Source organism: Aquila chrysaetos, chromosome Z, assembly GCF_900496995.4.
Source record: "Aquila chrysaetos chrysaetos chromosome Z, bAquChr1.4, whole genome shotgun sequence".
Taxonomy (NCBI): domain Eukaryota; kingdom Metazoa; phylum Chordata; class Aves; order Accipitriformes; family Accipitridae; genus Aquila; species Aquila chrysaetos.
Genome location: NC_044030.1, coordinates 76,206,167 through 76,274,346, shown reverse-complemented (window position 1 = coordinate 76,274,346; position 68,180 = coordinate 76,206,167). Strand labels below are relative to the sequence as shown.

General features: G+C 61.8%; 3 protein-coding genes across 6 annotated transcripts in view; 2 read left to right on the top strand and 1 right to left on the bottom strand.

Moving 5' to 3' along the window:
- Positions 1-19,491: 19,491 nt before the first annotated feature.
- CREB3 (cAMP responsive element binding protein 3) lies at positions 19,492-26,343 on the bottom strand. The gene is made up of 10 exons (XM_030004281.2): positions 25,376-26,343; positions 24,498-24,635; positions 24,142-24,415; positions 23,835-23,932; positions 23,531-23,617; positions 22,864-22,970; positions 21,880-21,948; positions 21,640-21,721; positions 21,421-21,502; positions 19,492-21,015 (listed from the first exon to the last, which is right to left on the bottom strand). Exons 1-10 carry the CDS (start codon positions 25,448-25,450, stop codon positions 20,651-20,653), a joined length of 1,377 nt encoding a protein of 458 aa, XP_029860141.1. The 5' UTR covers positions 25,451-26,343; the 3' UTR covers positions 19,492-20,650.
- A 779-nt stretch (positions 26,344-27,122) lies between these two features.
- TLN1 (talin 1) lies at positions 27,123-64,450 on the top strand. 4 transcript variants are annotated; one of them, XM_041120771.1, is made up of 58 exons: positions 27,123-27,241; positions 28,511-28,516; positions 33,219-33,376; positions 35,616-35,713; positions 35,949-36,078; positions 36,304-36,456; positions 36,767-36,909; positions 37,320-37,447; positions 37,937-37,997; positions 38,293-38,397; positions 38,737-38,892; positions 39,131-39,232; positions 39,457-39,533; positions 39,715-39,895; positions 40,593-40,706; positions 42,116-42,224; positions 42,727-42,935; positions 43,049-43,147; positions 45,149-45,316; positions 45,600-45,894; positions 45,996-46,162; positions 46,508-46,636; positions 46,965-47,078; positions 47,295-47,408; positions 47,568-47,702; positions 47,854-47,982; positions 48,092-48,194; positions 48,272-48,480; positions 48,575-48,694; positions 48,860-49,057; positions 49,397-49,536; positions 49,636-49,729; positions 49,884-49,973; positions 50,151-50,273; positions 50,456-50,599; positions 50,932-51,093; positions 51,180-51,320; positions 51,550-51,731; positions 52,082-52,214; positions 52,337-52,438; positions 52,563-52,733; positions 52,875-53,024; positions 53,148-53,249; positions 53,374-53,493; positions 53,791-53,937; positions 54,874-55,040; positions 55,277-55,460; positions 55,714-55,839; positions 56,123-56,239; positions 56,318-56,503; positions 56,612-56,719; positions 59,738-59,843; positions 59,985-60,109; positions 60,408-60,533; positions 60,677-60,739; positions 61,002-61,184; positions 62,463-62,588; positions 63,217-64,450. In XM_041120771.1, exons 3-58 carry the CDS (start codon positions 33,247-33,249, stop codon positions 63,346-63,348), a joined length of 7,626 nt encoding a protein of 2,541 aa, XP_040976705.1. In that variant the 5' UTR covers positions 27,123-27,241; positions 28,511-28,516; positions 33,219-33,246; the 3' UTR covers positions 63,349-64,450. The 4 variants fall into 4 exon arrangements, with proteins under 4 accessions (XP_040976705.1, XP_040976707.1, XP_029860140.1 ...); XM_041120773.1 differs by lacking the exons at positions 27,123-27,241; positions 28,511-28,516 and adding an exon at positions 32,928-33,049 and having other exon boundaries at positions 33,216-33,376; XM_030004280.2 differs by lacking the exons at positions 27,123-27,241; positions 28,511-28,516 and adding an exon at positions 32,928-33,058.
- A 3,500-nt stretch (positions 64,451-67,950) lies between these two features.
- TPM2 (tropomyosin 2) overlaps positions 67,951-68,180 on the top strand; it is a 9,478-nt gene continuing 9,248 nt past the window's right edge. The window contains 1 exon segment of the mRNA XM_030005024.2: positions 67,951-68,163. Within this exon segment, the coding sequence (XP_029860884.1) occupies positions 68,050-68,163 (114 nt within the window). The 5' untranslated portion in view covers positions 67,951-68,049.

Sequence of the window (68,180 nt, the reverse complement as noted above, 5' to 3'; positions counted from 1 at the left end):
CGCTGGGCTCCCGCACTCCTAAACCCCACGCTGGGCTCCTGCACCCCAAAACTCACGCTGGGCTCTCGAACCCCCAAACCCCACGCTGGGCTCCTGCACCCCAAAACTCACGCTGGGCTCTCGAACCCCCAAACCCCACGCTGGGCTGCAACACCCCCAAACCCCACACTGGGCTTCCGCTCCCCCAAACGCCACGCTGGGCTCCCCACACTCCTAAACCCCACGCTGGGGTCCTGCACCCCAAAACCCCACGCTGGGCTCCCGCACTCCTAAACCCCACGCTGGGCTCCTGCACCCCAAAACTCACGCTGGGCTCTCGAACCCCCAAACCCCACGCTGGGCTGCAACACCCCCAAACCCCACACTGGGCTTCCGCTCCCCCAAACGCCACGCTGGGCTCCCACACTCCTAAACCCCACGCTGGGGTCCTGCACCCCAAAACCCCACGCTGGGCTCCCACACCCCTAAACCCCACGCTGGGCTCCCGCACCCCCAAACCCCACGCTGGGCTCCACACCCAAAAACCCACGTACGGGACTCCCGCACCCCCAAACCTCACGTTGCGCTCCCACACTCCTAAACCCCACGCTGGGCTACCGCACCCCAAACCCCACGCTGGGCTCCCACACCCCCCAACCCCCCCAAAGCCCACGCTGGGCCCCCGCACCCCCAAACCGCACGCTGGTCTCCATAGCCCAAAACCCACGTATGGGGCTCCCACACCCCAAAACCCCACGCTGGGCTCCCACACTCCTAAACCCCACGCTGGGCTCCTGCACCCCAAAACCCCACGCTGGGCTACCGCACCCCCAAACCCCACGTTGGGCTGCAACACCCCCAAACCCCACGCTGGGCTTCCGCTCCCCCAAACCCCACGTTGGGCTGCAACACCCCCAAACCCCACGCTGGGCTCCGGCACCCCCAAACCCCACGCTGGGCTCCACACCCCAAACCCCACGCTGCACTCCCGCACCCCCAAACCCCACGCTAGGCTCCACACCCAAAAACCCACGTACGGGACTCCCGCACCCCCAAACCTCACGCTGGGCTCCCACACTCCTAAACCCCCACGCTGGGCTCCTGCACCCCAAAACCCCACGCTGGGCTCCTGCACCCCGAAAACTCACGCTGGGCTCCCACACCCCCAAACCCCACGCTGGGCTCCACACCCCAAACCCCACGCTGGGCTCCCGCACCCCCCATACCCCGTGCTGGGCTCCCACACTCCTAAACCCCACGCTAAGCTACAGCACCCCCAAACCCGACACTGGGCTCCCACACTCGCAAACACCACGCTGGGCTCCACAACTCAAACCCCACGCTGGGCTCCGCACCCCCATACCCCGTACGGGGCTCCCGCACCCCCAAACCCCACGCTGGGCTCCAGACCCCAAACCCCACGCTGGGCTCCCGCACCCCCAAACCCCACGCTAGGCTCCACACCCCAAAACCCACGTATGGGGCTCCCGCACCCCCAAACCCCACGCTGGGCTCCCGCACTCCTAAACCCCACGCTGGGCTCCTACACCCCCAAACCCCACGCTGGGCTCCACATCCCAAAACCCCACGCTGGGCTCCCGCACCCCCAAACCCCACGCTGGGCTCCCACACCCCTAAAACCCCACGCTGGGCTCCCGCACCCCCAAACCCCACGCTGGGCTCCCACACCCCAAACCCCACGCTGGGCTCCCGCACCCCCAAACCCCACGCTGGGCTCCCACACTCCTAAAACCCACACTGGGCTGCAACACCCCCAAATCCCACGCTGGGCTCCCGCTCCCCCAAACCCCACACTGGGCGCCGGCACCCCCAAACCCCACGCTGGGCTCCCACACTCCTAAACCCCACGCTGGACTCCTGCACCCCAAAACCTCACGCTGGGCTCCCACACCCCCAAACCCCACGCTGGGCTCCCGCACCCCCAAACCCACGCTGGGTTCCACACTCGAAACCCCACACTGGGCTCCCGCACCCCCAAACCCCACGCTGGGCTCCCACACCCCCAAACCCCACGATGGGCTGCAACACCCCCAACCCCCCAAACCCCACGCTGGGCTCCCACACCCCTAAAACCCCACGCTGGGCTCCCACACCCCCAAACCCCACGCTGGGCTCCACACCCCAAAACCCCACGCTGGGCTCCCGCACCCCCAAACCCCACGCTGGGCTCCCACACCCCTAAAAACCCCACACTGGGCTCCCGCACCCCCAAACCCCACGCTGGGCTCCCACACTCCTAAACCCCACGCTGGGCTCCTGCACCCCCAAAGCCCACGCTGGGCTTTCACACTCCAAACCCCACGCTGGAATCCCGCACCCCACAAACCCCACGCTGGGCTCCACACCCCAAACCCCACGCTGGGCTCCCGCACCCCCCAAACCCCACGCTGGGCTCCCACACCCCAAACCCCACGCTGGGCTCCCGCACCCCCAAACCCCACGCTGGGCTCCCGCACCCCCAAACCCCACGCTGGGCTCCCGCACTCCTAAACCCCACGCTGGGCTCCCACACCCCTAAAACCCCACGCTGGGCTCCCGCACCCCCAAACCCCACGCTGGGCTCCCGCACCCCCCAAACCCCACGCTGGGCTCCCGCACCCCCAAACCCCACGCTGGTCTCCCGCACCCCCAAACCCCACGCTGGGCTCCCGCACTCCTAAACCCCACGCTGGGCTCCCACACTCCAAACCCCACGCTGGGCTCCTGCACCCCAAACCCGACGTTGGACTCCTGCACCCCGAAACCTCACGCTGGGCTCCCGCACTCCTAAACCCCACGCTGGGCTCCCACACCCCCAAAACCCCACGCTGGGCTCCCGCACCCCCAAACCCCACGCTGGGCTCCCGCACTCCTAAACCCCACGCTGGGCTCCCACACCCCTAAAACCCCACGCTGGGCTCCCGCACCCCCAAACCCGATGCTGGGCTCCCGCACCCCCAAACCCGACGCTGGGCTCCCGCACCCCCAAACCCCACGCTGGGCTCCCGCACCCCCCAAACCCCACGCTGGGCTCCCGACCCCCCCAAACCCCACGCTGGGCTCCCGCACCCCCAAAACCCACGCTGGGCTCCCGCACCCCCAAAACCCACGCTGGGCTCCCGCACCCGTAAACCCCACGCTGGGCTCCCGCGCCCACAAACCCCACGGTGGGCTCCCACACCCCAAAACCCCACGCTGGGCTCCCGCACCCCCAAACCCCACGCTGGGCTCCCGCACCCCAAAACCCCACGCTGGGCTCCCGCACCCCCAAACCCCACGCTGGGCTCCCGCACTCCTAAACCTCACGCTGGGCTCCCACACCCCAAAACCCCACGCTGGGCTCCCGCACCCCCAAATCCCACGCTGGGCTCCCGCACTCCTAAACCCCACGCTGGGCTCCCGCACTCCTAAACCCCACGCTGGGCTCCCACACCCCTAAAACCCCACGCTGGGCTCCCGCACCCCCAAACCCCACGCTGGGCTCCCGCACCCCCAAACCCCACGCTGGGCTCCCGCACCCCCAAACCCCACGCTGGGCTCCCGCACCCCCAAACCCCACGCTGGGCTCCCGACCCCCCAAACCCCACGCTGGGCTCCCGCACCCCCAAACCCACGCTGGGCTCCCGCACTCCCAAATCCCACGCTGGGCTCCCGCACCCGTAAACCCCACGCTGGGCTCCCGCACCCCTTAACCCCACGCTGGGCTCCGGCACCCCCAAACCCCACGCTGGGCTCTCGAACCCCCTAATCCCACGCTGGGCTCCCGCACTCCTAAACCCCACGCTGGGCTCCCACACCCCCAAACCCCACGCTGGGCTCCCGCACCCCCCAAATCCCACGCTGGGCTCCCGCACTCCTAAACCTCACGCTGGGCTCCCGCACTCCTAAACCCCACGCTGGGCTCCCCACACCCCTAAAACCCCACGCTGGGCTCCCGCACCCCCAAACCCCACGCTGGGCTCCCGCACCCCCAAACCCCACGCTGGGCTCCCGCACCCCCAAACCCCACGCTGGGCTCCCGCACCCCCAAACCCCACGCTGGGCTCCCGACCCCCCCAAACCCCACGCTGGGCTCCCGCACCCCCAAACCCCACAGTGGGCTTCCGCTCCCCCAAACGCCACGCTGGGCTCCCACACTCCTAAACCCCACGCTGGGGTCCTGCACCCCAAAACCCCACGCTGGGCTCCCACACTCCTAAACCCACGCTGGGCTCCCGCACCCCCAAACCCCACGCTGGGCTCCCGCACTCCTAAACCCCACGCTGGGCTCCCGCACTCCTAAACCGCACGCTGGGCTCCTGCACCCCAAACCCGACGTTGGACTCCTGCACCCCGAAACCTCACGCTGGGCTCCCGCACCCACAAACCCCACAGTGGGCTCCACACCCCCAAACCCCACGCTGGGCTCCCGCACCCCCAAACCCCACGCTGGGCTCCCGCACTCCTAAACCTCACGCTGGGCTCTCACACCCCAAAACCCCACGCTGGGCTCCACACCCCCAAACCCCACGCTGGGCTCCTGCACTCCTAAACCTCACGCTGGGCTCCCACACCCCCAAAACCCCCACGCTGGGCTCCCGCACCCCCAAACCCCACGCTGGGCTCCCGACCCCCCAAACCCCACGCTGGGCTCCCGCACCCCCAAACCCCACAGTGGGCTTCGGCTCCCCCAAACGCCACGCTGGGCTCCCACACTCCTAAACCCCACGCTGGGGTCCTGCACCCCAAAACCCCACGCTGGGCTCCCACACTCCTAAACCCACGCTGGGCTCCCGCACCCCCAAACCCCACGCTGGGCTCCCGCACTCCTAAACCCCACGCTGGGCTCCCGCACTCCTAAACCGCACGCTGGGCTCCTGCACCCCAAACCCGACGTTGGACTCCTGCACCCCGAAACCTCACGCTGGGCTCCCGCACCCACAAACCCCACAGTGGGCTCCACACCCCCCAAACCCCACGCTGGGATCCCGCACCCCCCAACCCCACGCTGGGCTCCCGCACTCCTAAACCTCACGCTGGGCTCTCACACCCCCAAAACCCCACGCTGGGCTCCACACCCCCAAACCCCACGCTGGGCTCCCACACCCCCAAAACCCCACGCTGGGCTCCTGCACTCCTAAACCTCACGCTGGGCTCCCACACCCCTAAAACCCCACGCTGGGCTCCCGCACCCCCAAACCCCACGCTGGGCTCCCACACCCCAAACCCCACGCTGGGCTCCCGCACCCCCCAAACCCCACGCTGGGCTCCCCACACTCCTAAACCCCACGCTGGGCTCCACACCCCCAAATCCCACGCTGGGCTCCCGCTCCCCCAAACCCCACACTGGGCGCCGGCACCCCCAAACCCCACGCTGGGCTCCCACACTCCTAAACCCCACGCTGGACTCCTGCACCCCAAAACCTCACGCTGGGCTCCCGCACCCCCAAACCCCACGCTGGGCTGCAACACCCCCAACCCCCCAAACCCCACGCTGGGCTCCAGCACCCCTAAAACCCCACGCTGGGCTCCCGCACCCCCAAACCCCACGCTGGGCTCCACACCCCAAAACCCCACGCTGGGCTCCCGCACCCCCAAACCCCACGCTGGGCTCCCACACCCCTAAAAACCCACGCTGGGCTCCCGCACCCCCAAACCCCACGCTGGGCTCCCACACTCCTAAACCCCACGCTGGGCTCCTGCACCCCCAAAGCCCACGCTGGGCTTTCACACTCCAAACCCCACGCTGGAATCCCGCACCCACAAACCCCACGCTGGGCTCCCACACCCCAAACCCCACGCTGGGCTCCCGCACCCCCAAACCCCACGCTGGGCTCCCGCACCCCCAAACCCCACGCTGGGCTCCCGCACTCCTAAACCCCACGCTGGGCTCCCACACCCCCAAAACCCCACGCTGGGCTCCCGCACTCCTAAACCTCACGCTGGGCTCCCACACCCCAAAACCCCACGCTGGGCTCCCGCACCCCAAAACCCCACGCTGGGCTCCCGCACCCCCAAACCCCACGCTGGGCTCCCGCACTCCTAAACCTCACGCTGGGCTCCCGCACTCCTAAACCCCACGCTGGGCTCCCACACCCCTAAAACCCCACGCTGGGCTCCCGCACCCCCAAACCCCACGCTGGGCTCCCGCACCCCCCAAACCCCACGCTGGGCTCCCGCACCCCCAAACCCCACGCTGGGCTCCCGCACCCCCAAACCCCACGCTGGGCTCCCGACCCCCCAAACCCCACGCTGGGCTCCCGCACCCCCAAACCCCACGCTGGGCTCCCGCACCCCCAAACCCCACGCTGGGCTCCCGCACCCGTAAACCCCACGCTGGGCTCCCGCACCCACAAACCCCACGGTGGGCTCCCACACCCCAAAACCCCACGCTGGGCTCCCGCACCCCCAAATCCCACGCTGGGCTCCCGCACCCCCAAATCCCACGCTGGGCTCCCGCACTCCTAAACCTCACACTGGGCTCCCACACCCCAAAACCCCACGCTGGGCTCCCGCACCCCCAAATCCCACGCTGGGCTCCCGCACTCCTAAACCTCACGCTGGGCTCCCGCACTCCTAAACCCCACGCTGGGCTCCCACACCCCTAAAACCCCACGCTGGGCTCCCGCACCCCCAAACCCCCACGCTGGGCTTCCGCACCCCCAAACCCCACGCTGGGCTCCCGCACCCCCAAACCCCACGCTGGGCTCCCGCACCCCCAAACCCCACGCTGGGCTCCCGACCCCCCCAAACCCCACGCTGGGCTCCCGCACCCCCAACCCCACAGTGGGCTTCCGCTCCCCCAAACGCCACGCTGGGCTCCCACACTCCTAAACCCCACGCTGGGCTCCCGCACCCCCAAACCCCACGCTGGGCTCCCGCACTCCTAAACCCCACGCTGGGCTCCTGCACTCCTAAACCCCACGCTGGGCTCCCGCACCCCAAACCCGACGTTGGACTCCTGCACCCCGAAACCTCACGCTGGGCTCCCGCACCCACAAACCCCACAGTGGGCTCCACACCCCCAAACCCCACGCTGGGCTCCCGCACCCCCAAACCCCACGCTGGGCTCCCGCACTCCTAAACCTCACGCTGGGCTCTCACACCCCAAAACCCCACGCTGGGCTCCACACCCCCCAAACCCCACGCTGGGCTCCTGCACTCCTAAACCTCACGCTGGGCTCCCACACCCCAAAACCCCACGCTGGGCTCCCGCACCCACAAACCCCACGCTGGGCTCCCGCACTCCTAAACCCCACGCTGGGCTCCCCACACCCCAAAACCCCACGCTGGGCTCCACACCCCCAAACCCCACGCTGGGCTCCCGCACCCACAAATCCCACGCTGGGCTTCCACACTCCAAACCCCACGCTGGGCTTCCACACCCCAAACCCCACGCTGGGCTCCCGCACTCCTAAACCCCACGCTGGGCTCCTGCACCCCAAAACTCACGCTGGGCTCTCGAACCCCCAAACCCCACGCTGGGCTGCAACACCCCCAAACCCCACGCTGGGCTTCCGCTCCCCCAAACGCCACGCTGGGCTCCCACACTCCTATACCCCACGCTGGGGTCCTGCACCCCAAAACCCCACGCTGGGCTCCCACACTCCTAAACCCCACGCTGGGCTCCCGCACCCCCAAACCCCACGCTGGGCTCCCACACTCCTAAACCCCACGCTGGGTTCCCGCACCCCCATACCATGTGCTGGGCTCCTGCACCCCAAAACTCATGCTGGGCTCCCGAACCCCCAAGCCCCACGCTGGGCTGCAACACCCCCAACCCCCCAAACCCCACGCTGGGCTCCGGCACCCCCAAACCCCACGCTGGGCTCCACACCCAAAAACCCACGTACGGGACTCCCGCACCCCCAAACCTCACGTTGGGCTCCCACACTCCTAAACCCCACGCTGGGCTCCCGCACCCCCAAACCCCACGCTGGGCTCCCACACCCCCAAACCCCCCCAAACCCCACGCTGGGCTCCCGCACCCCCAAACCCCACGCTGGGCTCCACAACTCAAACCCCACGCTGGGCCCCCGCACCCCCAAACCGCACGCTGGTCTCCATAGCCCAAAACCCACGTATGGGGCTCCCACACACCCAAACCCCACGCTGGGCTCCCACACTCCTAAACCCCACGCTGGGCTCCTGCACCCCAAAACCCCACGCTGGGCTCCCGCACCCCCAAACCCCACGTTGGGCTGCAACACCCCCAAACCCCACGCTGGGCTTCCGCTCCCCTAAACCCCACGTTGGGCTGCAACACCCCCAAACCCCACGCTGGGCTTCCGCTCCCCCAAACCCCACACTGGGCTCCACACTCCTAAACCCCACGCTGGGCTCCGGCACCCCCAAACCCCACGCTGGGCTCCACACCCCAAACCCCACGCTGCACTCCCGCACCCCCCAAACCCCACGCTGGGCTCCCACACTCCTAAACCCCACGCTGGGCTCCTGCACCCCAAAACCCCACGCTGGGCTCCTGCACCCCGAAAACTCACGCTGGGCTCCCACACCCCCAAACCCCACGCTGGGCTCCCGCACCCACGAACCCCACAGTGGGCTCCACACCCCCAAACCCCACGCTGGGCTCCCGCACCCCCAAACCCCACGCTGGGCTCCCCCACTCCTAAACCTCACGCTGGGCTCTCACACCCCAAAACCCCACGCTGGGCTCCACACCCCCAAACCCCACGCTGGGCTCCTGCACTCCTAAAACCTCACGCTGGGCTTCCACACCCCAAACCCCACGCTGGGCTCCCGCACTCCTAAACCCCACGCTGGGCTCCTGCACCCCAAAACTCACGCTGGGCTCTCGAACCCCCAAACCCCACGCTGGGCTGCAACACCCCCAAAACCCCCACACTGGGCTTCCGCTCCCCCAAACGCCACGCTGGGCTCCCACACTCCTAAACCCCACGCTGGGGTCCTGCACCCCAAAACCCCACGCTGGGCTCCCACACTCCAAAACCCCACGCTGGGCTCCCGCACCCCCAAACCCCACGCTGGGCTCCCACACTCCTAAACCCCACGCTGGGCTCCCGCACCCCCAAACCCCACGCTGGGCTCCCACACTCCTAAACCCCACGCTGGGTTCCCGCACCCCCATACCATGTGCTGGGCTCCTGCAACCCAAAACTCATGCTGGGCTCCCGAACCCCCAAGCCCCACGCTGGGCTGCAACACCCCCAACCCCCCAAACCCCACGCTGGGCTCCGGCACCCCCCAAACCCCACGCTGGGCTCCACACCCAAAAACCCACGTACGGGACTCCCGCACCCCCAAACCTCACGTTGGGCTCCCACACTCCTAAACCGCACGCTGGGCTCCGGCACCCCCAAACCCCACGCTGGGCTCCACACCCCAAAACCCCCACGCTGGGCCCCCGCACCCCCAAACCGCACGCTGGTCTCCATAGCCCAAAACCCACGTATGGGGCTCCCACACCCCAAAACCCCACGCTGGGCTCCCACACTCCTAAACCCCACGCTGGGCTCCTGCACCCCAAAACCCCACGCTGGGCTACCGCACCCCCAAACCCCACGTTGGGCTGCAACACCCCCAAACCCCACGCTGGGCTTCCGCTCCCCCAAACCCCACGTTGGGCTGCAACACCCCCAAACCCCACGCTGGGCTTCCGCTCCCCCAAACCCCACACTGGGCTCCACACTCCTAAACCCCACGCTGGGCTCCGGCACCCCCAAACCCCACGCTGGGCTCCACACCCCAAACCCCACGCTGCACTCCCGCACCCCCAAACCCCACGCTAGGCTCCACACCCAAAAACCCACGTACGGGACTCCCCGCACCCCCAAACCTCACGCTGGGCTCCCACACTCCTAAACCCCACGCTGGGCTCCTGCACCCCAAAACCCCACGCTGGGCTCCTGCACCCCGAAAACTCACGCTGGGCTCCCACACCCCCAAACCCCACGCTGGGCTCCACACCCCAAACCCCACGCTGGGCTCCCGCACCCCCATACCCCGTGCTGGGCTCCCACACTCCTAAACCCCACGCTAAGCTACAGCACCCCCAAACCCGACACTGGGCTCCCACACTCGCAAACACCACGCTGGGCTCCACAACTCAAACCCCACGCTGGGCTCCGCACCCCCATACCCCGTACGGGGCTCCCGCACCCCCCAAACCCCACGCTGGGCTCCAGACCCCAAACCCCACGCTGGGCTCCCGCACCCCCAAACCCCACGCTAGGCTCCACACCCCAAAACCCATGTATGGGGCTCCCGCACCCCCAAACCTCACGCTGGGCTCCCACACCCCAAACCCCACGCTGGGCTCCACACCCCAAAACCCATGTATGGGGCTCCCGCACTCCTAAACCCCACGCTGGGCTCCTACACCCCCAAACCCCACGCTGGGCTCCACATCCCAAAACCCCACGCTGGGCTCCCGCACCCCCAAACCCCACGCTGGGCTCCCACACCCCTAAAACCCCACGCTGGGCTCCCGCACCCCCAAAACCCACGCTGGGCTCCCACACCCCAAACCCCACGCTGGGCTCCCGCACCCCCAAACCCCCACGCTGGGCTCCCACACTCCTAAAACCCACACTGGGCTGCAACACCCCCAAATCCCACGCTGGGCTCCCGCTCCCCCAAACCCCACACTGGGCGCCGGCACCCCCAAATCCCACGCTGGGCTCCCACACTCCTAAACCCCACGCTGGACTCCTGCACCCCAAAACCCCACGCTGGGCTCCCACACCCCCAAACCCCACGCTGGGCTCCTGCACCCCCAAAACCCACGCTGGGTTCCACACTCGAAACCCCACGCTGGGCTCCCGCACCCCCAAACCCCACGCTGGGCTCCCACACCCCCAAACCCCACGCTGGGCTGCAACACCCCCCAACCCCCCAAACCCCACGCTGGGCTCCCACACCCCTAAAACCCCACGCTGGGCTCCCACACCCCAAAACACCACGCTGGGCTCCACACCCCAAAACCCCACGCTGGGCTCCCACACCCCCAAACCCCACGCTGGGCTCCACACCCCAAAACCCCACGCTGGGCTCCCGCACCCCCAAACCCCACGCTGGGCTCCCACACCCCTAAAAACCCACGCTGGGCTCCCGCACCCATAAACCCCACGGTGGGCTCCCACACCCCAAAACCCCACGCTGGGCTCCCGCACCCCCAAATCCCACGCTGGGCTCCCGCACTCCCAAATCCCACGCTGGGCTCCCGCACCCGTAAACCCCACGCTGGGCTCCCGCACCCCCAAACCCCACGGTGGGCTCCCACACCCCAAAACCCCACGCTGGGCTCCCACACCCCAAAACCCCACCCTGGGCTCCCGCACTCCTAAACCCCACGCTGGGCTCCCGCACTCCTAAACCCCACGCTGGGCTCCCACACCCCTAAAACCCCACGCTGGGCTCCCGCACCCCCAAACCCCACGCTGGGCTCCCGCACCCCCAAACCCCACGCTGGGCTCCCGCACCCCCAAACCCCACGCTGGGCTGCAACACCCCCAAACCCCACACTGGGCTTCCACTCCCCCAAACGCCACGCTGGGCTCCCACACTCCTAAACCCCACGCTGGGGTCCTGCACCCCAAAACCCCACGCTGGGCTCCCACACTCCTAAACCCCACGCTGGGCTCCCGCACCCCCAAACCCCACGCTGGGCTCCCGCACTCCTAAACCCCACGCTGGGCTCCTGCACCCCAAACCCGACGTTGGGCTCCTGCACCCCGAAACCTCACGCTGGGCTCCCGCACCCACAAACCCCACCCTGGGCTCCACACCCCCCAAACCCCACGCTGGGCTCCCGCACCCCCAAACCCCACGCTGGGCTCCCGCACTCCTAAACCTCACGCTGGGCTCTCACACCCCAAAACCCCACGCTGGGCTCCCGCACCCCCAAACCCCACGCTGGGCTCCTGCACTCCTAAACCTCACGCTGGGCTCCCACACCCCAAAACCCCACGCTGGGCTCCCGCACCCCCAAACCCCACGCTGGGCTCCCGCACTCCTAAACCTCACGCTGGGCTCCCACACCCCAAAACCCCACGCTGGGCTCCACACCCCCAAACCCCACGCTGGGCTCCCGCACCCACAAATCCCACGCTGGGCTCCCACACCCCCAAACCCCACGCTGGGCTCCCGCTACCCCAAACCCCACGCTGGGCTCCCCACACTCCTAAACCCCACGCTGGGTTCCCGCACCCCCATACCACGTGCTGGGCTCCTGCACCCCAAAACTCATGCTGGGCTCCCGAACCCCCAAGCCCCACGCTGGGCTGCAACACCCCCAAACCCCCCCAAACCCCACGCTGGGCTTCCGCACCCCCAAACCCCACACTGGGCTCCCACACCCCCAACCCCCCCAAACCCCATGCTGGGCTCCGGCACCCCCAAACCCCACGCTGGGCTCCACACCCAAAAACCCACGTACGGGACTCCCGCACCCCCAAACCTCACGTTGGGCTCCCGCACCCCCAACCCCCCAAACCCCACGCTGGGCTCCCGCACCCCCCAAACCCCACGCTGGGCTCCCACACCCCCAACCCCCCAAAACCCCACGCTGGGCTCCCGCACCCCCAAACCCCACGCTGGGCTCCACAACTCAAACCCCACGCTGGGCCCCCGCACCCCCAAACCGCACGCTGGTCTCCATAGCCCAAAACCCACGTATGGGGCTCCCACACCCCAAAACCCCACGCTGGGCTCCCACACTCCTAAACCCCACGCTGGGCTCCTGCACCCCAAAACCCCACGCTGGGCTACCGCACCCCCAATCCCCACGTTGGGCAGCAACACCCCCAAACCCCACGCTGGGCTTCCGCTCCCCCAAACCCCACACTGGGCTCCACACTCCTAAACCCCACGCTGGGCTCCGGCACCCCCAAACCCCACGCTGGGCTCCACACCCCAAACCCCACGCTGCACTCCCGCACCCCCAAACCCCACGCTAGGCTCCACACCCCAAAAACCCACGTACGGGACTCCCGCACCCCCAAACCTCACGCTGGGCTCCCACACTCCTAAACCCCACGCTGGGCTCCTGCACCCCCAAACCCCACGCTGGGCTCCTGCACCCCGAAAACTCACGCTGGGCTCCCACACCCCCAAACCCCACGCTGGGCTCCCGCACCCCCAAACCCCACGCTGGGCTCCCGCACCCCCAAACCCCACGCTGGGCTCCCGCACCCCCCAAACCCCACGCTGGGCTCCACACCCCAAACCCCACGCTGCACTCCCGCACCCCCAAACCCCACGCTAGGCTCCACACCCAAAAACCCACGTACGGGACTCCCGCACCCCCAAACCTCACGCTGGGCTCCCACACTCCTAAACCCCACGCTGGGCTCCTGCACCCCAAAACCCCACGCTGGGCTCCTGCACCCCGAAAACTCACGCTGGGCTCCCACACCCCCAAACCCCACGCTGGGCTCCCGCACCCCCCAAACCCCACGTTGGGCTCCCACACCCCCAAACCCCACGCTGGGCTCCCCCACCCCCAAACCCCACGCTGGGCTCCCACAACCCTAAAACCCCACGCTGGCCTCCCGCACCCCCAAATCCCACGCTGGGCTTCCACACTCCAAACCCCACGCTGGGCTCCCACACCCCAAACCCCACGCTGGGCTCCCGCACTCCTAAACCCCACGCTGGGCTCCTGCACCCCAAAACTCACGCTGGGCTCTCGAACCCCCAAACCCCACGCTGGGCTGCAACACCCCCAAACCCCACGCTGGGCTCCCGCTCCCCCAACCCTACGCTGGGCTCCCGCTACCCCAAACCCCACGCTGGGCTCCGGCACCCCCAAACCCCACGCTGGGCTCCCCCACCCCTAAACCCCACGCTGGGCTCTCACACCCCAAAACCCCACGCTGGGCTCCACACCCCCAAACCCCACGCTGGGCTCCTGCACTCCTAAACCTCACGCTGGGCTTCCACACCCCAAACCCCACGCTGGGCTCCCGCACTCCTAAACCCCACGCTGGGCTCCTGCACCCCAAAACTCACGCTGGGCTCTCGAACCCCCAAACCCCACGCTGGGCTGCAACACCCCCAAACCCCACACTGGGCTTCCGCTCCCCCAAACGCCACGCTGGGCTCCCGCACCCCCAAATCACTTGCTGGGCTCCTGCACCCCAAACCCCACGCTGGGCTCCCACACCCCCAAACCCCACGCTGGGCTCCCACACCCCCAAACCCCACGCTGGGCTCCCGCACCCCCAAACCCCACGCTGGGCTCCCGCACCCCCAAACCCCACGCTGGGCTCCCACACCCCATAACCCCACGCTGGGCTCCCGCACCCCCAAACCCCACACTGGGCTTCCGCTCCCCCAAACGCCACGCTGGGCTCCCGCACCCCCAAATCACTTGCTGGGCTCCTGCACCCCAAACCCCACGCTGGGCTCCCGCACCCCCAAACCCCACGCTGGGCTCCCGCACCCCCAAATCACTTGCTGGGCTCCTGCACCCCAAACCCCACGCTGGGCTCCCACACCCCCAAACCCCACGCTGGGCTCCCACACCCCCAAATCCCACGCTGGGCTCCCGCACCCCCAAACCCCACGCTGGGCTCCCGCACCCCCAAATCCCACGCTGGGCTCCCCACACCCCATAACCCCACGCTGGGCTCCCACACTCCTAAAACCCACACTGGGCTGCAACACCCCCAAATCCCACGCTGGGCTCCTGCTCCCCCAAACCCCACGCTGGGCTCCTGCACCCCAAACCCCACGCTGGGCTCCCGCACCCCCAAACCCCACGCTGGGCTCCCACACCCCAAACCCCACGCTGGGCTCCCGCACCCCCAAACCCCACGCTGGGCTCCCACACCCCCAAACCCCACGCTGGGCTCCCGCACCCCCAAACCCCACGCTGGGCTCCCGCACTCCTAAACCCCACGCTGGGATGCAACACCCCCAAACCCCACGCTGGGCTGCAACACCCCCAAACCCCACGCTGGGCTCCTGCACTCCTAAACCCCACGCTGGGCTCCACACCCCAAACCTCACGCTGGACTCCTGCACCACGAAACCCCACGCTGGCCTCCCGCACCCCCAAACCCCACGCTGGGCTCCCGCACCCCCAAACCCCACGCTGGGCTCCCGCACCCCCAAATCCCACGCTGTGCTTTCACACTCCCAAACACCACGCTGGGCTCCCACACCCCAAAACTCACGCTGGGCCCCCGAACCCCCAAACCCCACGCTGGGCTCCCGCTCCCCCAAACCCCACGCTGGGCTCCCGCTCCCACAAACCCCACGCTGGGCTCCCGCACCCCCAAACCCCACGCTAGGCTCCACACCCAAAAACCCACGTACGGGACTCCCGCACCCCCAAACCTCACGCTGGGCTCCCACACTCCTAAACCCCACGCTGGGCTCCTGCACCCCAAAACCCCACGCTGGACTCCTGCACCCCGAAACCTCACGCTGGGCTCCCACACCCCCAAACCCCACGCTGGGCTCCCACACTCCTAAACCCCACGCTGGGCTCCCACACCCCAAAACTCACGCTGGGCTCTCGAACCCCCAAATCCCACGCTGGGCTCCCACACTCCTAAACCCCACGCTGGGCTCCCACACCCCCAAATCACGTGCTGGGCTCCTGCACCCCAAACCCCACGCTGGACTCCTGCACCCCGAAACCTCACGCTGGGCTCCCACACCCCCAAACCCCACGCTGGGCTCCCACACCCCCAAACCCCACGCTGGGCTCCACACTCCAAACCCCACGCTGGGCTCCCGCACCCCCAAACCCCACGCTGAGCTCCCGCACCCACAAATCCCATGCTGGGCTTCCACACTCCAAACACGACGCTGGGCTGCCGCACCCACAATCCCCACGCTGGGTTCCACACCCGAAACCTCACACTGGGCTCCCAAACCCCTAAAACCCCACGCTGGCCTCCCGCACCCCCAAACCCCACGCTGGGCTTCCACACTCCAAACCCCACGCTGGGCTCCCACACCCCAAACCCCACGCTGTGCTTTCACACTCCAAAACCCACGCTGGGCTCCCGCACTCCTAAAACCCACACTGGGCTGCAACACCCCCAAATCCCACGCCGGGCTCCCGATCCCCCAAACCCCACGCTGGGCTCCCGCTCCCCCAAACCCCACGCTGGGCTCCCACACTCCTAAACCCCACGCTGGGTTCCCGCACCCCCATACCACGTGCTGGGCTCCTGCACCCCAAAACTCATGCTGGGCTCCCGAACCCCCAAACCCCACGCTGGGCTGCAACACCCCCAAACCCGACGCTGGGCTTTGGCTCCCCCACACCCCACACTGGGCTCCACACTCCTAAACCCCACGCTGGGCTCCGGCACCCCCCAAACCCCACGCTGGGCTCCACACCCCAAACCCCACGCTGCACTCCCGCACCCCCAAACCCCACGCTAGGCTCCACACCCAAAAACCCACGTACGGGACTCCCGCACCCCCAAACCTCACGCTGGGCTCCCACACTCCTAAACCCCACGCTGGGCTCCTGCACCCCCAAACCCCACGCTGGGCTCCACACCCCAAAACCCACTTATGGGGCTCCTGCACCCACAAACCCCACGCTGGGCTCCCACACCCCCAACCCCCCAAACCCCACGCTGGGCTCCCACACCCCCAAACCCCACGCTGGGCTCCCACACCCCCAAACCCCACGCTGGGCTCCCGCACCCCCAAACCCCACGCTGGGCTCCCGCACCCCCAAACCCCACGCTGGGCTCCACACCCCAAAACCCCACGCTGGGCTCCCGCACCCCCAAACCCGACACTGGGCTCCCACAACCCTAAAACCCCACGCTGGCCTCCCGCACCCCCAAACCCCATGCTGGGCTCCACACCCGAAACCCCACGCTGGGCTCCCACACCCCAAAACTCACGCTGGGCTCCCGAACCCCCAAACCCCACGCTGGGCTCCCGCACCCCCAAACCCCACGCTGGGCTCCCGCACCCCCAAATCACGTGCTGGGCTCCTGCACCCCCCAACCCTACGCTGGGCTCCCACACTCCTAAACCCCACGCTGGGCTCCCACACTCCTAAACCCCACGCTGGGCTCCTGCACCCCAAAACCCCACGCTGGGCTCCCACACTCCTAAACCCCACTATGGGCTCCCGCACCCCCAAATCACGTGCTGGGCTCCTGCACCCCCAAACGCAACGCTGGGCTCCCACACCCCCAAACCCCACGCTAGGCTCCTGCACCCCAAACCCCACGCTGGGCTCCCACACTCCTAAACCCCACGCTGGGCTCCCACACTCCTAAACCCCACGCTGGGCTCCTGCACCCCGAAACCTCACGCTGGGCTCCCACACTCCTAAAACCCACACTGGGCTGCAACACCCCCAAACCCCACGCTGGGCTCCACACCCCAAAACCCACGTATGGGGCTCCTGCACCCACAAACCCCACGCTGGGCTCCCACACCCCCAACCCCCCAAACCCCACGCTGGGCTCCCACACTCCTAAACCCCACGCTGGGCTCCTGCACCCCCAAACCCCTCGCTGGGCTCCCGCACCCCCAAACCCGACACTGGGTTCCCACACCCCCAAACCCCACGCTGGGCTCCACAACACAAACCCCACGCTGGGCTCCCGCACCCCCAAACCCCACGCTGGGCTCCCACACTCCTAAACCCCACGCTGGGCTCCCGCACCCCCAAACCCGACACTGGGTTCCCACACCCCCAAACCCCACGCTGGGCTCCACAACAGAAACCCCATGCTGGGCTCCTGCACCCCCAAACGCAACGCTGGGCTCCTGCACCCCGAAACCCCACGCTGGGCTCCCGCACCCCAAACCCCACGCTGGGCTCCCACACTCCTAAACCCCACGCTGGGCTCCCGCACCCCCAAACCCCACGCTGGGCTCCCGCACCCCCAAACCCCACGCTGGGCTCCCACACTCCTAAACCCCACGCTGGGCTCCTGCACCCCAAAACCCCACGCTGGGCTCCTGCACCCCGAAACCCCACGCTGGGCTCCCGCACCCCCAAACCCCACGCTGGGCTCCCGCACCCCCAAACCCCACGCTGGGCTCCACACCCCTAAAACCCCACGCTGGGCTCCCGCACCCCCAAACCCCACGCTGGCCTCCCGCACCCCCCAAACCCCACGCTGGGCTCCCGCACCCCCAAACCCCACGCTGGGCTCCACACCCCCAAACCCCACGCTGGGCTCCACACCCCCAAACCCCACGCTGGGCTCCCGCACCCCCAAACCCCACGCTGGGCTCCCGCACCCCCAAACCCGACGCTGGGCTCCCGCACCCCAAAACCCAACGCTGGGCTCCTGCACCCCAAACCCCACGCTGGGCTCCCGCACCCCCAAACCCCACGCTGGGCTCCCACACCCCTAAAACCCCATGCTGGGCTCCCGCACCCCCAAACCCCACGCTGGGCTTCGCACCTGAAACCCCACGCTGGGCTCCGGCACCCACAAACCCCACGCTGGGCTCCCGCACCCCCAAACCCCACGCTGGGCTTCCACACTCCAAACCCCACGCTGGGCTCCCGCACCCCCAAACCCCACGCTGGGCTCCACACCCCAAACCACACGTTGGGCTCCCACACCCCCAAATCCCACGCTGGCCTCCCGCACCCCCAAATCCCACGCTGGGCTCCCAAACCCCCAATCCCCACGCTGGGCTGCCGCACCCCCAAACCCCACGCTGGGCTCCCGCACTCCTAAACCCCACGCTGGGCTCCCGCACCCCCAAACCCCACGCTGGGCTCCCACACCCCAAACCCCACGCTGGGCTCCCGCACCCCCAAACCCCACGCTGGGCTCCCGCACCCCCAAACCCCACGCTGGGCTCCACACCCCCAAATCCCACGCTGTGCTCCCGCACCCCCAAACCCCACGCTGGTCTCCCGCACCCCCAAACCCCACGCTGGGCTCCCGCACCCCCAAACCCCACGCTGGGCTCCACAGCCTGACCTCAGGGTCTTGCTAGTGCCTCCCAGAGCCCCAAAGACCCCAACCAAAGCTAGGGCCAAGCCCCGATTTAGCAACGACCCAGCAGGGAAGCCCCCCCCAGCAGAGGGGACGGGGCTGTTTTACCACCCCAGCTCTGCTCCGCTTCCTGCGATTGTGCAGCTCCCCCGTTGCGAAAGCGGCAGGCACCTTTACGAAAGCGGCAGGCACCTTTACGAAAGCGGCAGGCACCTTTACGAAAGCGGCAGGCAGAGACCGGCTCCTTGCTCTTCCTACCCGGGAAGCTGGTCACTTCCGCGGCGCCGGGCGCTTGCGTGCACGCCGGCCACAGGTGGTGTTTTCAAAAATGGTTCAAGAGCATTTTCGTAGCCTTGAAGCGGGGTGAGAGCAGAGCAACTGCCCCGCAAACTTGCACCCTGCCTCAACAAGCCCCCCCGCCCCGCTGCGCGGCCGCAGCCCCGGGAAGGGAAGGCAGCGCGCTCCCCTTCGTTAGGCTGCGAGAGCGGTCACCCCCCCGCCTCCCGTGCGTTCCTCCCACAATGGTCCCAGCCCCTGGTGCAGCCCCTACCCCCCACCCAGCAGCCCAGCCCCTCACTGAAATGACCACACAGGACAATCACATTGCTAGTATTTATTTAGAAGCTACTACTAAGGAAATTACTACTTGTTAACTCGATCTAGTTGAAGATGCCCCTGCTCATTGCACGGAGGGGTTAGACTAGATAACCTGTAAATGTGCATTCCCACCCAAACTATTCTATATGATTCTATGAAATTCCCTGAAGTAGGACAAGGAAAGATACTCAACAGGTACCACTAAAGTGCACTCTAGGAAAGACACCGCTCACCAGATTGAAAAGTTTCTGGTCAGCCCTGGGGAGGAAACAGTCTGCTAACTGCATCACCAGCCGATGCAGCAAAGCTCAGGCACACAAGGATGTAGCTTTGAAACCATTCTGTGGCCAGGAAAGCCATCAGAAGAGCAAGCAGGTCTGCTGCTCTCTGCTCCACGCACCCTCAGCAGTTGGGTTTGAGGTGTGCCTTCTCCCTGAGGCTCAGAAGCCCTTGCTCCCAGGGCTGCGGGAGACAAAAGACCCGACTGAAGGGAAAGACATGGCTTAGGAAGGACTCCACATTACCTTCTCTAGCCAGTCTGGAAGCTGTGCCCATGGCTCAGAACGCAGCAGGAACAGGCGACATTCATGGTCTGTCGCAATGTCGGGATCACTCCCCGTGAGGGCACTGAAGATTAGCTCACTATATCACACCTAGAAATCAGGCAACGCTGCAGGATTAAGAGGAGGGGACAAGGGACAAGGGACAAATGCTTGCAGCCACCAGTCACCATAAGAATTGCAGGACCTAGCCTGTTCACCTCCACCTGGGCAGGGAAGAAGCAGGGCAGGGGCCTCCATCACCAACTGCATCCAATCAGACCAAACACAGGTACCTCAGGCCCGACCACCTTCACCCCCCCATGCCACAGCCCACCCCTGCAAGCCACGGGACACACTCTGGGCTGCAGGCCACATCAAAAGTCACAGCAAAATTACCATCTTAGATAGACTTATACTATATCATACTATAGATACACACAGCAACATGTCAGAACCGGTCAACCCTAAAGCTATTCCTCCCTGCTAAACCCTCTAAGCTGACAGCAATCAGGAGACTATTCAGAAGAATCTACTTAGATGGATTACATGTTAAGGTAGCTGTTTGCCCCTTCCTGGCAAGGTGCCTGGCATTACCCCAAGAAGCAGGAGGCAGCACGGTCACATCCCATTGGGACTGTGATGCTCAATGATAACTGTGGCAGCGTGCTGGCTTTCCTCCTCCCTCTCGCCTTTCCACGTCAACACCACCACTGTTTGCACAGGGCTGCTCTCAACATGCTGCTCCTGAGGCTGGGGAGCGCCCGGCTCAGAGCCTTCTGCCATCGGAGGGTTGGAGGACAAGTTGCTGTCGACAGAAGAGCTGGGATCTGGGTTGGGAGCACTCTGCCCCTCTTCCCCGGAGGGATTGAAGCTGCCAGATGTCGAGGGTTCCTCCGGCTCTGAGCTGAGGTCCTCCAGCACAGCACCCTCCTGCACATCAGGTGCTACCTGGTTCGGGACCTGGTGGATGCGCTGTGTCTGAACTGCAAGAGAGTTACAGCCAGACGTGACATTCCCAGCCTCTCACCCTCCTCCTCTGAGCACGGGCCATCATGAGAGGGGAACAAAGTGTTCAACTAGGGATGCCTCCTGCCAGGGGAAGCCGGGAGAAGACACAGCACAGCTGCCAGTGCTCCAAGAGGGACTGGATGCCTTCAGTTCTTGTACCACCTCTGGCCCAGGGCCCTGGCCCCAGGCAGGCCTCTGCAACGGGGCTGAGGAAGGGTCCAGAGCTGGAGCAAGATGGCAAAGCCAAACCTAGTGGCCACCCCAGGCAAGGGGATGCTGGGTCGGAGGCGACCCAGAGTTCAGGCTGTCTCCGAGGACGGTGGTCTGCCCTGGAGGGCAGCGCTTTACCCGGAGCCACCCCTCACCCCCCCGGCACTCACCGCTGATCTCCAGCTTTCTCTCACCACTCTCAGGCGAGTGGACGTTGGGTGGGACCATGAGGCATAAGGACAGAACCATGACCTGGAAACAGAAAGAAGATCAGCACAGACCTCAGCAAAGGACATGCATAGGCATCATCAGCTGCAATAAACACCTCTCCCAAACTTATAAGGACAGCAGAGACCCCTTCACAAACACTTGGGGCTGAAGCCACTCACCGTGCCGCAGGTTGTTATTGTAGTTCTGGTTCTGGACTGTTTCATGGAGGCCCGCAGTTTCTGCAACTGCTTCAGCAGTGACCTGCAGGAGAGCAGGCAATGCAGGTTAATGCAGTGGCTGAACCAAGAGCCACACGCTGCCCTCCTCCCCGCTTTGCAGCCCAGAACAGGCCACAATCCCAAGGAGACAAACAGCCTTCTCCACCACATCTCCTGCCATCTCCAATAAGAAGAACTCACATGTTCTGCTTCTGCAGCAGCTGCACCTTCTTCTCCAGCTTCTGGTTCAGAGCAGTGCAGGCTGACAACCTTCCCAGGAAAGGTGAAGAGCATGGGGGAAAAACAGAGAGGTTTTGTTAGACAACAGCAGGGACCTCACCGGTACCGCCTACTCCTGATCCCTGGCAATGTGGTTAGCACAACTAATGCCATTTTATAAGATAAACAGCCATTCTCTGTGACTCAGTGGGTTATGTATTTGTTCCTGTACCCTCATTATCAGGCCCTGAAGGTCCTGTCCACCAAGTAGACAAACTAAACAGATTTCTTGTACCCCTCTCTGCCAGCGTCAAGGTTCCTGGGTGCCAGGCTGGTTACTCCGTTCCTCACCAGCCTTGAAGGTCCCAGGCACCCAGACAGCCCAGTGTTTTTGAAAACCCTGTCACAGAGCAGGGAACTGTAACAGCACACAGAGCACTGTCCACAAAATCAAGCAATTACAAGTCCTAAGGGGGAACTGGGACTGGAGCTGCTGCTGGACAGTGAGACCCACGATGCCTCCAGGCCAGGGACACCTCCACCATCATCTGCTTCCTCCCATGATTAAGGGAGTGATTTGTATAACTTTATATCATTTTCGAGTCTCGATTATGATCATTATACTGATAGAGAAAACTATGTATTAAGATCTGACCCAATCTGCAGAGGATCCAGGTGATTAGAAATCATGGCAAGTTGTATTAGGGTCTAGGTGATTAGAAATTATAAGTTAAGTTGTATTATAAATTCTGTATTATGCTGCTTAAAGATTGTGCTACATTGATTCTGCTTGTAGGAATCCCCTGCTGTTCTAATCATAAATTCTATGCTGTATTAATCATAATATGTTAAGAAAACAAAGCTTAAATTGAAACTACAATTTAGTGCCATCATCATTCTGCTAAGGATTCCTAAAAGAACCTGCCTGTCCCCTCAGTGTCGGGTGACACAGCTGTGTGCCTGTACCTGCGTTCCAGGTCATTCACATACATCCTCTTTGTGCGACGACTATCAGAGGCTAAATGCTTGCTCCGGATCCTCTGACGCACTTTCTTCAGAAGCTGCTCTTGAGCCTGCAAGGGTCATTTCTCGTTAGCAGCAACTCCAGGGTGGTGGCAATCCAGCCCTCACAAACCCAGCATACGTCTCAGTGCTGAGCCCACATGCTTTTGTCCTCTGTCCCTCCCACACCACTGAATGAACTGTAGGAGCTGCAAGGCAAACTCTGGCCTGCTGATGTGGCCAGCAGCTTCCCCTGTTGTAGCAAAAGTGAGGCATACCCAAGGGAGATGAAAAGCACGCAGCCACTAGGCAAGGGGGAAAAAATAGGTTGGAGGCACTTGTGGTGTAACTGCCTCCTGCAAGCAGCCATGCGCAGGGAGACTGACAGCAGCCAGGTCTCATTGCTCTTTGTATCTATCTGATTAGCAAAGCAAAGGCTGCTTTCCACGTGGACACTGCCCAGGCCTCGAAAGGAGGAAAAGGACACCAAGCCCTGCTGCACGCTGCCCTGAACAGAGCACCTGGGCACCAATGCTCTCATCAAGGCACCATCTTGTATTTTCGAACCCCTACTCTGGCTGAAATACTCGAGTGGTCTGTTTGGGAGTAACAGGCTGTAGCAAGGACTCACCTTGTTCAGTGGCTTATGGGTTGGCAATGTAACACCTTCTTTCGCCAGGAGCTGTCTCTCCTCCTCTGTAAGGACCAGCTTTGGGAACTAGAAAACAGCAAAAATACACCTGCTGAGATTGCAGAGTAAAGGCAGTCCACCCCAGGGCAGAGAGGGCATGCAGAAAGCACACAGAACTGGGGTCAGCAGTCCCAAAGCAGCATCACACTTCCCTCAGAGATATCCCTCACAGGAGCCAAGACAGGAGAGAAGGGAGATGTGACCAGAAGCAAAGGCTTGGACCCACATGCATGGCAGTGAGTACCTGCGGAAGCTCTGGTCCGGCATCCACAGCACCGGGGAAACTGGAGCTCTGTTCCTGTTCCAGTGCCTTGCTTGTGCCTTCCAAATCCATCCCTGTCCCTGGGGAAGGAAAGGAGAGTCAAGCACTGGGCCTTAGTGAGGCAGCACCTGATCAGCTTTGAGTTGCATGAAACCACAATTTTACAGCAGCAGAAAGCCACTAAACTTGGTGCTCTCCATCGCTGCCTGGCACTGATCCAAAAAAAACCCCAATGTGGGACTGCTTTTCTGCCTGTAGCCAGAACAAAAGGCCCATGCACATCACTTACCAAGGTCGACGGAAGCACCTCCTTGTGCCTTGCCAGACATCGTGCTTTCCTGCATAGGCCAATGCACACGGATGGAATAGTTGTGATCAGTGTACACAACAGCTGAGCTCCAAGAGCTGCTGGCAAGGTTGCTGTTAGGGCTACAGGATGGAAGCTGACCCTCAGAAGTGCCGCTGTCACTGTTGGCAGGCAAACAATCCAGTAGTGTGCCTGGCTCATCTGCAGAGGAGGTCATCAAGGAGCTGAAGAAGTCATCTATCTCCTTGTCTAGGTCCTGTGGAGAAAAAGTTTTTCCTGAGCAGGGAGCCAAACCTCCTGAACCACAACCCAGCAGCAATTCCTCCAGAAGAACTCACCTTGTCCTCTAGCATGTTCCAGTCTTGCATCAGATTGTTCTCCACCTGTGGGAGTTCAGGGCCAGGAACATCATCCTTGAGGAGGAAGTCAAGCAGCTCCTCACTTATAAGGGCAGGCAGATCCTTTGAGGATGACATCTGAGTAGGACACCCAAAGTGAGCACAGGCACAGGGGGAGACATAAGCACTCCTTCAAGATGTCCCTCAGCCCCTACAAACAACGCCAGCCCCTACAGACAACATCAGCCCCTACAGACAAAGTCTCTCCGTGCAACGGCAACAGCTGCCAGGGCCCTGCAGCAATGACCAGCCCAGGAGTACTTCCCCCGCAAGGCTATTATACCGGCACTGGTGGCCCCACCACACCAGTCTCCCCACCAGACTACGGGGACCCAGCCACAGGAGCCATGCTCCACCCAGAACGCAAAAGCCAGAGGAAGGTGAGGGAAAGTGGAAGGGCCCCAGACTTTCTGCTGTGGAGAGCATGCAAGACCCTGCCATTCCGCTGAAGCCCGAAGGTGCCGTTCCCCTGGCGTGCAGCCAGCGGGACCAGCGCTCCTCTCACAGGCAAATTATTAAAAAAAGTTATCGTTGTGGGCTTAACTAAAAGGGTTTCATTAACAATTAAACGATGACCAAACTACAATTAATTGATCACTGAACAGAATTGAAATGATACTCAAACAGTGATTAAGCAATAATTGAATAGCAATTAAACAGTCATTGGACGACTTAAATGATGATTTAAACAATAATTTAGGCAGCAGTCAAACACTCTACTACTTACTACACGTCTAATAATTAAGCAATAGCTGGAGATGGGTATATATAAAAATGCATAAAATACACTTTTAGAACAAAAGTAAAGTGCTGCTTACCTCGCTGCAGTCATCGGATGCCTGGTGAAGGGTGTCATCCTCAGGGAGTAACTCCGAGAGGTGTCCCTGCTCCATGCGAGATCACTGCCATGCAGCACTCGTAGAGAACGAAAAGGGCTCGGGGAGGGTACAGGCTACTTTTATAGCCAAAAGTGATAGACGTGTTAGTCAAACCACCCCCTTGGTGTTTGTGCAGATGGGCAGCTGTGGCACCTTTAGTTTTGTCTAGTCCCAGCTTGGACTGTCTTATCTGCCGATAAGACATGGCCTAGAGTTCTTGGTCCCTGAGAAGATGTGGCCTTGCAAGGTTCTCACGGTTTGCACAGTACGGCTGGTATCAGCCAGGCTGGGTTGTTGGTGACTCCTGTACCAAAGCATTGCTCGCTCGGAGCAGGGGCATCCGTCACGCCTCCTCACTAGCACTGTTAAGCTTTCATATCTAGCTGGCAGGTGTCACGGTCCGAAAAAAAAACCAAAAAAAACCCCCACCACCACCACCACCACCACCCCCCACCCAAATCCCACCCGAAACCAGAAGGCCAGGGCAGACCCCAGCCACGGGGCAGCTCTGCCAGCTGCCTGGCAGCGGGAAGCGGGGCTGCCCTGCGGGACGGCATGGCAAGCAGAGGAAGGGGAGCTGGGCAGGGGCCGGGCAGGGACACTTGCTTCCACAGACACGGAGGTCTTTCCTCCTGGGAAACGTGCACCGGGGAGGCGGCGAGGGGGGGGGCGGGAGCACGAGGAGACGGCACCGACTGGGGCAGAGGGGTGGGCGACAGGAGGGGCGCGGGGCGGGAACGGCTCCCCCCGCCCGGACGCCCACCCGAGGGGAGCGGGCGAGCCTCCCACGGCCCCAGCCGGGCGAGCGCGGCGCGACGCCGCCTTGTTGTCCCACGCACGTACGACCACAGCCCGAGGCACAGCCGTGCCTGCGGGGAGACTGGGCAGCACGGCCCCAGGCTGGACACGGCGGACCCAGGACCGCTGCACACCGGCGGGCTCACAGCGCCGCGCCGCGCCACCCCGCGGCCAGGCAGCTCACCTGGCCGGCAGTGCCCGGCCCGCGCCGCGCCGGCCCGCAGAGCCCCCCTCCGGCCGCGGCGGTCCCTGCATCGGGGCCCGCCGGCCCTCGCGAACCCCCCGGTCTCCCCGGTCCCCCCATCCCGCCCCGCACCGCGCCGCCCCTCGCCGCTCCGCCCCGCCCCGCTCCGCCCCCTCCGCCCCGCCCCTCGCCGCCCCGCCCCGCCCCGCCCCGCACGTCAGCGCGAGGCCGACCGGTCCCGCCACTTCCGCGGCGCCAGCAGTGACATCACCCGCCTCCCAGCAGATCCCGCGCGCCCGGCGGCCCCGCCCCTACCGGGACTGACGCGCCGGCGCCGGCGCCCATTGGCCGGTGGCTCATGGGCGGCGGGAGCGCGCGACGGCGGCGACCGTGACCGGGGGCGGGAGGAGGAGGGGGAGGGGGAGGGGCAGGAACACCGGGAGCGCCCGGGGCCTACGGGTCCCGGTGGTGCGCCGGGCCGGGCGCAGGCCCGAGGGTACGAGGAGCGGGCAGGAGCACGGACCCGGGGTGCGGGCGCTGAGCCGTGCCCAGCCCCGGGGCGCGGGGCCGGGCTGCGCGGGTACCGAGCAGCATGTAGTCCCGGACGTGGGGCCGGGATGCCCGGGGGTGGGGGGGTAATCGCGGCGGGGGGAGCGTAGTCCCGGGGTACCGTGCCGAGCCGAGCCGAGCCGCCCGGCGGCGCCCCGTACCCAAGCGCATGCGCGGCGGGAGGCGGCGGGGCGGGAAGCGGGCGGTGCCGTCCCGCTCCGCTCCGCTCCGTACAGCCTCGGCGGGGCCGCTGCGCTGCTCCTGCCCGCGCACAGGTACGGGAACGGGGGAGACACGGAGGCCCGGTAACCGCGGGAGGGGGGGGGGGGGGGGGGGGCACGGGGTCCCGGTAACAGGCAGCGCCTTGGCTCCCGGGGGGCTACCGGAAACGGATGTCCCGGGGGAAAGGGCCCCCCCGCCCCCGGCCTCCGCTTACCGGGGACGGGGCGGGGGGGGGAGGAGTAGCGTCCCGGTTACCGGGGCCTCCTTGCTCCCACCGGGGCTTCTCCCCCTGCCAGCCGTGACCCAGGGGCTTCCGGGGCCCGGTCACGCTTTGCCCTGGTTTTGGGGCGCGCCCCCCCACCCCGGGGCTGACGGCTCCCGAGCACCGACCCCCACCGGGGTAGCAGGAACAGTCACGGGCAGGCCCGGCCCCGTTAATCCCGACCCTCTCCTTGCCCTGCCCCAAAATAGCCGCCACCGTCGCAGGCCTCGGCCCGCAGCCTCCGCTCGCCAGGCCCGGGACGGCATCCCCGCCTCGGGGCCCCCCCCCCGCCCCGCCATCCCCGGGGACCGGTAGCGGGAGAGGCCTGGCTGGCCGCGGCCGCGGGCCCTCCAGCCGGGGTGGTGGACGGACGAGCGTGTCGGCGAAGCGTTCCCGCTGCCTTTCCTGCCCACCCTGCCTGTACACGGGGGGGGGGGGGGGGTGGGAAGCGAGTGGGAAGGGTGTCTCCGGCCCGCGGCGCGGTTTTGGGTGGGGACGCCGGCGGACACGTTCCCCACGGCCCCGCCGCAGCCGGGGAAGGTCATTCCGGCAGCTTCCGACGATCATCCTGGGATGGACAACTGGTTGTTCCCCCCACCACCACCCCCCCACCCCAAACCGGGACAGGGCGATGGGGTGGGACACATATGTCTGGGGTGGGTGCTGTGGGGCAGGACTGAACCCCGCCGGGGAAAAACCTGGCTCCCCACCGTGCCCGGGTTGGAGCAGCTAACCGGGCGAGGGAAACTCCCGTTCCCTGCCCGGATTCCTGCCGGATCCTGCCCGCGCCCCTGCGAGCTCCCCGGCCCTTTGAATCTGCCGGCAGGATGTCTACATGCTTCTGCCGTGGCTTCATCGCTGGCTGTTAGACCCATATTTGGTAGCAATAATTGTTTACTCCCTTCTCTCTCCCTAAGCCTCGCTGCTGAGAAGGGGAGGGGACATATTTTTGGGATCTTTAGCTTTGCTAAAGCCTGCGGGTTGCCTGGTAGAAGGTCCGAGCCCCCACCCCACCCCCTGCAGACCACGGTGTGAAACCCCACAAGTGCTAAATCATCAGGTGATGGTGTGTGGTGAGCACCGGCTGAGCACACTGCTTGCTCACCGAACGGCAGCGGCGGGTGTTTGCTGCAACCCAAAGTGGCACGTCCCGGCAGATTTGGGGAAAGGGAGTGGGAAGCCTTGAGGGAGAGGGAACAGGGACCTGCGGGGTGCGCTCCTTTCCGGAGCTGAGCTCTGCCGACTGCCGGGCGGAGAAATGCCCCGCGAAACCCCTCCACGCTTCCCTCTCCCTTTCCCCTTTCTGCCTGGCTGGCTGCAGGCGAGTCACTTGCCCTGGCAAGCGTGGGTGCCCGGGTTGGGGCACCCGGTGGTCTCCAGAGGCCATGAGAGCACCCACTGCACCCCGAGCGCTGCTTTTGGGGTGCTGTGCCAGAGGCCCGGCTCGCTAAGGGTCCGGGAGGGGCTGCAGATCGAGTCCTGCCCTTGCTTGCTCCCGTGCCTGCCTTGGGGGTGCCGCCATCCGTGCCCCCTCCCTTTGGAGGGCAGGGGAGTCGCAGCAGGAGGGGACGGGCCTGGGGATGTGGGAGAGGCTGGCAGTTAATGGCCAGAGCTGCTTCACCTCGGCGCGGGTGAGCGCGCAGGCAGGCAGGCTGCGGCTGTGACCCTCCAGCCCCGCTGCCTTGTCCCCTGCCCGTTTCCCACACCGAGCAGGGCTGCCCTCCCTGCGAGGGCGAGAGGATGCTCCCACCCTGGCCGTGGGTGTCAGCCGAGCGGTCACCGGGGTGCCGTGGGGCTGGGGCCGGCCGCTCGTGCTCCCCGGGAGGCAAGCTCAGCCTTGGCTGGAAGAAACCATCTTCCCATCTGACGTGGACGTGCGGCTGGGAAAGAGGAACCAGGCTGAAGGGGCTCGGCAGCGTGCAGCGCCGTCACTAGCCAGGGCCACCAGCTCAGCCTTCCCGTCGGCATGGGACTGAGCCACCTGTGCCCCCAGTGCCTGCTGCGGCTGTGTATACTGGTCCCATACTGGGAACCCAGCCAGAGCCTGGTCCGTAATTTTTGACCCACTTCATCGTGCTGTTGTGCAGACACCGATGTGCCGGCGAAGCCACCGCTGGCAGGTGTCGTGGTGGCCTGGTACCTGCCTGGCTGTGCCGGCAGCTGTGCTGGCTGGGCCAGCAGCCCTGTGCCTGCGGAAAACCCTGGCGGTGGGGCGGTTTGCAGCTGATAAAGCTTCCTGCAGCCAGTTCCCAGTTCAGGGGTGGTCCGGAGCGGGGCCTTTCCCAAGTGAAATTTGGCATTGCCGTAAAAAAAAAAAAAAACACAAAAAAAAAAACCCACAACAAACCCAAACCTCATCCGGAGTCTCCCTTAGAAAGAGCATGTTAAAAATGGCAAAGTTGTTGCATTTGAAGGTTTGCAGCTTGTTCTAGAAACTGGCTGTGAGTGTGCCAGCAGGCTGCTGTTGAATTTTGGCTGTTTTGGTTGTTTGTTTTTTTTTTTAAGATATAAACCCTCTGTAACCATTCTCGCAGTGCTAAACTCAGCCGATACAAATATAGCAGTTACATCACGTGACGGAAAACTCGCTCTCAGTGGTCCCAGCAATGATGCGGTGGTTCCTTGGGCCGGCGCCGCGCTGCCTGCCCACGACCATCCCTGCGGTGCTGCCCCTGCCTTTAAGCAGAGCCCGGAGACCTCCACCACCGGGATGGGTTTGCTCACCTAGTGCAGGGTGAGGTGGAGGCAACTGGGATGGCTCCTAGGGGAGAGGGACCCCATCAAGAATCTCCCCGCCCCATCCCCCATTTCGGGATCGGCTCAGGAGTGTGCTCACAGCTCAAAAGATTGCACACATCTTGCTATAAAATGCAGAAGTGTGTTAATCTGGCTGCCGGCTGGACGGCTCGCCGCTCCAGTGTCATATCTGCCTTTGCATACCAACAACCGATTGAGAATGGTTTTGCTTGCTCTGGAGGTGAGCCAGCACAGAAATGTGGTCTGTGTTCATTGAGACTTGGTTTGTTTGGGGTTTTTTTTGCTTTGCAGAAGGACAGCTTGAATTTTGCTGTCCTTTTCCTATATTTTTCTGGTTTGCAGCACCAGACTCCCATGCTGTCTCATCCATTGTGTCTACCCTGGCTTTTCCTTCCCTACGTGGTACCCGGAGGGGAGAGGTCCACAGGGGCCGAGCCCTGCGTTGGCGCCCTTGCAGGAGGCAGCAGATTTGCAAACCCCATGTGATGAATTGCCACATTTGCTGACAAATCTCTCAAGGGTTTGAGGAGGTGTACTGCTCATGCAGCAGAGAGCATTTCTGCTTTGATGTCAGCAAAGTTCAGCTGCTGGAGCCTGAACTGTTTCTGTAGAACATGGAAGTTAAAATGAACCATCTCCCTTTCCTCTGAGGATTTCCTTGATGTGGTGAGCACCTTCCCTGCCGAGCTTTGTCGTTTTTGTAAGAGCTCGGGAGTGAGAAGGCTTGAGCAGTTACCCTCCTGCGGTGTCTTGTAAAACGTGGTGGCCCCCGTGTAGGGTGTGCTAAGGGGTGCCTCCACGCAGCGCCTGATTTTGGGTGGCTTTAGGGGGACAGGAGGCGGCTGCGGAAATGGCCAGGCATGGCCTGGCTCCTCTCAGTTCCTCTCTGCCGTCTGGCGTCTTCCCCTTCTCTTCCTCCGTGGTCTCTGACCTTGTCCTGGCAGTGGCATGTTCTCCTTTTCCTGCAGAGGGAGGGAAAGCAGCTTTATGTTCAACTCAAGAATATTTTTAGATATAGAGAAGATGGCCTGGTGACCGCAGCAGCCCGCCCTGTGTAGGAAATATTCGGAAAGCCCTTTCCACAGCAGGGTATTGCTCGTCCCTTCAGCTCCGCAGCTTTGCTGGTGCTTCTGGGTAGATGGCAGTGGCACAGGCAGGCACCTCTGCCGCCTCCTTCCCACTGCCGCCGGCCTCCCTTGCTCTGGACCCGACATGCATTTCATTCCTCATCAGCAGAGCCAGTGGGGGCCGCGGGCCTCCGCAGAAACATTGCCGAACGGCTCAGGAATGCAGAGCTGGAGCTGCTCCATGTGCTGGTGGAGGCGGCATGCTCCTCTGTCCCTGCCTCCCACCCCACACCACCAGCATGGCTTTATGGCTTTGCAGGAGCAGGACCCCTGCCCTCTGACTTACTCCTGGCCAAAATTGGATGCAGGAGCTTTTTATCCGTTGTAGGTCATGCCCATAGCCCACTCAGGTCCGTGGTTGGGAGCAGCCTGCGCCAGTGTACCCCCTTCCATGGGGGACCAGAGCTGGCAGCGCCAGGCAGGGGTGCACAGGCTCACTGCGTGCTGCTGCAGTGCGAGGGAGGCTGCCAGCAAGTTTTGCCCAGGAACCTTCCCGGGCCAGGCTGAGGATGCACGTGGCCAGTAACCTTTCCCTGACAGCCATAATAGGAGAGCTGGTAGGAGAAAAATCAATCTAAAAGAGAACAAGCAGATGTGGTGCATCCCACTGGTGCTCTGGTGTCCTCCCACCAGCTGGGGTTTAAGGACAAAGCAGCCTGGGTCAATGCAGAGCAGGGGATTCCCTCCCCATCTGCAGGCTCTCAGGGAGAGGAAAAGGCATGTCACTGCTGGAGAGCATCGGGTTGGGGCTGGCTGGGGACTGGGAATACTGAGAAGGGCAGGGAACAGCGAGGCAGGGCAAAGGACCCGGCGCAGGGATCCTGAGGCATGTGGTAACCTAGGAATGCACTGGAAGCTGCTGCACAGTGCGTATACCCAAATGAAAGGGCTCTTACAAGCCCTACAAGCTGTGTCAGGCGAGCAGGGGGCTTATTTACAACCTCCTTTTACTTCTGTTATTTCTTCATGATTTTACTCTGCTATAAGAATATTGTGGTTTTAACTGGTTGTTATTAAACCTGGTGTTCTGGAGCCCTGTTGAGGGGTGCTTGCTCTGAAGCTGATCTGTTTAATCCCTCAAGCTTGAAGCTTATCCTTCAAGCTGGGCCCGGCTTGGGGCCTGTTTCACATGGCATGGTGCAGCTCTCGTGCACTCTTGCAGTGAGACCTGCAGCGGCTGGTCCTTTGCCCTCCTGTGCATCATCCTGTGCACAGATTCCCCGGGCCTGGGTTTGTGCAGTAGCTGCTGCCGTAGACCCTGATCTCTGAGCACTCGCTCGGTGGGAGTGGTGCTTTCCCCAGGTAATTATTTTTAATGGCCAAGCTTGGTGCCTGGTGCCCTTATCTTGCCTCCCCGAGCAGCTCTGGGCTTTTCCGTCCCTCTGGGTCCCTCTGTCCTCAGGCTGCCAGCTCAGCGTTGTCTGCTGGTGATGTGGGGGGCCCCGATAGCCGGGGCAAGGCTCTGCCAGCTCCGGGTCAAAGCTTGGTTTTCCTCTTGTGGCTTCTGTGTCACAGCAGGCTTAATTATAACCCCTTCCATCACGTTCTCCCAGCTTATCTCGCGTGCGTCTGTGTGCTCACTTCCCCCTCACTGACAGCATCTCTGCTGGGTACCAGCCACTGTCGCTCCCGCAGGCGAGCAAATTCGGCTTTGGGACCTTGGGACGGAGAGGCAAGGGTCCCAACGCTGGCTGGAGACCCCAGGGTCAGCACAGGTCTGGAAAGTGGGACCCCCTCGCGGGCTCACCAGTGTGAGGTGCAGCTCTTGCTTGCCGCTAGAAGCTGGGTCCTGGCTTTCGGAGAGCAGAGATGCTGCCGGAGGGGAGGAGGAGGAAGGACACCAGAGGGGCCAGCAGTCAGAGCTAACCTGTCTGTCTCCTCCAGCAGCAGTGGGGACAGCCCAGCCGCCACCATGGTCGCCCTCTCGCTGAAGATCAGCATCGGCAATGTTGTCAAGACGATGCAGTTCGAGCCCTCCACCATGGTGTACGACGCCTGCCGGATGATCCGCGAGCGGGTGCCTGAGGCCCAGATGGGACAGCGTAAGTCCACGGTGGGGCTGGCTGCCATGGCAGGGCCACTCCAGCTTAGCTCCTGGCATTTCATCGGTCTCCCTTTCCTCTCCTGTCTCTGTGCCCGTCTGGGCTTTCCCAAAGCAGTGGTGGGGGTGGGAGAGGCAAGGTCCGAGTCCTCCTGCCCAGTTGAGGTGAGGGGCAGAGCTCCTCTGGCTCCCTCCTCGGCACCCCAGAAGGAACTTGCGGGTTTGGGGGGTAGGAAAACACGTTTGGAAGTGAACTAACACAAGCTCTTTGAGCCTGCTGCCCTTTCTGTCTCTGCTCCTCTCTCCTACTTGCATCCATCACCACTAGCCAGGACTAGGTGGGTTTAAACAGTTGCAGGGGTTGTAGGGAGCACTAATAAACCATATATGAGATAATTTTTCCTTTCCTGGGGGATATATAGTCCTCCATCGGGTCTTTGCCCCGCCGGCAGCTCTGCCAGGCCTGTGCTGGTGCTCTGTTACCTTGTTAAGCTTTCTCAGCTCTAATATCTCTGTGCTGCTGCCAGGCTTAAATTTAAGCTTATGGCTCACAAGCTCATGATGTGACTCACACCCATGCGGACGTGGCCTGTCCCCGGCATGGATGGGGGGGCTGGAGCTCTGGGACATTGACTTGTGGGCTCTCCTGGGTCCCTGCTGCCCCTGAAAGCAGCTGTGCCACAGGGGAGAGGCAGCAGGAGGTCAGGAGTCGTGGGAAGAGGGGGGGGGAACGCAGAGACATCTGGGAGCAGCAAATTCCTCGAGGAGGAAAGGAAATGCCTTCTCGCGTGCCCGCCTGGCCAGCAGTCTGGCAGACCATGGCTTTCGGTTTCGGAGAGGGACTGGATGTTTGTGTGGATGCGGGGCTGTAGCAGTGTTGGAAGGAGCATTGCATTTCCTGCTCCTGGACATGAGCCAGCCTGCTTATAAAAAAAAAAAAAAAGCGAGGGGAAAGCCTTAAAGGGAACTGCTTATTCCTGAGTTCCTTTTCAGCTGCTCACAGCTTTTCTTTTCCTATCAGTTCTTTGCAGCTTTTGTTTCTCTTTGCTCTCCTTACCCAGTGGCACTCGGGGGTAGCTTTTTGAGCTGCCCTGTTTTTTTGTCACCTTTGGGCTGGGGGAGCTTTGGTGTAGGTTTCCAGCTCTGCTCTTGCACTGTCTCAGGAAGTGCCTCTCCCCGCCCAAGCTATGGATCTGGGGCAAGCTGCTCAGTTTTCAGTGCTGTAGAGTTATCCTCTTGGGATTTGCTTTGAAAATAGCTTTTTTTTTTTTTTTTAATTTAAAAATAAAATGGCAAGCCTCCGTGATTTTTCTGCTCCCTGTTTAGTAGGATCCTAACAGCAGTGTTAGCCAAGCAGGAGCAGGGCGGCTCAGGAATTTGTCCTTCCCCGCAGAGAGCTGCCAACGAGATGACGCGTTATAAACATAGTCAGCCAAGACAGCCTGCGGCGCAGGGTTGTTGCAAAGGTGGAGAAGGACCTTTCCCAGGGCAAAGCCAGGTGTGGTCCTGGCCTCTTGCAGCAGGAAAACAGGGCTATACCTGGGGCTCCAAGCTGGGGTGCCACTGCCCGGGCTCCAGCAGCAGCACTTTCGCCGGGTACCCCAGTCCTGAGGGAGCAGGATTTGGTGAACAGCGCTTATTTGCCACTTCTGAGACCTTGTAAGCCTTGATCCATCCTCCTTCAGCCTCCTCCTCCCCAAACAGAGGAGTCCCAGGTCCTTTAGTCCCTTGTACCAAGGCTTTATCATTTAAGTTTCCCCTCTCTATATCTTTTCAAACTCTGCTACATCCTTCTGGGGAGGTGCAGACCACACCACCATAGAGTACTCGAAGTGTGAATGTGGCTAGGTTTTATAGACCAGTTCCCAGCACCCTTCCTGGTGATGCCCAGCATTTTACTACCTTGTTTTGGCCGCTACTGCACGTTACACCAAAGATTTCAGAGAGCTGTCAACCACAACTCCAAGCTCTTCCTTCTGTTGTGACTATCAGTTCCAAGATCAGCATTGCATAGGCATGCTTCAGATGATTTTTTTGGTAGATAACTATAGTAAAGCACATACCTCGAAGCTTGCTTGCCCACGAGTTGCCCACTCATTAGCTTTAGGCTCCAGCATTCATGGTACTGCTGTGCTTTGTGCGCTGGGCTGCACTGATGCACATCCCTGGGCACAGGCTGGCATCTTGGTCACCCTGTCCTGCTCAGGATTACCCTGGCAGAGACTTCATGTGTTTTTCAGCCAATGATTTTGGGCTGTTCCTCTCGGATGAAGACCCAAAGAAAGGGATCTGGCTGGAGGCTGGGAAGGCTCTGGACTACTACATGCTTCGCAATGGGGTAAGCATGTAACCCACCTCGTTCCAGCTGGTACCTGCCTTGGCTCCACGGCTGGATGTGCCCGCAGGGTCGAGCTGGTGTGGGTGCCTGCCCTGCTGCCTTGCATCGTGCCCTGCAGCACCCCATGTCCCCCTGACAACTGCATCAGGGTGATGGGAGCTGTTGGCGTGGTGGTGGGATGCGGGCGCGCTGCGCCCGTGCCACTGCTGGGAGCTGTGGTCCACTGTGCCCACAGGACACCATGGAGTACAAGAAGAAGCAGCGGCCCCTGAAGATCCGCATGCTGGATGGGACAGTGAAAACGGTGATGGTGGATGACTCCAAAACCGTCACGGACATGCTCATGACAATCTGTGCCCGGATCGGTGAGAGGAGGGGGCAGCAACAGGGGGGAAGAAGGGAGGTGGGGAGAGTTGACAGCATCTTGTGGGGGGTACCACGGGAGTGGTAGCAGCTCTGCAGTGGGTGGCCTGGCAACGGGGATGGCCAAGGGGTGCATGATGCTGGGGAGGGGACACTGCATCCCTGCGTCGCTCCAGGCTCTATATTTGGCAGTGATGTGCTGAGCTTGGTCCTCTGCGCTCCTGCAGGCATCACCAACTATGATGAGTACTCGCTTGTTCGGGAGATTATGGAAGAGAAGAAGGAGGAGGTTACTGGCACCCTCAAGAAGGACAAGACCCTGCTGCGAGATGAGAAGAAGATGGAGAAGCTCAAGCAGAAGTTGCACACGGATGACGAGTGTAGGTGCCTGCATGCGCTGGGGATGGGGTCAGCCCATGCCGAAGGCAGCAGGGAGGGAAGCCGGGCCCCCTGCAAGGGGAAGAGCTGGCACAGGGGAGCAAAGGTGACAGTGGAGAGCACTGTGACAAGGGTATATGTGTCCACGCTCCCTGGAGTCTCTCCTGCCTGGAGGCCCAGGGCAGAGGGACAAGAGCTGGGATGCACTAGACGGACATCTGTTTCTCACTCCACTTGAGCAGCCCCAGGGCCGGGACCAGCCCGGTGGTGCCTGGGTGCCCGTCCCTGCTCATGCCCTGGCATTGCCTGCAGTGAATTGGCTGGACCATGGCCGGACCCTGCGCGAGCAAGGCATTGACGACAATGAAACGCTGCTGCTGCGGCGCAAGTTCTTCTACTCTGACCAGAACGTGGACTCACGAGATCCTGTGCAGCTCAACCTGCTCTACGTGCAGGTACAGCTCCCTGGAGCACCTCGCTCCGCTGTCCCATGCCAGCCCCCTGCCAGGGCTGGTGGTTAAGGGTTTTGGCCAGGAGCCACCATGGAGGGCACTTCAGGATGCCCAGTTATCTCCTGGATAAGAGCCAATGCTGGCAATCCCAGTCCTGCCCTCTGCATAATCCAGAGCTCCCCAGGGGATCCTGTGTCTCCTCTGTCTGGCAGGAGCCATCCTGAAGTCCTGCCGCTGTTCCTCTCCCAGGTTTGGTGATGGTCCCTGTGGGGGACAGCCTGGTCCTAGATCCTACTCTTTTTCAGGGCCGCTTCTTTTAAGTCTGGAAAACAGGTCCCACTCGGTGTCAAGGGGAGTGGTGGCAGGGCTGCGTGGCTGCCCAGCCCACGGTGGTGTCTTCTTTTCCCACTCAGGCTCGTGACGACATCCTGAACGGTTCCCACCCTGTCTCCTTTGACAAAGCCTGCGAGTTTGCCGGCTACCAGTGCCAGATCCAGTTCGGGCCGCACAACGAGCAGAAGCACAAGCCGGGCTTTCTGGAGTGAGTGTCCCTGGGACCCCCTGAGCTTGTCTCGAGGTGGCTCAAGGAGCTTGGTAGCCCCCAGCACTGCGCCAGCACACAGGGCTCCAGGGGTGCAGTTGCCTCTGGTGTGACCCTTCTCCCTGCACAGTGCCCAGGCGTGGAGGTCCATGCAGGCTGCGAGGGGTGCCAGCCCCCCATCCTGTCCCCTCTGGCACCCACCAGGGACATGCATCCAGCTCTGATGGGGGGGACCCCAGCCCAGCACGTGGCCTCCCCTGATGCCACAGGAGGGGCTGCATCCTCAGCACCTCCACCCCGCTCTTAGCAGTTCCTGGGACAGCTTTCGTTGCTGCAGCAACCACCTCCATCCTTCCTGCTCCCAAAAACTCCCAGTCCGTGCCCTGGCCGGGGTTTGTCAGAGGCTCTGGGTTTGGCCTCTTCGTAGTTGAAGAGAAACGCTGGCTTCAGGCTCTGCTGCTAACAGCTGTCTTGGCTGTCTCTTGGCAGACTCAAGGATTTCCTGCCGAAGGAGTACATCAAACAGAAAGGGGAGCGCAAGATCTTTATGGTATGTGCAGGGGGGTGTTGAGACCTGGGCTCCTTGTTCCTCCTTGCCAAAGGTTGAGGCTGCTTTTGTCTGAAGGCAACACGTAGCAGCTTGGCAGGTGAGAAACAGGAGCAGGAACCTGTAGGTGGGCAGACAAGGCAGCCTCTGAGGTCCCAGAGGTCGGAGGGCAACGAGCTGTAGCAGGGGCAGGGGATGTCGGTGGGGTGGGGAGAGCCTGGAAAGGCTGTGACAGGGCGATGGTGGCATAGCCAGCGGACTGTGAAGCTAGCATGATGTTCTGTCTTTGATGTTGCAGGCCCACAAGAACTGTGGGAACATGAGCGAGATTGAGGCCAAAGTTCGCTATGTGAAACTTGCCCGTTCCCTCAAGACCTACGGTGTCTCCTTCTTCTTGGTCAAGGTAGAGCAGCAGCCCCCCATGTCACACGTCTCACTGACCAAAATTACTCTTCTCCAGCATCCCTCCATCTGTCGTGTCTCCAGCTGCTAGCCCTCAACCCACTTCGCTCCAGTTTTCCCTGCGTCTCCACTGTCCACCTCCTCTTCTTGCCTTTCCCTGTGCAGTGCCTTCCCACTCCTTGCTTCATGCTTTTTCTCATTTTCAAGCCCCATGTCATGGTTGTCACCACCAGAAAGTGTGGCTTTAGGGGTGTTTGGTAGCCACAGCAGGTCTCAAAGGTCTCTGCCTGGATGGATCCACCCCAGAGACAGCCCACAACCCTTCTATTTCGGCCCACAGGAGAAGATGAAGGGGAAGAACAAGCTGGTGCCACGGCTGCTGGGGATCACCAAGGAGTGCGTGATGCGCGTGGACGAGAAGACCAAGGAGGTTATTCAGGAGTGGAGCCTGACCAACATCAAGCGTTGGGCAGCCTCACCCAAGAGCTTCACCCTGGTAGGGACCAACACTGGCCCTCCACCCCCGCTCCCCAGCAGTGCCCCTGTGGGGGGCTGCTCTCACACCAACACCTCTCTTGGGTATTGCCCCATGGTGGGACAGCCTTGCCCTCCTCTGGTGCCTCTCCCGGCTCTTGTTTTGGAGGCCGGCACTTGGGCGCTTAGCGCATACCAGAGGGGCTCAGGATGGCCGCCAGTGCCCTGCTCCAGTGCTACCCTGTGCCCTGCCATTGCAGGATTTTGGAGATTACCAGGATGGTTACTACTCGGTGCAGACGACGGAGGGGGAGCAGATTGCCCAGCTGATTGCTGGCTACATTGATATCATCCTCAAAAAGGTGAGGCTGTGCTGAGAAGGGCACTGATAATCGGCTCCTCTCCAGAGAGGGGTGCAGGGTGCCCCTTCCAGCTGCCTCCAGACAGCCATTGGCACATGGTGCTGCTGGGGGAGCTGGAGATTGGGCAGGGGGACCCTGTGGCCCTGGTACAGTGCCTGGCAGCAGGAAGAGGGGAAGGCTGGGAGGTATGTGCTGGCTGACACGTTTTCTCTTTCCCTCTGCAGAAAAAGAGCAAAGACCACTTTGGGCTGGAGGGGGATGAGGAGTCCACCATGCTGGAAGACTCCGTGTCTCCAAAGAAGTAAGTCCTCCAGCAGCAAGTTAGCTGCCAAGCAGGAGTTGAATGGAGAGCAGGCTCCAGCCAAGCTTGCAGCACAGTGTGTCTGGAGGAAGAGCTGCCAGTCCTTTGGTGGCAGCACTCCCACAGAGCTTGGTGCCAGGGCTGTGGGCATCCCTTGACCTGGAATTTCTCCCCATTTCAGGTCGACTGTCCTGCAGCAGCAGTTTAACCGTGTAGGCAAGGCAGAGCTGGGCTCGGTGGCCCTGCCAGCCATCATGCGGACAGGTGCTGGAGGGCCAGAAAACTTCCAGGTGGGCACAATGCCGCAGCCTCAACTGCAAATCACCAGTGGCCAGATGCACCGAGGGCACATGCCTCCCCTGGTAAGTTCTCCCTGTGTCCACCGTAGGGCACAAACTCTGAAAGCTGCTTATCTGGCTCGTGTAGACCCACCCATTTGGGTCCATGGCCAGGCATCGGCTTGCTGTGAAGAGCAGGGGCTCTGTGCCGCCGGCCTCGTGTGCTTGCTGGCTTGGCTGAGCTGGTGTCCTCCCGTACCCGCTCTGCAAATGTGAGCTACACGCTGGTGTTTTCCCCTGGCTGGCGGCTGCAGCCTCTCCTTCAGTTTGAGCTGCCCCAAGCTGCTGTGCCTGGCCAGCCCCACCAGTGCTGTGGTTTGCAGCAGAGCCCCGTGGCTAGCTTCAGGGCCCCCCATGTCCTCTGCAGCTGGAGAAGTGCTTGGAAAAGGCCATGAGAGGGCTGTTTTCTTTGGCTCCGCTCAGCCTGCTGTGGGGCTAGCTGCAAAAGCCTTGTGGGGTCCCACTGCATCTGCTCCCCACTCCCTGAAAGCTGGTTAACTGTGAGACTCACTTGTACCCATGGTGGGATGGGGCATTTCCCAGTGGGAGGTGCAGAGGGGAGACCCCCTTTTTGCTAGATGCACCCCCCTTTATGGAGACACCTACCTAGAGCACTGGCATCAACAGCACGTTATACCATGTTGCAGGGGGGCATATGAGCCAAACGTTTAAGCCTAGATTTCAAGCCTCTGGTGTACCTCAGTCTGTCTCTGTGTTGCAGACTTCAGCCCAGCAAGCCCTTACTGGGACCATCAACTCCAGCATGCAGGCTGTGCACGCAGCCCAGGCCACGCTGGACGACTTCGAGACCTTGCCGCCCCTCGGGCAGGATGCTGTGAGTGCTGGGTGAAGGCAGGGTGCTGGGGGGGGACCTTGCAGGAGGTTGTTGGCTGGGCTGGGTGAGGCTGGCCACATTCCCAGGGAAGGATTCAGCAGCTCCTGGGAATATCTGCTGCCTGCAAAGAGGTGGGGTTGTATCCCACTCTGGGGGCAGGAGTGGAGGGGATACTTGGTCACGTTGCTTGGTCAGGATGGGCTGGGGAGTTCTGGGTGGTCACAGCTCTTCCTGGACAAGTGCACTCTTCACTGGGTGAAAAACTGGCTGGATGGCCAAGCCCAGAGGGTTGTGGTGAATGGGGTGAAATCCAGTTAGCGGTGGGTCACAAGTGGTGTTCCCCAGGGCTTGGTGTTGGGCCCTGTTCTGTTTAATATCTTCATCAATGATCTGGACGAGGGGATTGAGTGCACCCTCAGTAAGTTCACAGATGACACCAAGTTGGGAGGGAGGGTCGATCTGCTCGAGGGTAGGAAGGCTCTACAGAGGGATCTGGACAGGCTGGATCGATGGGCCGAGGCCAATTGTATGAGGTTCAACAAGGTCAAGTGCCGGGTCCTGCACTTGGGTCACAACAACCCCATGCAGCGCTACAGGCTTGGGGAAGAGTGGCTGGAAAGCTGCTCGGCAGAGAAAGACCTGGGGGTGCTGGTCGACAGCCGGCTGAATATGAGCCGGCAGTGTGCCCAGGTGGCCAAGAAGGCCAACGGCATCCTGGCCCGTATCAGAAATAGTGTGGCCAGCAGGAGCAGGGAGGTGGTTGTTCCCCTGTACTCGGCACTGGTGAGGCCGCACCTCGAGTCCTGTGTTCAGTTTTGGGCCCCTCACTACGGGAAAGCCGTGGAGGTGCTGGAGCGTGTCCAGAGAAGGGCAACCAAGCTGGTGAGGGGCCTGGAGCACAAGTCTTGTGAGGAGCGGCTGAGGGAACTGAGGTTGTTTAGCCTGGAGAAAAGGAGGCTGAGGGGAGACCTTATCACTCTCTATAACTGCCTGAAAGGGGGTTGTAGTGAGGTGGGTGCTGGTCTCTTCTGTCAGGTGGCTGGAGATAGGACAAGAGGAAATGGCCTCAAGTTGAGGCAAGGGAGATTTAGGTTAGATGTTAGGAAAAATTTCTTTACTGAGAGGGTTGTTAAACATTGGAATGGGCTACCCAGGGAAGTGGTTGAGTCACCATCCCTGGAGATATTCAAAAAGCAAGTAGATGGGGTACTTCAGGACATGGTTTAGTGGGCATGGTTAATGGTTGGACTCAATGATCTTGAAGGTCTTTTCCAACCTAAATGATTCTATGATTCTATGATTCCTTCCCTCTTCTGTGTCTCCTCTTCCCTGCATCTCTCTGTGTGAGCATGGGTGCAGCTACCCACCACCTCCACCACTATCTCCTGACGCTGTTCTCCCCATTTCAGGCATCCAAAGCTTGGCGCAAAAACAAGATGGACGAGTCAAAGCATGAGATCCACTCCCAAGTGGATGCTATCACTGCTGGCACAGCCTCGGTGGTCAACCTCACTGCAGGTATGTGGAGGGTCGGAGAAGAGGCATGCCCCATCTCTGGAGAAGGCTTGGTCTTTCTTGTCTGGCTGAAGGTCACGGCTCCTGCCCTTCATCAGAGACTGGAGGAGCCAGCCTGCCCCAGCTAGAGCTAAATCAGCCCCAACTGCTGCTAATATGCCTGTAGAGCTGGCCATGCCCCCACAGCTCGCCCTGCCTTTAGACCCCTGCCTGTGCCCAGCCCAGTCCTTCCTTCCAGTCCTTGGCTGACCAGCCACCCTCTGGACCAGGAGCGTGTTGTCCAGTCCCTGCCATAGCTCCAGGCACAGCCGTGGCACAGTGCAGCTTTCTTTCCCCAGGCTCCCCTGCCCAAACTCAGCTAATGTGACAACGTTTCAGGCTTAGGAGCCAAAGGGTCTCTCCCTCCCGTCCCAGGAAGGACAACCACATCGGTGACAGGCACAGGGATGCTCTTCAAGCATCACTTGAAGTGCATCCCATCTTGACTCATCTCCTCCCTGTGCAGGGGATCCAGCGGACACAGACTACACTGCCGTGGGCTGCGCCGTCACCACCATCTCTTCCAACCTGACGGAGATGTCCAAGGGTGTGAAGCTGCTGGCTGCGCTGATGGAAGATGAGGGAGGGAATGGGCGGCAGCTTCTGCAGGCAGCCAAGAACCTGGCGAGCGCTGTCTCGGACCTGCTGAAAACAGCACAACCTGCCAGCGCTGAGGTGGGGGGCAGGAGGGGGCTGTGGGTCCAAGAGGAGGGTGGAAGCCAAGGGGAACCACTGTGTTTTAGGGCTTGCTCACGAGCCCAGTGTTGATTTTCCCTCGTTCCTTGCAGCCTCGCCAGAATCTCCTGCAGGCTGCTGGCCTCGTGGGCCAGACCAGTGGGGAGCTGCTGCAGCAGATCGGGGAGAGTGACACCGACCCCCGGTTCCAGGTGAGTGTACCCGGTGGCAACCAGGGATGCATACTCCCTAAAACCATCAGCCTTTGCACAGGACCTGACAGGAGGGCTGCAGGCCAAAGCTTGGCCAGTGCCTGGCGGTGACTTTGCTGAGGGAGGGGAGAGGCCATTGCCTATCTCTATGCCTAGAGCTGCTGTGATATAATGCCTCTTGTCTTGTGGATTCCCATGTAGATCCCAGAAAGCCGGCGTGCTTGGATCCTGCCTGCCTCTGACCCACAGACGGTAAAAGGGGGCTGTAGGCATGGCCTGGTGGTCCCTGCCCTTTCCACCATGGGGGGTGTTCCTCTCAGGACTATCATCTGAACTCTTTGGAGAAGGGCGCTTGTCAAAAATCTGCTTTTCTGGTGGTTGGCTATCAGAAGTTTATGCACTCGGGTTGCCACTTGAGTGAGCACTGCCTTGGGAGTCCGTCCTTGCAGGCACCTTGGCTCCTGCCTGTGGGAGCTGCCAGTCTGCCCCTATCAGAGACCCAGAGTGGCTGGAGCCTTGTGGGGTGGTTTGTTTGGGCTGAGCTGATTTCCAGCTGCCTTGCTTTCCCACCATGGCTCCTTCCAGGATAAGGGAGGTAGCACGCTGTGCTGGGGAGGAGGATCCAGCCGTACTACAGACGAAAACAAAAAAAGAAGGAAGGGGTTTCTGTTCATGGTGGCTGCACAGCCTCAACACAAGCAGAAAAAGCCTGGACAGATAGCCAAGGGGAGCAGAAAAGCTAGCACCAGGGCAGGAAGCCATGCTCGACCAGGTGGCAGTGCCAGGACAGGGCACCTGCAAGGGGCGGATTTAGGATCTGCAAGACAATTTGCACACATGCAGCGGGATGCTCTGCCTCAGACCTGCCAGACCCGAGTGTATCTACTTCCCTCCTTGGGCTCATACACAGCAGTCTGAGGACTCTGGAGCTGGGTGCATGCACTCTCTGGTCTCTCCTCCTGTCTGGAAAGGTGGTGGATTGCAGTGGAAGTAGTTTTGGCTTGCAGGAGGCAAGGGGACGCTGTGAGACTTCTGGCTTGGTGGCTGGAGGCTTAGCTGTCATGGGGTGTGGGGCTGATCTCTGTGAGCACGCACACGGCAGGAGGACTGTAGGCACAGGAGGCAGAGAGTGCTGCCCTGTGTGCCAAGATCTTTGCCCCAAGCATTTGCTGTCTAGCAGGGGCGCTGCCAGTTTTCACTGGCAGCGTGCCACGGGAGCTAATCCTGAAGGCTGCGGTGTGCTGTCATGTCTGACGCCCTGCGGGAAAGCAGTTTGCTGTGTGCTGATTGCTGCCGGTTGCGTGCTGGCAGGGCAGCCCCATGCCTTCCCTGCTGCCCCTGGGGGAGAGGAGGCTGGTTGCTGTGTCATACCTCTCTTTTAGCCCCGGGAATGACAACAGAGATGTAGGGCATTACTAACGAGCTGGAAAATAACTGGCATGCCTGCAGTACAGGTGACCACCGTGGGCAGCACCTCCCGCTCCCCTCTTGCTGGTGGGGTGAGCCTGTGTGCAGGCAGCTGCCGCTGGTGTGACTGTGCTGCAGCTGGCTTGTGCCTGCCATTTGGCCAGAGGGTTTTGTCATTTTTTTGTCGTTTGGCAGTGCCAGTGGTGCCTTGCAGCAGGTTGTCTCTGTGGTACAATCGGGGACTCGGTGTGGATTGTTGCCTGGGGAGTGGGCAGTGAGCAGGTCGTGGATGTTGGGGTGATGCTGAGCATTGCCCAGGCTGCTCTGGGCAGAGTTCGTGGCAGTGCCGCGGTGCAGGCTGCGGCTCAAGACCAGATTACAGCCTCGCCGCCGGCTTTAGCATACAGTAGCGATGGGGTCAAGGTGTTGCCAGCCACTCCAGGTGTTCAGTGCTGCCGGTGCTGGGACAGAGTGGATGAAAGGCCCCCCGAGAGCTCGCATTTCCCCGCTGAATATTTCACGAGAGCCCTGCGGGCGGCTGCCGGTGCTCCCACTGCTGTGGCTCCCACGCTGACCCTCTCCGTCCCCCCGCAGGACATGCTCATGCAACTGGCGAAGGCGGTGGCCAGCACCGCTGCCGCGTTGGTGCTCAAAGCCAAGAACGTGGCTCAGAAAACAGAGGATGCGGCGCTGCAGACACAAGTGATCGCTGCTGCCACCCAGTGTGCCCTCTCCACCTCGCAGCTGGTGGCCTGCACTAAGGTAAGCAGCAACGTTAACCCTTGCCTCGGTGGGGCTGCAAGCATCACCTGGCTGGTGGCAGCTCCACGGTGGGGTTGTACGTGTGCCAGGACCACACGTCCTCAGACGGGACATGAGGCGTCTCGTGCCAGAAGTGTGGGCTGCCTTGGGCTGGGGTCCCTGCCGCTGTGCCCAAGCACCGAGTATCCTCTTTGGAGGAGCAGAAGCTGGGGGCAGCTGTCCCTGCACAGCTCCTACAAGGAGCCCAGCATGCTCGCTGCCCAGCCTTTCTCCTCCCCTCCAGGTAGTGGCTCCCACAATCAGCTCCCCAGTCTGCCAGGAGCAGCTGATCGAAGCTGGCAAGTTGGTGGCCAAGTCGGCAGAGGGCTGTGTGGAGGCCTCCAAAGCAGCGACCAACGATGACCAGCTTCTCAAGCAGGTGGGGGTGGCAGCCACAGCCGTCACCCAGGCCCTGAACGACCTGCTGCAGCACATCAAGCAGCACGCCTTGGGTGGGCAGCCCATTGGGCGCTACGACCAGGCCACCGACACCATCCTAAACGTCACTGAGAACATATTCAGCTCTATGGGCGACGCTGGTGAGAGCAGCTGATGGCACCCAGGGTCGCGCACGGTGAATGGGGAGGTATTGGGGAACCCATGGGACTTGCTAACAGGCCACCCTTCCTTTCTGTCCCAGGGGAAATGGTGCGGCAGGCTCGTATTCTGGCCCAGGCCACCTCCGACCTCGTCAATGCCATCAAAGCAGATGCGGAGGGAGAGACGGACCTGGAGAACTCACGCAAGCTGCTGAGCGCAGCCAAGATTCTGGCCGATGCCACCGCCAAGATGGTGGAGGCTGCAAAGGTCAGTGGTGTGTGGGAGGATGGACGCTGGCTTTGGCCCCCAGCCCCATCCAATGCCGTTGGCTTGATGCTGCGGAGGGGGCGAGCACCCTTGGGTGCAGAAGGGGTTCTCAGAGGAAGGTCCTGTGCTGAGTTGGGGACCTGTGCAATGGAGTGGGGCTTCTGCTGGTGCTGTAGGTGGCAGCAGAGGAGCTGCTAGCTCTTCTGCTGCTGAGCACACCGGGAGAGGCTTTGGGCATCTCCCCTGCACCTCAGGCAGCCAGGCCAAAGCATAGCTGCTGCTGCTTCAGGACTACAAAGGTCCCTGTGGCCCCTGCGAGGTGTGATAGGTTTACTCTTTCTCCAGGGAGCCGCAGCCCACCCGGACAGTGAGGAGCAGCAGCAGCGGCTGCGTGAGGCAGCAGAGGGGCTCCGCATGGCGACCAACGCTGCAGCCCAGAATGCCATCAAGAAGAAGCTCGTGCACAAGCTGGAGGTGAGATGCTGGGCAAGGCGGCCGCAGAGGGCAAGCAGGCACGGTCACTGAACAAGACAGGGCTGGGAGCCCCCACATCCCTACACTTTCCAGAGGGATAAAGTCCTTTTCATGTACAGTGTCTGCATCCCGCAGAGACCCTCCCACTGCTCCCTTCCCTTCCCTTGTGCACACGGTGTCGCTTTGGGATGCCGGACACCAAGGGTGCTGGAGAAGCTCCGGTGTCCCAGGCAGAGGCGTGAGAGGAGAAGTTTTGGGGGAGGTCATGGTGGGGGGCTCAGGGCAGGCTGCCCTGCTGCCGGTGCTAACCCATGCCTCCTCCCGCCAGCATGCAGCCAAGCAAGCCGCCGCCTCTGCCACCCAGACCATCGCTGCGGCGCAGCATGCTGCCTCCTCCAACAAGAACCCTGCTGCGCAGCAGCAGCTTGTGCAGAGCTGCAAGGTAAGGGTCCAGGCCTGATCCTGGCGTCTCCTGCGCCGCCTCTCCCCATCCCATCTCCCATCAGCCGCCCCAGGGTTCCATGCTTGGCTGTAGCGGGCAGGCAGGACATTGAGGTCCTCATGCAGCTCCCCCGGGAGCCGATCTTTCCGTCACTGGTCCTGGATTAGATTCATCTCCTCCCGGCCAAGCCTCTCCAGTGATCCTCCTCTCTGGCAGGTGGTGGCAGAGCAGATCCCGATGCTGGTGCAGGGCGTGCGAGGAAGCCAGTCCCAGCCGGACAGCCCCAGCGCCCAGCTGGCTCTCATTGCTGCCAGCCAGAACTTCCTGCAGGTACCCACGCTGCCCAGAGCCTCCTACACTAGCTCTGGCATTACAGCTTTCCTACCGTGCCTGGCTCTCCTAAGATGCTGGGAAACCTGCTGCACATAGGCAGCGGAGAGATGCTGCCTGTTTGTCCCCTTCTCACTGCTTTTCCTTTTGGCCCGGCAGCCTGGTGGGAAGATGGTAGCTGCAGCCAAGGCCACTGTCCCTACTATCACGGACCAAGCCTCTGCGATGCAGCTCAGCCAGTGTGCCAAGAACTTGGCCGCAGCTCTGGCTGAGCTCCGCACAGCTGCCCAGAAGGTGAGAGGCTGGGTCCCATCCTGCAGCCGGACCCTGGCTGTGCGGAGCAGGGGGGAGCAGTGGGCACGGCCCGGTGGCAGGTCATGGTCTCTGCCGCAGCAGGGTGGGCTCAGTGGTCGCCCCGCTCACCTTCCCTTCTCCGCCATCTCAGGCTCAGGAGGCGTGTGGACCCCTGGAGATAGACTCCGCGCTGGGTCTGGTGCAGAGCCTGGAGAGGGACTTGCAGGAAGCCAAGGCAGCTGCCCGTGATGGCAAGCTCAAGCCTCTGCCGGGAGAGACGGTGAGGACGTGGGGAAGGGCAGCACAGGGTGATGCAGGGTGGGCGCCGGGGCAGGGGGAGCCGCCAGAAGGTGCAGACCACCAGCACGTCCCCACTCATCCCCCTGCAGATGGAGAAGTGTGCCCAGGACCTGGGGAACAGCACGAAAGCCGTCAGCTCCGCCATCGCTCACCTCCTGGGAGAGGTGGCCCAGGGCAATGAGAACTACACAGGTACTGGCCTCCACGCGGTGGCTGGGAGAGGGGAGAGGGCTGCGTCGGCAGTCACTGACCTCTCTGTCCCCCCCCAGGGATCGCTGCCCGAGAAGTGGCCCAGGCCCTGCGGTCACTCAGCCAGGCTGCCCGTGGCGTGGCGGCCAGCACCCCCGACCCGCAGGCGCAGAGCGCCATGCTGGAGTGTGCCAGCGACGTCATGGATAAAGCCAACAACCTCATCGAGGAGGCGCGGAAAGCAGTGGCCAAGCCCGGTGACCCAGAGAGCCAGCAGCGCCTGGCCCAGGTGGGGAGGATGGGTACCTCAGTGTGCACCCCCAACCTGCAGGAAAGGCATGAGGCTGGCCAGGGGATGGTGACCGCTCTTTGCTTCTCTGCAGGTGGCCAAGGCAGTGTCACAGGCCCTGAGCCGCTGCGTTAACTGCCTGCCAGGGCAGCGAGACGTGGACGCTGCCATCCGCATGGTGGGAGACGCCAGCAAGAGGCTGCTCGCGGATTCGGTGAGCTGAGCTGGGGCGGGAGGGGAAAGGAGGACCCTTGTAGGGATGCAGGCCGGTCTGTCTGCACTGGGTTCTTCTCTAGTGTGTCCCCAAGCAGGTGCCAGATCTTCATTCTCCATCTCCATCCTCTTCGCCGCCTCTCCTAACCCCTCTCCCTGCCTTCAGTTCCTTCCCAGCACCAAGAGCTTCCAGGAGGTGCAGAGCCAGCTGAACAGGGTGGCTGTGGGGCTCAACCAGTCTGCCAACGAGCTGGTGCAGGCGTCACGTGGCACCCCTCAAGACCTGGCCACATTTTCCGGCAAATTTGGGCAGGACTTCAATGAGTTCCTGCAGGCGGGAGTGGAGATGGCCAGCCAGTCCCTGGTGAGAGCAAATACCTGTTGGGGGATCCCGGGTATGGTGAGAGGTTTGGGATGCCTGGGAAGGCAGCTGACTGCAGGCAGGGTGGCCAGGCAGCAGTGGTTAGGGTGGCTGTGGCCAACGCAGCTGATGAGATGGGGGTCTGGGGCTGTGCAAAACTGCAGCAGCAGAAGGGGAAAGCGTCTTGGGGTTAGTTCAGCGAGTGTTGCTGCCATATCTTTGCTGTTGGTGGATGAGTTGGATGAAGGGAGCTGTCTCAGCTTGAAAAACCACCAGAGAAGACCCAGGGTTGGTGTGGAGCTTGGAAACCTGTTGCAGGTAACTCTTCTTGGCTCCTTGCAGAATAAGGAAGACCAGGTGCAGGTGGTGTCGAACCTGAAGAGTATCTCTATGTCCTCCAGTAAGCTGCTGCTGGCCGCAAAGGCGCTCTCTGCTGACCCCGCAGCCCCCAACCTCAAGAATCAGCTGGCGGCAGCGGCATGGTAGGAGGAACCACTCCCCGTGAGCTGTTTGCTGTAGCAGTGGGGCTGGGTGACGGAGCCGGCGTTGATCCGTGGGTGTCTCTCCATTGTTTCCAGCAGGGATATGACCAACAGCATTAACCAGCTGATCACCATGTGCACCCAGCAGGCGCCGGGCCAGAAGGAGTGTGACAATGCCCTGCAGGAGCTGGAGGTGAGAAGCCACAGCTTGACGAGGCAGCAGAGGGGTTCAGATGGCTTGGGGGGGAGCTGTGCCCTGCCGCGAGGGGCAAGAGGGAGCAAAGAGGAGGTGCAAGTGGGAGGGTGCATGGACCTTTCCCCTGGATGTGACAGCCATGTCCTTGCAGACAGTGAAGGAGCTGTTGGAGAACCCCACCCAGATCGTCAATGACATGTCCTACTTCAACTGCCTCGACAGTGTCATGGAGAACTCCAAGGTGAGCCCTGAGCTGGGGGTGGAGGTTTGGGGAAGGCTGGGGAGAGTTTGGGAAGGATGTGGGGACAAAGGGAAAGGTGGTTCCTCCCCTGTTGATGAAGCACAGTGAGGTCTGAGCCTGGGAGCACCGTGGGAGCAGAAGGTGGTCTCCATAATCAGTGCATGGTGTGTCCTGCAGGTGCTGGGCGAGTCCATGGCTGGCATCTCCCAGAACACCAAGAACAGCAAACTGCCTGAGTTCGGGGACTCCATCAGTGCCGCCTCCAAAGCTCTCTGTGGCCTGACGGAGGCAGCTGCCCAGGTGAGACATGCTGGGTTCCAGCTCTGAGCGCTACCCCTCGTGCGTAGTTGCCATACACACCCCTCCCCTGCCCCTCAAAGCCTGGACGCGTGGTATGGTGCTGCCAGTCTCCTCCGCAGCCCGTGCCTGCTCTGAGCCTTTCCCCTGCACGTGAGCTCTCACTGCCTCTCTCATGCTCCTAGGCTGCCTACCTCGTGGGGGTCTCAGACCCCAACAGCCAGGCTGGACAGCAGGGCTTGGTGGACCCCACTCAGTTTGCCAGAGCTAACCAAGCTATCCAGATGGCCTGCCAGAACCTGGTGGACCCTGCCTGCACCCAGTCCCAGGTGAGTATGAGTTGGGGCACCATTCCAGGTATTTTCCGGCATGAAAGGAGGTGCGAGGCTAGTTGAGAGCTGCGTCCCAAGACTTGGCCAAGATTATGGCTAGTGTCTCATCAGGCCCCATCAGCTGTACTGGGAACCAGCTGGCAGCTTTGGTGCAATGGTGACAGTCCAGACTGGGGGGCTTTATGGGCGTGCAGGACCTTGGCAGTCCTCCTTGGGTCCCGAGAGGGACCTCTGTGCTCACTGGTGCCCCATGTGGGGCTGACGCGAAGGGAGAACTGCGGGGATGGGGAGCCATGGTGGATCCTGCCTCACCCTGCTTTTCCCCGCAGGTGCTGTCGGCAGCCACCATCGTGGCGAAGCACACCTCGGCCCTGTGCAACACGTGCCGCCTGGCCTCCTCCCGCACCGCCAACCCTGTGGCCAAGCGCCAGTTCGTCCAGTCAGCCAAGGAGGTGGCCAACAGCACGGCCAACCTGGTGAAGACCATCAAGGTGCGGTCTCTCCCGGGGCACCGTGGTGGGGATGGGATTTGGGGCCTGGTGGGGGCTGGGTAACTGCTCTGGTCTCTCCACACCAGGCCCTGGATGGTGAATTCAACGAGGAGAACCGGGAGCGGTGCCGTGCCGCCACTGCCCCGCTCATAGAGGCCGTGGATAACCTGACGGCCTTTGCCTCCAACCCAGAGTTTGCCACCGTTCCTGCCCAGATCAGCCCAGAGGTGGGATGCCGCAGGGGCAGGGAGGGATGTGGCCTGGCTGTGACAGGGTGGGGAGGAGCTGTGCCTCCCTCTGAGCTTGGGATGGAGTCCCAGTGCTGGGCTGGTGCCTTGGGGGGGTGTGATGGGGAGGTGGCAGCAAGCCTTGGGCTTCGAGGGGCTGCTCCAGGGTGAGGGAGTAACTTCCCCTGCACAGTCCCTTGCCTCACTAGCCCATCCTCTCCCTGTGCAGGGTCGCAGAGCCATGGAGCCCATCGTCTCTTCAGCCAAGACCATGCTGGAGAGCTCTGCCGGCCTCATCCAGACTGCCCGCTCTCTGGCCGTCAACCCCAAGGACCCACCGCAGTGGTCGGTGCTGGCTGGCCACTCTCGCACTGTCTCGGACTCCATCAAGAAGCTGATCACAAACATGAGGTGAGGCAAGTCCTGCCCACTTGACTGTGGCGCTGTCCCTGCTGGCAGGTACCCCTGCTCTGAGCGAGCATCCCTGGGGACGTTTTGGCTCATCATCTCCTTGGCTGCTGCCAGCGGCGGGAGGCAAGGGATGGGACAGAAGATGCCATCCCTCTTGTACTGCACGAGAGCTGCACCTCCAGCTCTGGCATGGGTTGGTGGGAATGCATGCCAGAATGCGTGGGCTCTGTGACGCAGGGTTGTCCCAAAGCATGGGAAAGGGGTCCTGCCGCTCACTGGCACTAGCCGAGGCTGGGGGCGAAGGGGTGGTGTAGCACTGCCAGCGCTGGGCTCATCCATCTGTCACGCAGGGACAAAGCTCCAGGACAGCGGGAGTGTGACGAGGCCATCGAGGTCCTGAACAAATGCATGCGGGAGGTGGACCAGGCCTCCCTTGCTGCCATCAGCCAGCAGCTGGCTCCCCGAGAAGATATCTCCCAGGAGGTGGGTCGGGGATGTGCTGCTGCAAGCTTAACAGGGATGGGCATCCTTCGTGCTGGCTCCCAGCAGCCCGTGATGACCCCAGCCCTGCTGCAGCCTCACGCGATGCCCTCTCTTTGCAACAGGCTTTGCACAACCAGATGATCACGGCTGTCCAGGAGATCAGCAACCTGATTGAGCCCGTGGCCAGTGCGGCGCGGGCTGAGGCCTCGCAGCTGGGGCACAAGGTATGTGATGGGGATGGGGAGCTGCTGACGAGGCACTCAGTCCACGTGGAGGAGCTCACGGCGGGAGGAGAGGCACAAGCAGCCAGGGCTGGAAGCTGCTGGTGCTGATGCTGCTTTTCCCTAGGTGTCCCAGATGGCTCAGTACTTTGAGCCGCTCATTATGGCGGCTATCGGCGCTGCCTCCAAAACACCCAACCACCAGCAGCAGATGAACCTCCTGGACCAGACCAAAACGCTGGCCGAGTCTGCCTTGCAGATGCTGTACACAGCCAAGGAGGCTGGCGGGAACCCCAAGGTGAGCAGGAGGTGCACGTGTCAGTGGCGTGCTCCCCTTCACGTGTGGGTGACGGTGTGGTGCACGTGGGCTAAGCGTGCAGCATCGCTGTCGGGAGGGGAGCCGCTGCCTGCCTTCCCTCACTCTGGCTTGTTCTTGCAGCAAGCTGCCCACACCCAGGAGGCTCTGGAGGAGGCCGTGCAGATGATGAAGGAAGCAGTGGAGGACCTGACCACCACCCTGAACGAGGCAGCCAGTGCAGCAGGTGTCGTGGGGGGCATGGTGGACTCCATCACCCAGGCCATCAACCAGGTGAGTGGAGCGTGGAGTGGACCTGGCCAGGGCTGAGGATGGGGGAGAGGAAAACTCAGAGTCAAACCCTGCAAGGTCTCTGGGCTGGGGCTGGAGCCAGAGTCTCATGATGGTCTCTTGCAGCTGGACGAGGGGCCAGTGGGTGAGCCAGAGGGGACCTTTGTGGACTACCAGACCACGATGGTGAAGACAGCCAAGGCCATCGCAGTGACTGTGCAGGAAATGGTGGGTGCCAGCAAGCCTGTCACTGCAGAAAGTGTTGCCTGACACCCAGGCGAGGCAACTGCCCTCCTTGCCTGCCCATCGCGGCATGGGGCTACTCCAACTCCTGCTCTTCTTCCATCGGCAGGTCACCAAATCCACCACCAACCCGGATGAGCTGGGCATACTGGCCAACCAGCTCACCAATGACTACGGGCAGCTGGCGCAAGAGGCCAAACCAGCTGCTCTCACCGCCGAGAACGAGGAGGTGCGAGCGTGGGGAGAGTGCTGGAGTGTGCTGTGGGGCAGAGCGGGATCTGCTGGGGTGTGACACCAGAGGACAGGGACACTCGAACCTCCCGTTGGAGCTGGGGGCCAGCAGCATTCATACCACCCCCACAACATGTTGTGGAAATGTGTGGATCAAAGCCTTGTTTGCTTTTTGCCCCTCCTGAGTGGGAGGATTGGGAGAGAGGAGCTGGCTGGGGGTGGCTAGTGTTTCCCAGCGGGTATCACGGATGCGGGGCTTAGTTCCCTGCTGGCTCACGCACTCGTTTCTCTCCAGATTGGCTCCCACATCAAGCGCCGGGTGCAGGAGCTGGGTCATGGCTGCGCTGCCCTGGTCACCAAGGCTGGAGCCTTGCAGTGCAGCCCCAGCGATGCCTACACCAAGAAGGAGCTGATAGAGAGTGCGCGCAAGGTTTCTGAGAAGGTAAGTGGTCCAGAGAGAGGGGTGACGGTGTGGTGAGGTGAGAGGGATGCTGGTTTGAGCCACGTGCCCTTGGAGCTACCATGCTAGGTTCTCCCCTGGTCCTATTGGGCTCTGCTGGCTCTCTCAGCCACGCTCGCCCTGCCCAGCTGACAGGGTGGAGGATGGATCCCCCTCTTCAGATACCATAACAGCAGCTGGTGCTGTGACGGGTGAGCATGATGTTCAGGTGCTGCGTGCCGATGATGGCCTGCCAGGAGAGACTGATCTACACAGTGGTGGCAGCCCAGGGCTCTCCAAATCAGCTCTTGAAGTGGTGGGCATAGCGTTTGCTGTGTCTTCAGCCAAGCTTCCAGCTTGTGCTGGGTGATTGATCTCCCGCTCACCTTTTGCTGGCATGGGGGAAAGCGTCCTGTCCATCAATCTAAAGAGCACGCTTCTGAATAACAGATGAAAACATAGCTTAAAAACTCTAGTCAGTAAGGATAGAGCAGCAGTGCTTGTAAGCAAAATCACAAAAGCAAAAAAAACACTTGTTCACTGTGCCTGGCATGTGCCTGCATGCTCAGGACGTCCCGCAGGTCCTTCCTTTCCAAGATTGCCTTCCGTCAGACTTGTTCTCCTACAGTGCTTGCCCAAGTACAGAAATAGAATTTAGCAGCTAAAGAAAGAACAAGTTGTGATGTTCTGATGCCCACCATGCAAACCTTATTCATTTGGAAACTACCAGAGTCCAATTTCTTCTGGACCCCCAAACATGACAGGTACAAGGCAAAAATAAATAACTGGAAGCTAAGAAGGTGTGTCCAGACCACATGATTCCCAGTTCCTCTCCTTGGTATAGGGTGGCTCCGTCCTGGGAGGTTTTGGAGAAGGTGTGTGCCATGCGAGTTGCCTGAACTTGCTCTGCTCCCCAGTCACCCTACTCGTACCCCACAGGTGTCTCACGTGCTGGCAGCTCTTCAGGCTGGGAACCGTGGGACGCAAGCCTGCATCACAGCAGCCAGCGCTGTCTCCGGCATCATTGCTGACCTTGACACCACCATCATGTTTGCCACAGCAGGAACCCTCAACCGGGAGAACTCTGAGACCTTCGCTGACCACAGGTACCCGGGGCACCTTGTCCAGCCTCTGCTCAGCCAGAGATGGGGGGTCAGGTTCTGTCCCGTGGTCTCCTGTCTTTCTGAGCTGTGGACCAGCCCCAAGGAAAGCTGCAAGTTCAGGCTGACTCTGTTTCCCCTCCAGCTTGTATGTACGGAAGGCAGGGTCCACAGTTTCTCTACAACCCAAGGACCATGTGTGCTTGTAGAGGGCTGCGTGCTGACTCCCTTCTTCTCCCCAGGGAGGGCATCTTGAAGACAGCCAAGGCGCTGGTGGAGGACACCAAGGTGTTAGTGCAGAATGCCACGGCCAGCCAGGAGAAGCTGGCCCAGGCTGCCCAGTCGTCCGTGTCCACCATCACCCGCCTGGCAGAGGTGGTGAAGCTGGGTGCCGCCAGCCTGGGATCTGAAGACCCAGAGACTCAGGTGGGATGGGGTGTGTGGGGTGAATGGAGGCTGCTTATAGTTTGCTTGAAGGGCTTGAGGGTTGCAGGTGTCATGTGGTGCTCTGGGCTGGAACCTGTGTGTCGTGGAGAGGGTTGGCTGGGCTTTGGCTGGTAGTGGCTGAGCTGGATGCCGAATGTGCCCTGGGGTGCCCAAATTTCTCACTGCTGGGCCACACCGCCCCAGCCTGAGTGTGACCATAGCCAAGCCATTGCCCTGGTCTTGCTCTTCCCAGGTGGTCCTGATCAATGCTGTGAAGGATGTGGCCAAGGCACTTGGAGACCTGATTGGTGCCACCAAGGCAGCTGCTGGAAAAGCTGGGGATGACCCTGCTGTCTACCAGCTGAAGAACTCTGCCAAGGTCTGAGCTGGGCATGATGGGAAGGAGGGGATAAGGTGGGGGGGGCACTGGAGAAAGAGCAGGGGGGCTTTTCTGCCTGTCTGGCGGCAGGAGGACAACTGGGGGGCAGCCAGGGCAAGAAGCAAGGAAGGGGCCTGTAAAACGTGGGGCACAAGATGCAGAGGAGGCATTGGTGGGAGAACAAGATGAGGTGGTGTGAGTAGAGTATGGGGGGAGGGACAGGTGCCAGCAGCAGCCCAGAGCTTGCGTGGGGCTTCACCTGGTTCTCTTCTCCCTTTCACAGGTGATGGTGACAAACGTCACTTCCTTGCTGAAGACAGTGAAGGCTGTCGAGGACGAGGCCACAAAGGGGACGCGGGCGCTGGAGGCCACAATAGAGCACATACGCCAAGAGCTGGCAGTGAGTACAGCCACGGTGCTGCGGCTGCCATCCCCCCGCTAGCTGCCCCGTGCCTCACCGCTGCCTCTCGCCTCGCAGGTCTTCTCCTCCCCTGTCCCTCCTGCCAAGGTCTCTACCCCAGAGGACTTTATCCGTATGACAAAAGGCATCACGATGGCCACGGCCAAAGCGGTGGCTGCTGGCAACTCATGTCGGCAGGAGGATGTCATCGCCACGGCCAACCTGAGCCGCCGTGCCATCGCGGATATGCTGCGCGCCTGCAAGGTGGGTCGGGCAGGGGACGTGGGTCTAGAGCAGGTTTGCGGGTGGCTGTGGGTGCCGGCAGGGATGGTGCTGGATGTGAATCGCGGCTTCCCTGTCTCTGGGTTTCAGGAGGCTGCCTACCACCCGGAGGTGAGCGGGGATGTGCGGCAGCGGGCGCTGCGCTTCGGCAAGGAGTGTGCTGATGGCTACCTGGAGCTGCTGGAGCATGTGCTGGTGGTGAGTGTCCCCGCCCCGGTTCCCAGGGTGGGCAGAGGCTGCCCATGGATGCCAGGGTGTTCCCCGATCCCCAAGGTCCTCTGGACTCTGCACCTCCTCCCACTGAGGTCTTTGCATGGCCCCCTTCACTGCCTGTGCTGGCACAGCACGTGGCTGAGTCCCTGCCATGGAAGCAGATGTCAGAGAGATAAACAAGCTCTGAAGAAAAGTATTTGGCTAACAACAGACAGAGATTAACTGGCCATAAACAGATGGAGGCTGGAAATTCGACAACACAGGAGCAAAATCCTGAAGCAGCTTCCAGTAAAAGTGGTGGGAGTAAGAGACTTCAGGCAGTGTGAAAACAGACCTTGTTAAGCTCACGGCAGAATGGGAGATGGGCAGTGCCCACAACAGCAGAGGTGATGACTGCAAGCACCAGCTGCTCACTTTTGATCCGGTCTTCCTCTGTCTGATTCCTTCCGAGGACTTCAGCTGACTGCTTTAATTAGCTGTCCTACAAGATAAGTGTAGTTTACAAGAAGCAAATTAAGACCACAGAGGACTGGAAAGGATCCAGTGAGGTCCTTCCAGCGGTTTGTGTTCTTGGCAAGATCACAGAGATCTAGGACGCTGGAGGGATGTGCAGACCCAGCCCACAGAGCTGCGAGAGCCCTGGAGGCAGGGTCAGGACAAAGATTGAGGGCAAGTCAGCTCTGTGGCAAGGTTTCACTAAGCTGGTTAGAAGGGCTTGGTGAGAGTCTGCTGTTCAGGTTCAGCAGATACAAGGCAGTGGAGCTCAGACTGTGGTTTCCTGCAGGGAAAGCCCCTTTAGGCAGAGGGTAACCAGCACTGGCAGCACAAACAGGAGGTGGGCAGGAACCGATGGCTAGAAGTTGAAGCTAGGTGGAGGGCAAGTCAAAGCGTGGTTTTAACTGGAGGAAGTAACCACTGGGGTACAGTTCCAAGGGGAGCAGTGAGTTTTCTGTCCTCTGCATCTAGATCAAATGTCTGTCTGGAAGATGCTTTAGCCACAAGTAAGTCATGGCAGCCAAGGCTGGAGTGCCGAGGAGAAATTCTCTGGCTGACCTGTTGTTAACAGATGATTGGGCTAATGACAGTGTGGCAGTGCCCAAGGTCAGCCTGCTTGCAGGAACATGCTATTCCATTGTATTTTGGGTGTAACTGTCCAGCTGCCATGCGACGTCTCTTGAATATCATGCATTGGTACATCCCATGAAATGTTCACTGGACGTGCATCTTAGCAAGCTTATAGCTTCCAGGGTGCCTTCAGCTCCAGACAGAGACCATTTAGCAGTTTTAAACACGTCAGAGTAGATAGCAGACTTAATAATGTGGCCTTTAGTCGGGATGCACTTACGGGGGCAAAGCAGCCATTGCTGTGTGCCATCAGCTCAGGGACTGAGCTGCCACATGCAGCTCTGGTGACTTTGCTGGATGGCCCCACTCAAGTCCAGGATAAAGCTATGAAACCCACAGCCTCCACAGCACTCTGGTCTGTGAAGGCAGGAACAAAGCTTATGGGTCCCATTTATCAGAGGGCAGCAGGTTCCTGGAAAGCCACAAGCACGAAGGATGTAGGGGAATGGGAGGGGAAATGGCAGATGCAATGCTGCCTCACTCCGCAGCAGCAGCAAGTGCATTGCTGTAAGTTGTGTCTGCATGGGAACCAGTCCCTTGCATGGAGCATGAACAAGCCTTGTTAGGGTTTGAGAAAGAGGGTTATTTGACTTGGGGTGGAAAATGTGGCTCCCAACAGAGAAGTGGGAAAGCCTGCATATTTCACTGGGGAGGGGAAGGAATTTGAACCTTCATGAGGACTTTTTCGTAACAGTAGGTCTCTCCTTCAAAAAGCAGAGAGATCCAGTGGCTGAAAACTGCAGTGAAGCAATTCAGGGTGGGGAGAAATAAGGTGTAAAGGGAGGCGAGGAGGAGAGCGGCTTTATGCTGCTCTGGGTGTAAGTGGCTTCTCCAGCCGTGGGAGCCTCATCCAGGTGCCCTGGCTCCCCCGGCCCTGCAAAGATGAAGTATGAGCTAATGATAGCAGCACAGCTCCACACCCGGGACCTCTGACCCTTCGTTCCCACCTCTCCTCTTGGCTGCACTTCACCCCTCACAGGAGAGCACCCACCTTCCCCTGCCCTCCCTGGGCCCCCAGTCCCCAGCGCCCGCGTGTCCCGGCCGGGGCGTTCACTGCTTTCTTCTCTCTCTTCTCCCTCCCTCCCTGTAAGCCGGTGAGTAAGGCGACATTGGGCTGCCTGCTGGTGTCTAACCTCAGCATGAGCCTTGCTCACGGCGTGTCTGCGTGCCCAGCCCAGTGCTGGGGTGGCACTTGCGCGTGTCCACAGGGACCCAGGGTCCGTGTGAGTGTGTGTGTGTGTGTGTGTGTGTGTGTGTGTGTGTGTGTACTCACACCTGCTCTAGCTGATGGGCAGCTGCTGCCTGTACGGTGCGAGTCGGGCCAGCGGTGAGCTCTGCTTGTGCGTACAGACCTGGTGTGTGTGCACACGTGTGCTGTGGTATGTGCATGTGTCCCCCCGCCAACCCCAGTGAAGGACCCTCATGGTTCTGCCTGCCACCTTGTCCCAGTGGGGCCAGCCCTCCTGGGCTGGGATGTGGCTGCAGGGTCCCCCCCCTTTGCCCAGCTTGTGTTTGCAGACAAATCTCTAAAATGGGGACAGCGAGGGGGAAATGCTTCTGGAGCTTGAAATGCTGTTGCGGGGGAAGAAATCCTGGAGGGGGTAGCTGCTGAGTGCAGGAAGGCTTTCGCTGAGCATCTTGTGTCTGCAAGATGTCCCAGAAGCTGTGGATGCAGAAGGGCTAAGGGGAAGCTCAGCCCATCGTTGGGCAGGAGGAGACCAGCCAGGCTCACTCAGGAAAGCATCGCAGACAACGTCTGTTGTGTACACGTGTGTGGGGGAGCTAGGGGATCCCACCCTGCTTCCCTGGGAAGCGCACCTTAAACAGACCTGTGAGGTCCTCCTTTCCCAGGCGCTTACATCTGCTCCTTCCCCGCAGATCCTGCAGAAGCCAACTCACGAGCTGAAGCAGCAGCTGGCAGGCTACTCCAAGCGCGTGGCCAGCTCTGTCACCGAGCTCATCCAGGCAGCCGAGGCCATGAAAGGTGAGGAAAGGTCCTGCTCAAAGGGGCAGGACCGAGGGCTGGGATTAGGGTGGAGGGCTCAGCCGCTGATGGAGGAGGTAGGGCAAGTCAGAAATGAAACCGCACGCAAGTTTAACCTCCCTCGCTTCCCGTTTTTTCTAGGGACGGAGTGGGTTGACCCAGAAGACCCCACCGTCATCGCTGAGAATGAGCTGCTGGGGGCAGCAGCTGCCATTGAGGCTGCAGCCAAGAAGCTGGAGCAGCTGAAACCAAGAGCCAAGCCCAAGGTAGTGGTGCTGAGCCTTGGATGACCCCCCATGCTCAGCTTGGGGTGGTCTGGGGCTCTTCTGCCTGTGTTTCAGCCACGTGTGAAGCCCCATCCAACAACCGGTCCCTCTTCCTGTGCTCCTGCTGCCTCCCACATTCCCAGCTGGACCTTCCTCGGGCAGCCCGCGCCCTCCTGCACCCCACAGTCCTTAATTCAGCTTTACATGTGCCCCTTCAGCCCCCTGCAGCCATCATCCTGCTCTGCTCCATTTGTCCTAGCACCCTTGCCTGGGACTTAGACCCCACTTTTGCCCACAGCAAGCAGATGAGAGCCTGAACTTTGAGGAGCAGATCCTGGAAGCTGCCAAATCCATTGCTGCAGCCACGAGCGCCCTGGTGAAGGCAGCCTCAGCAGCCCAGCGAGAATTAGTGGCCCAAGGAAAGGTAAGGCTGGAAGAGAGAAAGAAATACAAAAATATAGGGCTGTGGTGGGTTCTCCCTTCTCCCAGGGCTGCTTGTAGCCCTCGTGCCCTGTGGCAAGGGGTGTGCAGGGTGGCGAGCCTCACTCCTCCTCTCCTTCCTTGCAGGTGGGCGCCATCCCCGCCAACGCAGTGGATGATGGACAGTGGTCCCAGGGACTTATTTCAGCTGTGAGTATCAAGGTCATGCTCAGGGTTTGGCGGGGGGGACCCTCCTTTTGGCTCCTGCTGCAAAGATGAGGATGCTCTGCCCTGGCGGTTCTCCTCGGTGGAAGAAGCAGCCATGCTTCTTACTCCCTCTCCCACCATCTGAGACGTGGCATGGAAGCTGGTTGTCACCACCCCATGCTCCACAACCTCCTTGGGGCCAGTCAGGGCATACCCTCCTCAGGGGAGGCTCCCATATTCCCCCTGACAGCCTCTCTCGCCGTAGGCACGCATGGTGGCTGCTGCCACCAACAACCTGTGCGAAGCCGCCAATGCAGCAGTGCAGGGCCACGCCAGCGAAGAGAAGCTCATCTCATCTGCCAAGCAGGTGGCTGCCTCCACGGCGCAGCTCCTGGTGGCCTGCAAGGTGAAGGCTGACCACGACTCGGAGGCCATGAAGCGGCTCCAGGTGAGTCCCAGGCTGCCCCTCCAGCCCCAGCTGCCTCCTCCCAGCTGCTCGAGGGGTGCATGGGAGTGGGACAAGGGCACGTGGGTGTTCTCCAGGGCTCACGCTCCCTGCCTGTGTGCCATCAGCAGGGACCTCATTGGAGCACAGGCTCCAGGTCGCTTGGACTTCACTGGTAGCTTTGTGCCAGGTGAGGGAGTGATGCTGGGCTGCTGAGCCAGGTGGATGATGAACTGGCACAGGAATACCTGAAAGGCTGTTGTGGTTTAACCCCAGCCAGCAACTAAGCACCACACAGCCGCTCACTCACTCCCCTCCCTGTGGGATGGGGGAGATAATGGAGAAAAAGTAAAACTCGTGGGTTGAGATAGAGACAGTTTAATAGGACAGAAAGGAAGTTAATAATAATAATAGTGATAGTGATAATGGTAATGACAATAATAAAATGATTAGAATATACAAAACAAGTGATGCACAGTGTAATTGCTTACCACTTGCTGACCAATGTCCAGTTAGTTCCCAAGCAGCAATCCACCCCCTCCAGCCAACTCCTCCCAGTTTATATACTGAATATAATGTCACATGGTATGGAATATTCCCTTGGCCAGTTTGGGCCAATTGTCCTGGCTGTGTCCCCTCCCATCTTCTTGTGCCCCCCCAGCCTTCTTGCTGGCTGGGCATGAGAAGCTGAAAAAGTCCTTGACTTAGTATAAACACTACTTAGCAACAACTGAAAATGTCAGTGTGTTATCAGTGTTGCTCTCGTTCTATACTAAATCCAAGACATAGCACTATACCAGCTACTAGGAAGAAAATTAACTCTATCCCAGCCAAAACCAGGACAAATGTGTGTACTGTGTCACTGGCATTCAAGAGGATAGTGTTTGGGGGGCATTTTTTGTAGTACCCTTAATCCTCAGAGGCCATGGCATGCAAGAGGTTAATGCCCATGCGTTGGGGAGTTAACATGGGGTCCCAGCGCTGGTGCCTTGGGGCCAAGGGCTGAGGAGGATCCGAAGGGCTGCCCCCCAGTCCTTGCCCCACGGCTCAGACAGGAGCCAGAGCCCGGCTGTGAGCAGCAGTGCCTGAAATGGTCATGAGCGGGTGGCAAGGCAGCGAGCCATGTAAAGGAATCCCTGCCTGCAGCTCCCAGCCCGCCTGGCTGCCTGTCCTGCCTGCCAGACCAGCCTGGGGCAGGGGTTCCTTTGCCCCCGCAGCCCGGCAGCAGTTGTACCCTGGGGCTGTGACTTACGCTGCTGCTCCCCCTCTTCCCTGCTGCAGGCCGCCGGCAATGCGGTAAAGAGAGCGTCGGACAATCTGGTGAAGGCAGCGCAGAAGGCAGCTGCCTTCCAGGACCATGACGAAACGGTGGTGGTGAAGGAGAAGATGGTTGGGGGAATTGCACAGGTGAGCTGGGCTGCTCTGATGGGGCAGGGTTGGCTCTGGCGGCCACCACAACCTCTGTATGCCTGTCTGAGGAGCATGTCCTACCACCCACCAGCACGGGGCATGTCTCCAGAGAACCTCACAGAAATGCTGCGGGTGCCCCCATCCCACCCAGTGCCAATTAAACACTATGGCTTCACCATCGTCCTGCCACATGTAGCGGTGGGCACAGCCTGTGATGGTGCATGCTTCCAGGAGTGTAACGCCCTGACTTCTTGGTGCAGTGCCCACACCATCCCAGTGTCCATGACACGTGTGAAGGGCAAAACATTGGGTAAGGGGTGAGAGCTGCCTGGTACAGCGGTGCCACCGGTCCCAGCACTGCCTCCAGGCCACAGGCTTGCAGCTGAGGCCCTCTACAGGGTGCATGGCGCTGGGCTGCGGCAGCTGTGCTGCTCCCCGTTATCTCCAGAGGACCATGGTCCCACCGCAGGGACAACAGCCCTCGTGCCCTGGGGCCACACCAGCCCAGGGAGGCTGTGGCTTTCGTGGGTGGGAAGCAGCAGCCGGAGAGCCTGGCTCTGGGGTCGGCATTGCCGTGGCAGAGGCTCCGGCCATCCCTGTGACCCCCAGGGCTCTCTCCCGGCAGATCATCGCCGCCCAGGAGGAGATGCTGCGCAAGGAGCGGGAGCTGGAGGAGGCGCGGAAGAAGCTGGCTATGATCCGGCAGCAGCAGTACAAGTTCCTGCCCTCGGAGCTGCGGGACGAGGAGCAGAACTGAGCCCCGCGCCCTCCTGCCGCTCACCGCACAGACTGCTGCCCGCCCGCCCGCCCGCTCCTATTTAAGACAACCCGCCTCAAGCGAAGGGCTGCCTGGGCTAGACCAGAGCTCTGCCTGCACCCAGAGCACCGGGACTAACCCAGCCGCCGCTCCAAGCCGGCGCCGCACCAGCAACGCCGCTTCGCTGCCCAGCCCACCTTCCCACACGCACCCAGGGCACAGCCAGAGCGCCTGGAGGGACACAGCAGGGGTGGGAGCCGGGGCTGCACGGGTTCAGGGCTCATCCGCCAGCACTAGCGTGCGGGGCTGGAGAGCTCTTCATTATAGGGGATTTTTCCGTGTGCCTTCGTCGTTCCCACTTGTGCTCCTTTCTTCTCTCTCCTCCACACAGGAGGGGGAGAGGCTGGCAGCTTGCCCTCTCCTGTGCGATGGGTGCAGGGAGCAGCATGGTCCCTTGCCGAGCTCTCGCACAGAGCCGCCTTTCACCTCCAATGCCTTATTGCTGGCTGAATATTCCTTCTCCTCCTCTTCCTCTTCCTCCACAACTTCCCGGGAGGCACTGAGTGCCCCCCCATGAGCATCTTCTTCAGCCTGGGCCCCTCTGGGGAGCAGCAGGGCTGGAAGCCACAGTGCCTCTGCTCAGGATGCGGGGCGTGCGGTGGGTTCAATCCCAGAGCCGCTCTTTGCCTTCCCACAGGGCTTCTCCCTGCCCACGGCCCCAGCCAGTTCTGCCCTCCTCCTCCTTCCCAAGTGCCTGCATCGTGTTCCAAGATCTGCAGTATTTTTGTAACTTTTCCATTTCTCTAGTATTGAGCCTGCAGCTTTCAAAGTTCATTTATTCCCTGCCCCCAGCTCGTTCCCTGCCCACTAACACCCAGCTCTTGCTGTGGTCCCGCAGCCCAGCATCCCAGCCCTCCTCGGCTCCGGGACCCCCATCCCTCCCCCTTTGCACTTGCTGAGGCTTCTCTCACTATTTTGATACTTTAAGCATCCCATATTAAACATTGAAGGAAACCAGCTCCCCCTGAGGCTCCAGGGTGGGGCAGGGGATGCCGATGTCTCCTTGGAAAGACACGTTCATCAATAAAATCTGGTTTTCCTGCTTCCTTGCCACCTGGGTATCAATGGGACCCCCCCCAGGAGAAAGGGAGGACTGGTGGGCAGGGGGGCCATGGGCACCTGCCCTCCCGGCAGAGGCGGGGGAGGATAGCACGAGTGCTTATACAGCACGGAAAATATTTGAGGCACGTCCAGCCCAAGGCACCCGGCAGGCCAGACCCCCGCTGCCAGCCATGTGCCGGCCCTCGCAGGTGCTGCTGGGGGGGCCGTCAGCGCAGGAGGGGGCCCTGGGGATTTTGTTGCTGGGGGATTTGAGATTCGGGGGGGGGGGGTGAGCAGCTGGGCTCCTGGCCCCACTCCTGCTACCAGCCGAAAATATCCCTGGGTAGGGTGCTACAAGGGTGCAGGTGGAAGACCCCCCGGTCACTGGTGGCCCACCGGTGGGCAAGTGGTAGCCCTTGGTGCTGTGGGTCTGGGAATGTGGCCGGAGCCCTCCCGGCTGCTGGCGCTGAGCTCACGCCCCGAAATAGCCCCCCAGGGCCAACCTGTGCGGCCAGCAGCTGCCCCGAGCACGTCCCCACCTGTTCCCACCCTGTCACTCAGCGGGGGTTCGGGGGGCCCAAGCAGCGGCGGGGCAGGCAGGGATGCTGTGGGGTGGAGCGGGGACGCGGGTGGGCTGGCACGTGTCCCCTGCCTCTGGGACCTGTCCCCAGCAGCATGAGCTACAAGCATCACGAGCGACGAGTTCAGCATCCCGCAGCATCCTGGTCGGTGACCCCTGTCCCCTTGCGGGCACGTCCCTGGGGGTGCAGAGGGGCTGTCCCCCGTGGCATGCTCACCCCTGGCCAGGCTCCAGGGTGGATTTGTGGCTCTCGCAGGCATCCCAGTCCTCCCAGCTGTCCCCTGACAATCTGCGCTGGCCTGACCCTGCACCAGGCTCTCACCCAGGTACCGGCCGGGCACAGGGCCCCTCTGAGTGACCAGCAAGATCAGTGACCAGGCACAGTGTGGCAGCAGCCCCAGCCTCATCCCAGCATCCTGGGACCAAGGGAGCTCCAGCATCCGGGGCAGAGGGCTGCAAGCACATCTACTGCTGTGTCCTCTGGGCTGGGGTAGGGGCAAGGGGTGGTGGCACAAACACCAGGGGCGGGACATGGGGTGCAATTCACCCCAGTCCCCTAAATCTCACCCACTGGAGCAAGAGGTTATTTTGGCAGGCAGGTTTGGACAAGCACATGTGGAGGCTTGGAGCCGGGAAGCCACAGTCAAGAGGCACCAGCACCTCTGCAGGGACCCAAATCCGGCTAAGTTGGAGGCAGGCAGGGAAGCTGCAGCCCAGCTTCTTGAGGAGCCCAGGAATGGCACAAGAGGCTGCGGTATGGGTTGCACCTGGGAAGTTCCTGTCAGATGGCAGGACAAGCCTTTTGCTGGGAGCATGGTCAGACCCTAGAGTGGGACACGGAGGAGCGTCCCCGTCCTTGGAGACCTTAGCCCAGTGCAGGGCTGGGCATTGGGGCAGCAAGGGGAGGGATGCGCACGCACACCCCTCTGCACCCCCTTGTCCCAGAGGTCACCCCAGAGGACAGCCCTGAGGGCAGACTCACGGGCCTGGGCACCTGGACGGCCCTAGCTGTGCCAGTGTGGGCCAGGATGTGGCCACGATGCCTGGCACAAAGGGGAGTGGGCAGCAAGGGAAAACTGCATCTTTTGAGGGGACATCTGAGGGCTCTAGGGCAATTGCCTGGCTGCTTGCACTATGCACATCATCATCTTTCCCTCATGCACCAAGCCCATGAAGTTGCTCAGGCCAAAGCATCTTGCAGAAAAAAATCCATCCTCGCCCGGGAATGATGGGAGATGGATCTTCCCCCTCCCCTCAGAAGCCGCGTGCTGGCAGTTACTGACTCTCCTTGTCCAAATATGTGCCTAATTCGTCAGTATTAATAGCGGCTCTCCAGAGTCCAGCAGTGGCTCTTCTGCTGCTTTCCAGCAGCCCCTTGGTCCTTGGCTGCTCCCATGCCTCCTATGCTTCCCACAACCCTGGGCTGAGGGCTCCTAGAAAGCCACTTTCTCCAGCTCTCAGAAACCTTTTGCTCCTCTCTCCTTGGAGCACAGGTGCTGAAAAGTTGCAGCAGGCAAGGGCTGGATGCGGCCCCCGGCCGATGGGCTGGGGGAGCCCGCACACCGCTCCTGTCCCCGTCCCATCCCAGCCTCCCCACATGCCGCATGGCTCCCATGGCCCCTTCACTGGCTCCTTCCAGCCCCCCTGCCCGGAGCCCACCCTGCAGCTGGGAATGCGCCAGAAGCATTTACGAGCGTTATTAAAGCGTGGGTTATTTTTGGAGGAGCCAGGATCTGAAGGGTTTGCATTTTTTTGCCTGTGGAATACAGTTTATTTAGAGCAGAAAGATGGAGAGGGGTGGCGTGCTGCCCTGTGTCACTCTGAAATGCCACCCTATGGGCTGTGCATATGCCAGGTGTCCCTGTGGGTGCCAGGGACAGTGGCACCAGCGTGCAAAGTAGTGGGGAGCTGGGTCCCAGGGAGCCTGCACGGATCTGGGGCCCTCCTACCTCACCATGACGCAGAAGCTGGATGGGGAGGTCAGGAGCTCCGCTGGCTTCTCTCCCGGGAGATTTTCCCCATGTGGGCAGTGCCAGCCCATGGTATCCCCAAATGCAATCTCAGCCTGTGGGTGTCCTCAACTGCAGTCACAGCCCGTGGGTGTCCCCGATTGCAGTCACAGCTTATGGGTGTCCCCAGCTGCAGTCACAGCCCGTGGGCGTCCCTGAGTGCAATCACAGCCTAAGAGTGATTCCAAAACTTCAGTGCCAGCCCATGGGGGTCCCCAAGTGCCGTGCCAGCCCCTGAAGTTCCCCATTGCCAGCAAGCAGGGTCCCTCAGGCCCCAGGGTGCAGTGACAGGGCATGAAGTGTGCCTAGGGCCGTGCCAGCCATGCGATGTCCTCTAGCGTGGGGACAGCTCTGGCCGGAGCAGAGGAGGTCTCAAGCCCTGGGGGTGGATGGCTGGTGGCGTCCCCGGGGCGCAGTAACAGCAGTCCCCAAGCGCAGGGCCAGGCATGGCGTGTTCCCCACAGCGGTGAGAGGCCACAGGGGTGTCGTCCGTGTCCCCCCCCCACCTCAGCCCGGCACCACGGTGGAAGTGCCACCAGAAACGTCCCTACCGCTGTGCTCGGGGGTGTCCCTAGCACCGTGCCCCCGGGGTACCCCTCCTGCGGTGCCCTGCAGTGTCCCTCTCGCAGTGCCCCCGGGGCACCCCGACCGCTGTGCCCCGGGCTGACCGTCCCTCGCCCGCCGCCCCCCGTGGGTGTCGTCGTCCCTCGCCCGCTGCCCCCCGTGGGGTGCCCGCCGCCGGGGCTGTGGCGGGGGCCGCCAGGGGTGCCCCCCTCCCCGTTCCGCTCGGTGCGGTCCGCAGTGGCCAGCCTGTCCCTAAAAGGTGCTGGCGGGCGGCGGGGGAGGTACCGGGGCAGCCCCCGCCCGGCGCGGCCCCTCCCCGGCTCTTAGGCGGCGCGGCGAAGCCGGGGGGCTCAGTGCCGGTGCTCCCGCCGCCCCCGGTGCTCCCGCCGCCCCCGGTGCTCCGCGCCTCGCCGCCGCTCCGCGCCCCGTCGCCCGCCCGCCGCCACCATGGAAGCCATCAAGAAGAAGATGCAGATGCTGAAACTGGACAAGGAGAACGCCATCGACCGTGCCGAGCAGGCGGAGGCTGACAAGAAGCAAGCGGAGGACCGCTGCAAGCAGGTGGGTGTCCCACCGTC

What these genes read in the sequence shown, in the direction of transcription:
- CREB3 (XM_030004281.2), bottom strand. Translation starts at nt 25,450, where the DNA reads ATGGAGCAGGGACACCTCTCGGAGTTACTCCCTGAGGATGACACCCTT. An exon ending in CCGGACCAGAGCTTCCGCAG is followed by an intron (nt 23,618 to 23,834) that starts GTACTCACTGCC and finishes GCTGTTTTCTAG; the next exon opens with TTCCCAAAGCTGGTCCTTAC. An exon ending in GTGAATGACCTGGAACGCAG is followed by an intron (nt 21,949 to 22,863) that starts GTACAGGCACAC and finishes TTTCCTGGGAAG; the next exon opens with GTTGTCAGCCTGCACTGCTC.
- TLN1 (XM_041120771.1), top strand. Translation starts at nt 33,247, where the DNA reads ATGGTCGCCCTCTCGCTGAAGATCAGCATCGGCAATGTTGTCAAGACG. An exon ending in GGGCAATGAGAACTACACAG is followed by an intron (nt 48,195 to 48,271) that starts GTACTGGCCTCC and finishes GTCCCCCCCCAG; the next exon opens with GGATCGCTGCCCGAGAAGTG. An exon ending in TGGTTGGGGGAATTGCACAG is followed by an intron (nt 62,589 to 63,216) that starts GTGAGCTGGGCT and finishes CTCTCCCGGCAG; the next exon opens with ATCATCGCCGCCCAGGAGGA.